The sequence below is a fragment of the Ostrinia furnacalis genome, unplaced genomic scaffold, assembly GCF_004193835.3.
Source record: "Ostrinia furnacalis isolate ACB-3 unplaced genomic scaffold, ASM419383v2 OfSCF6287, whole genome shotgun sequence".
Lineage (NCBI taxonomy): Eukaryota > Metazoa > Arthropoda > Insecta > Lepidoptera > Crambidae > Ostrinia > Ostrinia furnacalis.
The window spans coordinates 485979-558067 of record NW_021136526.1 but is presented as its reverse complement, the minus strand read 5'-3'; the positions used below and the strand labels follow the sequence as shown (position 1 = coordinate 558067).

The following is a 72089-nucleotide window of genomic DNA, read 5'->3' as shown; positions in this document are numbered from 1 at the left end:
TTGTGGCTAAACGCAAACCGCGAAAGACAAAAAAAAGTAATTAAAATTAAATACATTATTTTTCAAATTTTTGGGCATAATTTTTTTGTACAATATTTTTTTCATTTATTTTTTAATTCCTTTTTCGTGCATTATATTTTTTTACATTTTGAAATTTAGAACGACACCACTATTTCTTTCTAGCCAGTATCAAGTTGCTAGATAGTAATAAAAAAATAAGCGTATCAAATTGCAGGATAGAAGTGAAAATTAAAAACTGAAAAAGTGTTCAATTCATAATTTTAAGTAAATGCTGGCAACCTGCAAAATAAAAAGAAAACACCACAGTGCATAGATAAATTAAATATACAGCGCCTTCGAATTATTTAAAGTAGGCACATTATTATAAAAGGACCTTGTAATGTAGTCGCATTGTATATGGTTATGGTAATGGCCACTTGAATATACTTTTACATAGATTTAAATGTAGCTTTTTAATGATTTCAAGTATCCAAGATTCTACAGGATTCTGGGAACTCTTCCATTATTTTAAACTGGTTTTAGTGTAGGAAAGTTTTATCTTACTGCTTTAGGACTATTATTAATCATATTAATTTGTTTATATCGATTGTTTTAAGTGATTTTAGCTGAGCTTGGGCTTCTTAAACTGGCTTTTCGCCGCGGCTTTGCTCGCGTTGATTTATTCTGTCACATAAAGAATCTTACAAAAACACTCATGTGAAATGTCGAGTTTCTCATAAAAATATTTATTTCTCTAGTTCACACCTTTTTAGACTAATATCTTTTTAGACTAATATATTAGTAACTAGCGACCCTAGTCCCTGCTTCGCAAAGGTACAATAAATACTTAAATACCTTCCTCTTGAAAAACTATCTATTAAAAAAAATCGCATCAAAATCCGTTGCGTAGTTTTAAAGATACATAGGGACAAACAGACAGCAAAGCGACTTTTTTTTATGTAATGATAGTGATGATCTATACGAGTAGGTAGACGTACTAAATACAGTGTCCGCGTGATAGGTCAATCACAGAAATATTGACACGTAACGGTAGAGCGCAGGTGGGTAATATGACGTCATCCAAGTTTCCTGGTACTATTGAAAAACATTTTCGAACCTGCGAATTATCGAAACTAATACCATACGATGCTTGCTTATGAACGCTATGCGAAGTCTAACGCACAACGTTGAATAAAGCTCTGTGAATAGTTCGTGTGTGTCGCTCCACCAATCAAATTGTCAATAATTAGGTTTTTGTGTGTTCCACGCGCACCGTGATACCTCATTGTAATGTTTGTGAATACAGAGTTCTTTTTTTCTTAAACTCAAATTGGTATTATTAATGACTAGCTTTCCGCCCGCGGCTTTGCCCGCGTGGAATTTTGTCTGTCACAGAAAAACTTTATCGCGCGCGTCCCTGTTTCAAAAACCGGGATAAAAACTATCCTATGTTCTTTCCCGGGACTCAAACTATCTCTATGCCAAATTTCATCAAAATCGGTTGCGAGGTTTAAGCGGGAAAGCGTAACAGACAGACCGACAGAGTTACTTTCGCATTTATAATATTAGTTGGGATTAAAATTCTGGCAAGTTACAATCTCTTGATGCTTTTAATTTACGTCTCTGTAAACATTTAGGGTGTAGCATTTGATCTCTATGAGACCTAATGTTGTAAGTCTTCTCAATCATGGATTCTTAATATTTTATGTCTTAACACCAATTCAATTAGATTAATTGAATTGGTGTTTTCACTTAAAATCCTACTAATATTATAAATGCGAAAGTTTGGATGTCTGGATGTTTGTTACTCTTTCACGCAAAAACTACTGAAAGGATTTTATTCAAACTTTACAGTATTATTGTTTGTAACCCAGATTAACATAGGCTATAATTTATGACGATATAACGAAATTTCACGCGGGTTAAGTTGCGGGCAAAAGCTAGTATTACATATTATTAAACATATTGTTTCCACTCAAAATAATCAAATAATTTTAAACCCCTTGTTGAGGCTCTTTATCCAGATCTAGATCTTTCCCTGTTTCTAGGCTGTAAGTTCATGCTTCAGTAATAGCTAAAGGATAACATAATCAATTGACATGCAACACTTATCCCTGGTAACATGATGATGGAAGCCCTACGTTTATTGTCATATTCGTGTCATGATATTGACACCTGTGGGCATGGTAGCGTGACAAGCCAAGATTAGTGAGTAATCTATTTTAAACAACTTTCTTTTTTGATTATGACTAAATGAATCTACTTATTATGAAAGCTCCGCGTCGCAATAAGTCGAGTCTCACAAAATTAATACATGAATAGTGAAAACGTAAATTTTTACTCCCAAAACTGCAAGATTAATAAAATTTGGTAAAAAAAGACGTTGACAGCAGTGCCATCATAAAACAAAATTGATGTTTTAATTAACTTAACTCCTTTAAACCTTAGTTACCTACTATACTGTAGAAATACCGGTAACAGAAATTAAATTAAAAAGTGTTCGCACTTAAATAGTTCTCTTATGAAAAAAACTTGCCTCTTATCGTTCAGTTACCTAAAAATATAACTTAAATATTAGAAAGTTACTCACGTTAATTTTTTCAGCGTCTTTCGCAACATTTACCTACCATGTGGCCTAAAATCAGTAGGTACATGTTAATATTCCGTAACACGCAAAATTAGTAACAAACGTTAACGGGAGGTCGGACAAAGTGCTCCGAGCACGTCCCAAGCTCGCTACCTAAAACAAAGCAGGGTTTCACTGTAAACAATTAGTTTGGGCTTAAAATAGCCGCTTTTGTCATATTAACAAAATAATATTGATATACTTTTGACACCGTATACGTTTGACGCGTCTTGCCGTGTTTTTTTGCATTTAGTTTCTTTCAAAGAGGATTTTTAAAATTTTTTAACTTTGTATAAGTTACAATAAGTTACAATTTAAAAACGCTATTTTTATAATAGCGGTACGTCAATAAAATATTTTATTTTAATTAAGGCTCAACTGCGTTTAAGTTCAAAATAATGTTTTATTCTCAAATGACTCGATTCGGTCCAAACATAAATGTCAACTCAAGAGTTTTGAAATTAGATTTAAATTTTTCGCTTAGTAGGTAGAAATCTTTATAAAAATAAATTAATACTTATCTCTTTAAAATTACTAAGTAAATTGAAAGTGGGGAGCCAAGCGTGGGAAACATGTCAGTAATTTTTTAAGCACACATGAATCTAACCCTACCATAAATCTAGGGACAAAGACAAAATTAAGCTCTAAAAGTCTTGTATTTTAGGCTCTAAGGATAAAAGTAAGCCTGCTCGGGCCGGATTTTTAATTCTATGTTTCAGATAAAAAAACCGGCCAAGTGCGAGTCGGACTCGCGCACCGAGGGTTCCGTACAAACCTGCAAGGTTTACAAAGTTCGTTCATTACGACAATCGAGTCATAACAGCTATGGTATTTTTATTGCAAAATGAAATTCATAACATTACAATGGGGAAAGATGGAGGAGCATAAATTTAAGACAAAGATCTCTTTATCGTTTAAGTAATCCTTTATTTTATATTAACACATATCATTTATCTATAATATAACTGAAACACTTATACTAGCCTTGCAGCAGACTTGCGAAAGTTCTTTTATTAAAGTTATTTATTTACTAAGTTTTTTAGTCACTATTTAGAAATCTGGTTCAAAAATATTAATTAAGTATTAAATTTTAACCAGACCTGTAAATGGTGACTTAAAAAGGTATGGCGTGTAGTTGCGAGTTTCAAAATATGCGGTATCAATGGTTGTACTTTTGCGTTTTGCGTTTTTGCGTTGACTTAGATTTTTTTTTCACGGGTTAAAGGCAATTAGATCTAAGTATTTGATATGAATTTCAACTTGATAGCTCTACGCGTTCATGAGGAAAAAAGTAATAAGTTTATATTTATTAAAAAATATATATTTTTAAGGTTTTCGGAATTTTTCCTTTATGTGTGCTATAAAACGTTGCTTCATGCCAAATTTCAAGATTCTAGGTCGACTGGAAGTACCCTTTAGGTTTTGATTCCCTTGCGAGTACTTGCGAGTTTCAAAATATGCAGCTTAAATTGCTGTTTCTTTTGATTGCGTTGACATAGAAGTTTGATTTTGTTACAGCATAAAGGTATTATAGACCTGAGTATTTGGTATGAATTTCAATTTAATACCTCTACGCGTTTATGAGGAAATGAGTAGTAAGTTTAAAATTATTAAAAAAATATACAGGGTGACTGGAACTCAACCCGCCATAGCTAATACGCGTATAGAGGAGGTCATTTGCTAATTATTGAACCTTACTTTCTGTGTCTAAAGTTTTATAGTTTAGGAGATATGTCAATTTTTATACTTTTTTCAGATTTTTCCGAAATTTGACCTAAAAACTGCTTAAATTTTTTTTCTCGCGTAATTTCAACAGTTTTTTTTATTAGATATTAATATCGAATATATCTTTATTAAAATAAAATAGATTTCTGATCCAGATAATGATTGAATAACTAGTTACGAGCCGCCAAAGTCTAAGAAAAGTACAAACCACGAAAAAAAATTGTACTTCGAATTCGATTTAAAAAAAACTAATGGTGATAATGGATTGCCAATAATCTTAAAAATATCTCTAACTTCTCTTCTTTCCAATGATAATATCACACGTTGTAATTAGATGTTGAAATTTGTCAAAAATTCAAAGTTTATGGAAGAAAATGGAGTAATAATACAAAAATTATCCATACAAAGTTGATTTTGAATTTTTTTAAAATCTTTTCTTCATAATGTGATTATTATTTTAAATTCATTTTTCAAAAAACACACAAAAATAGTTATGAAAAGGAGTATAGCAGAAAATATGAGATGTTTGAAGAAACTTTGTATGGATAATTTTCGTATTATTACTCCATTTTCTTCCATAAACTTTTAATTTTTAATAAATTTCAATATCTACTTACTACGTGTGATATATCATTGGAAAGAAGAGAAGGTAAAGATATTTTTAAGATCATTGGCAATCCATTATCACCATTAGTTTTTTTATAAATCGAATTCGAACTTGAATTTTTTATCGTGGTTTGTACTTTTGTTAAACTTTGGCGGCTCGTAACTAGTTATTCAATCATTATCTGGATCTGAAATTTATTTTATTTGACTAAAGGTTTATTCGATATTAGTATCAAATAAAAAAATCGGTTAAAATCATGCGAGAAAAAAAAATTAAGCAGTTTTTAGGTCAAATTTCGGAAAAAGTATGAAAATTGACATATCTCCTAAACTATGAAACTTTAGTCATAGAAAGTAAGGTTCAATAATTAGCAAATGACTTCCTCTATACGCGTATTAGCTATGGCGGGTTCAGTTCCAGTCATCCTGTATATTATGTGATGTAACTAAAAATTTATGGTTTTCGTAATTTTTCCTTTATCTATGCTATAAGACGTTGCTTCGTACCAAATTTCAAGATTCTGAGTTTACGGGAAGCACCCTGTAGGTTTTGATTCCCTTGCAAGTGTCGAAAATTTGCGGCATAAACGGCTGTATATTTTGATTGCGTTGGCTTAGAAGTTTGATTTTTTTACAGCTTCAAGGGACAGTAGACCTGAGTAATTGATATAAATTTCAGCTTCATACCTCTACGCGTTCCTGAGAAAAAGGGTCTTGACAGACGGACGGACAGACGGACAACAAAGTGATCCTATAAGGGTTCCGTTTTTTCCTTTTGAGGTACGGAACCCTAAAAACACTAAAAGTAAATACTTATAAGTTTTTTCATTAGGTAAAGCGAACATTAAATTTTTTTACTCTTAAAAAAATTTAAGTTGAATTTTTAAATAGTATTTTTTTATTTTTGAAAAAAATAATATTAATACCGAATATGACTAATCAAATCAAAATCAAAATCAAAATTATCTTTATTTGTTTAGACTAATTAAATGAATACTTGCAAATCGTCAAATTAATGCTCTTAAGGAGCCTATACATGTCTCATTCTTTTTTTGCCCTACCAGCGCAGCGCTTCGAGACAAACATTTGGCAAGTGCTGAGAAGAAGCGCCGCAACAAACTCAGTCACACCACTGTCTGCCGGTTTAAAAATATATAAAAGTAGGAAGTTACAATACATTCAGAAGCAAGTTACTTACACTCCCATCTAGCACGAGATGTTACATGATGATACATACATCTAGCATGAATAGTCACATTGTCTAAATTCGCTAAACAGTATGGTAGGCTTATGGTAGGTATAGCGCCGCTACGGTTTTATTATAAGGAACGAAGGAGGAACAAAATAAGATAAGTAATGAAGATATTCGATAATTTTCGATATTCTAATCTGTAACGAAAGTCACATTATCACACTACACTAACCGTAAAATCACCCTTACTCCCTAACAAGACAAAACCAATTTGTCCGAGTAGGGCATAAAAGTCGATAACATCGAATTCGAATCTATAGCGAACGTCACATTGTCTGAACTCACAGGTGTAACATCGCCTTTACCCGAATAAGACAAAAACGCAATTGTCCGTGTAGGGCCAGCAAAATTCCTCTAATAATACGACAGTCTGGCGGGCCGTCTGCACTGTTTTGTTTCTGTCTGTTGATTTGATGTATTTTACTTTATGCGCGCGTTTTAGACGCGTGCGCATGTATTAATAACCCAAGGATCGTTTCTCTGAATGGCGACCGTCTACTGACAAAGGGAAATCTCGTGTACACGCTGATGATTTTAGGGTTCAAATTGTGTACTTTGTAATTCATTAACCTTTTAAAGTATATGTTGCGATTTTATGTTTCAAAGTTATGTACTTTTATTAATAACTTTTCAAGGTATCCAAGGCTTTCAAAACTTTTGATTCTGATTGTACACGTGAAAAAAAAGGGTAGTCCTTACGGAATTTTTTCAATAATTAAAAATTTCAGGAAAATAATAAAAAAGTTGATAGATATAGAGAAAAAAGGTCGCTAATTAAATGCTGTTGTGACTGTCACTATTTACAGCAGTTTCTAAAGTTTTTGTCGTATTCAAAATGATCTATTGGTTTTATTTGTTGTAAAAAGCAATTAACTATAATTGTCTCAATACTAAAACTGGGTTGCAATATCTTACTTTAACCTTAACAAACGTCAAAAATCTTTCAAACTCCATCTACAAAAAACATCGTAGAACGTTATAGTTACGGTTAAAGTTAGGTGCTGCAACTCGGCATAAACTTTGAGAAGTTTTAAACTCTAGATCCTGAAAATTGGGATAGCCGGTGTAGACATTGCAATTTTCGTTCCAAATGCACCATGCAACAAGTATTTTTGTCCCTCTTTGTTTTTATACTTTTAGCACAATGATACAGGAGCGTTTATCAACCGTTTGACACGCGGCCACCCATCCAAGATTTATCACCGAGTGACAGTGACATTTGTATTTCACACACATTTTAGCACCAGACGTAAATGAATTTACATTGTAATTGAAATGGTTTAAGGTGGTTTGTTAATAAATTGACAGCGGCTTGGTCATACAAATTTCCTTTAACCATTTACTGCCCGTTATCTTTGGATGGCTCTCTAAGAATTCAATCGGTATAAATCTGTATTTTTTTTTGTTTAGACTCTTTTCCTTTGTTTATTTCGTAGTTAGTAATCAAAATCCCTTATTTAGTTATAATTTATGGTGAAATTTCTCCTATTAGCTATGTCATTACGTTAACTTTTAATGGCAAAACGAATGGTGCAAACAAAGATTTCCAGGAAAAAAGCGATTTTGTTGTAAGGATCACGTCACATTGTGAATATAGATGCGATTTTTTAATTATAATAAAAACTAAAATGTTGATCGGAATATCGACATAATTACGGCAAAATATAAACGCACATTATAATGTATCCTAGACGAAGCAAACGTTAGATGTCCTATTTTGGGAAGGATTACGTGGGTTTGAGGAGTCATTCATTTTTATTTAATTTGATAATCAAGCCAAAGTGAATTGATAGAAACTTTAGAATAGTCTATTAAAAAATTGGAAAAAAAATAAAAAGTTGGTCTTTCTTCTACGAAGCACCAGTGTAGCCACGTCTTAACCCCATTACTGCTCGCTCGTTAAAAAACAAAATTATCGGCAGTATTTTCCGGTGGCTATGGACCTCAGAACCTTTGTTCTTACACTTGATTTACGTCCAGTTGTTTATGTTACCTTTACGTGAGAGCGATTTGATTGACCGCCACTGGAAATCTACTTAGAGGTATTTATTTTTCACTAGCATTTGCCCGTGGTTGCGCTTGTGTTAGCAGAGTTATGTCAAAAAAGTAAGAAAGTGATAGAGTTCCAGAGTGAACAATCTATCTATACTAATATTATAAATGCAAAAGTAACTCTGTCTGTCTCTCTTTCACGCCAAAACCACACAACGGATTTTGATAAAATTTGGCATAGAGATAGCTTGAGTCCCGGAAGACATAGGATAGATTTTACCCCGGTTTTTGAAACAGGAACGCGCGTGATTCTGTGAAAAACAAAATTCCACGCGGGCGAAGCCTCGAGCGGAAAGCTAGTAGAATAATAATCAAGATCAGTAGGATTATGACGAGCGCAATGACAAACTTTTGTCGATGCATTTTTTATCGATTTTGCACGATAACCCCATACATTTGTTGACTAAAATCGTCGATAAGATTTTATCATGGCGCCCATTCTAGCCCGGCTGGTGAATAAAAAACATACCTACGTCCACTTAATACGTCAAACTCTAAATTTGTTGGTTGCCTATCGTATAATCAGCTTATGGGGTACATCAAGATTCTAGAAAAACTGTACAAACTGTATAAACATTTTGTCTGAAAATGGATGAGAAAAACGGTTTTCTGTTCATGAAATGCTAAAAACGTTAATACGTTCAGAACATTTCTAATTCTTCAAAAACACTAAAGCCTCGTTTCCACGGAATGCAGTTTTAGGGGATCCAGTAATGCAGTATCCCGCAAAACTGGACTGTCATGAACACGTATTTATGTGTTTGAAATTAGAATTACGGATCGGTTTTTGCGGGACACTGCAAACGGGTTGTTCATGTGAACGTTATTATTAAAACATGTATCCTCCTTATTTATGAATAGAGTCTTGTTTATTTTATAATAATACATTACATTAACTTAAAATGACTTAAAAACTAAAATTTAAAAATTACTAATGATGAAAACTATTTACAAAATAAAAAATACTTCACCCCCAGCGCCGCAGTCAGGAATGGTGCCCAAAAGGCTGGCAGCATTGCCACGTTGAATGGCCAGGCTAATTCTCTGACCAAAATAGCTGCCAGCCTTTTGATCACCGGTCACCTCGGTGAGCCTCTTTGCCAGTTCCTTATAAAAGGAACGAGCGCTTGGACCCCATGGTCCCATAGTCTCAATCCCTATCCTCCTAAAAACAGTTCCTGCAAAAAACGAGAAGTTTCCATGGAAACAAACCCTAACATCTATGTACAAAAAAATATTTGCGCTGGTCGCCTTAACCTGCTTGCCCTAGGCAAGGGTTAATTTTTTTGTACTTTACAAAGCACAAAGATTTATTGAGTGTCACCAAGAGGTTAAGAACAATGACCAATCGTGGTTACCGAGCTTATTGAACCTCCGAGGTGGTTTTTACATTAAATATACGGTAAAATATGACCTAAGTGGAAGAGAAATATGGCAGGTCGTGGTGCGTGAACTTGATTACTTGGTAAGGGTATGTTCACACTAGTCATAAGCTCATAGGTAATGCCATTGTAATTTGTCGTTATTTTAATACTAGCTTTTGCACACGGCATTGCATCGCCCGCGTGAAATTAAAGTCACAGATCATTATAAATTAGAGCCTATTATGTTATTCTGATGCATAAACAAAAATACTGTACAGTTTCATCAAAGTAGTTAAATGGTCTCAAGTCAAAAGTGTTTGACCAGTGTGTGTTGCCAGTGATGGTGTATGGCTCTGAGACGTGGTCGCTTACTATGGGCCTCATAAGAAGGCTCAAGGTCACCCAAAGAGCGATGGAGCGTGCTATGCTCGGAGTTTCCCTGCGTGATCGAATCAGAAATGAGGAGATCCGTAGGAGAACCAGAGTGACTGACACAGCCCGCAGAATCGCTAAAATCAAGTGGCAGTGGGCGGGGCACATAGCTCGAAGAGCTGATGGCCGCTGGGGCAGGAAAGTTCTTGAGTGGCGACCACGAGCTGGAAGACGTAGCGTGGGCAGGCCTCCCACTAGGTGGACCGACGATCTGGTGAAGGTCGCGGGAAGTACCTGGATGCAAGCGGCGCAGGACCGGTCTTTGTGGAAATCCTTGGGGGAGGCCTTTGTCCAGCAGTGGACGTCTTTCGGCTGAAACGAACGAACGAACGAACGAAGTTAAATGGTCGTAGTTTTTGAGTGAAAGAGTAACAAACATTCATACTTACAAACTTTCGCATTTATAATATTAGTAGGATAAGCATATATTTTTTTAACACTAGATTCATCAGGTCATTTATGTCTTATATTCGCATAGTTCTCCCTAAAGCTTCAACCACACCAACGCGTGCAGATCGCCATCGGCGGCGCTATCAAAGACCAATGACAGGTCGCGTGACTCTTGACAGCTCGCGCGACCTGTCATTGGCCTATGATCGCGCCGTGATCGCGCCGGCGATGGCGATCTGCACGCGTCGGTGTGGTTGAAGCATTAGCAGGCCTGTTCATCTCCGCGAGTTTACATCGAAAACAAAACACGCACGATGGCCCACCTACAGGATACTATTCGACAAGGTCTCACATACGAGCGAACATTGACTCACGCACGCGTATTCTTGTGTATGATGGAAGAAAATAAAGAAAATGGTGTACTAAATACTGTGCAGTATTTAACTGCCTAAATAATAATAAAAACACAGAATGTACTTTTTTAAGTTGCCTCAAGACACTGAGAGGTAAATAAGTAGTTAATATTATTCATGATAATTCATGCTAAATCATGTATTTCCTCCGCCATTTTCCGCAGTTTGGCACCTCACGTCACATCATTTTACCGAAGTCAGCCCTATAGCTTCGGCGCAGTGCCGATCACTGACGTTTGTCAACAAAATGGTGCTTGACTCTTGAGACAGGCTAAATTACACCATAATTGTTAATGACATTGAGCATACATTTTTTTAAATACCTTCGCGAAGTAAAACTTCTGTACGTAGTACTTATTATTATTCTGTGGCATTAGTCACCACTTGCAGCAACTACGGGAATAGTGGGGGTGGTTCAGAACCAGTCACTGGTTCTGTTGTACTCTCGGCTAGACTTATTGACTAATCACTACCAAAACAAATCTCAAGATCTGATAAGATGAAGAAAAACCTCATCTAATAAGATGCCACGTGTAGCTTGAAGTGCTGTAACGGATTGTTCCAAAATAAAGAAATCTTTTTAGAAATCCTGTAATTTATTCTCAGTTATAACTCAAACAAAAGGAAATTAGAAAGATTTGGAATTAAAGTCACATTTTACTTGCGGACGTTACGGTTTGTGCGGAAAATTTTCCCTAAATTTTCCGAGCCGCATTTTAATTTTTTAATTACGCGGAAAACTCCAAAAATAAATGTTATTGTTTTCGTTTGGGATCAATGGCGTTTACGGCTAATTAGGTTTGTTTTGCAAATAATTATCAGGTTTGGTTTTTGAGTGAAAAACAACGCATAATGAGTTATTTAAAAAATATTTACGTCTTGCATTATGTTTTTAGTGGGTACCTACCTATTTCAGTGGTGTTTTTTGTTAAAAAAAGCATTCGGAATATTAATTAAATCAAATTTAAAAGTTTAAATGTGCCAAGTATCTCACGATTTTCTAAAGCAGTTCCATATACTCGTACATAGACCGTGTCATCCACGAAGTCGCGCCCTACCATTCTTCCGCTAATGTTTGAGTGTTGTCAGTACTCGCTAAATTACCCATGAATGCACACTACAATAATGACGCTTGGATTGCTCGGATCAAACTCCCCGCACCCCGCGCTTCCCTCGTCCAAAAATTGGTAGGGCGCGTCTTCGTGGATGACACGATAATCTTATGACGCAGTACCTCATACTCTTATAACGCAGTACCTTATAACCTTATAACGCAGTACCTCATAATCATTTAACGCATTACTTACCTCTTACGCAGTAACCTGAGCATCTTCACGGCAAGACTAGCCTCGTTGCTGGTGCTGCACGCCGCCGGCGCCGGCCTGGCGTCGCCCACGGTGCTGGTCTCCCGCCCGCCGGCCAGGGTGCAGCTGGACTGGCTGCCGACCGACAACCAGACCGTGTACAAGCTGAGGGAGGGAGAGACCAGGAGGTGAGGTTCTTCATCATCATCATTTCAGCCACTGCTGAACATAGGCCTCCCACAGTGATTTCCATATCGCTCGGTTGGTAGCGGCCTGCATCCAGTAGCGCCTTCCTGCTACCTTTAAGAGGTCGTCGGTCCAACTTGTGAGTGGACATCCCAATTCCCACGTCAGGTGGACTGGCTGCCAACCGACAACCAGACCGTGTACAAGCTGAGGGAGGGTAAGACCAGGAGGTGAGATTAGTGTAAACTTTGTAAATCAGATTCAAAGGACGTATAGGGATTTTTATGGTTCTAAATATTGGAACTCAAACATTTGAGAAGAGGATTTAGTGAATAGAACTTTGTGTGTATTATTTAGCAATAGAGTTTGTTTGAATACAAATAATGCCAAAATGTGTTTTGTCTTATTTTAGTTTACATTTACACGGGCTCGAAATTATTGTGACTTTGTGACGCCCAAGGGCCTCATAATAGGACAGCCGAGATAATGGGGTTAATGAAATTATTATTATTACCAATTATTATTACTTATTTCTTGGCCTATTTGCAGACATAAATCCTGACAAGTATAAAACCAAGAAATAATTTTCATTTCGACGACTCTTGATTGAATTGAGAAAAACAAGATGCGTAAAGACCCAATTTTTCACGAAAGAAACTACAAAAAAACTATCAATATTTTCAATACTTAATACTTTATAGCTTAACCACATTAGCATTTAGGCCTTACAATTCAAGCACAACATTGAAAATTTTCTTAAAAAGCAGGTTATTAGGGATAGATAGGGGCCGATATTAGGGACTCAACTACTGATTTAATTTTCCATGAGACAGGAAAACAAATTCTTATCTATTATTAATGTTTGATTCAATCCATTTCATATTCGGGTCCTTGTGCCAATTGCCCAGATCAAGGAAGGAATAGCACTTGCGATACTCAGTCTTCTGTCAGCGGGATTTATTGTCTATCGCCGATGCCAGTGGCCCGGTTCTTTCATTTGATATCATAAATCTAGATCTGCGTGACGTAAAGTTTAACAATAGAAGTGGGTTGTGCGTCTATCTTTTCTAAAAGTCGTTAATTCAGTTATTTTTGTGATGATTTGTTGTGAGCTGGATTTCTTAAATAGATAAGGGAAATAATCACAATAAAGACTTACTTATGAGTAGAGATTACACCTCTATTTCTTTCTATTATGGTAAAAGGAGTGGGTGATAATAACATTTCAATTCAACAGATCGAATATTATTAAACTACGTATATTATACTCATAATTATTAGTGTAGTAACTTACAGAACGAGGAAGAAAATGTCTTTACTGCAAAGTATGAAAGGTTTTACTATCCACAATCACTTATTGCCTGTCTTACCCAAACAGAAAAAAACTATCAATCAAATAATACAATATCGCGATTTAGCTTCTTTTTTTCAACATAAGTGAGACTACATCATGGTAGAGCACTGAGCTCGTTATTTTTCAGAACTATCTAACTACAAAAACCCATACCGTGGAACCTCTTGTACGCTGATGATGAATAATTGGTAATTTTAACAAAATGTTTTTATTTTGTTTTCTTACAGCTTGGAGCTGAATATCACGTCGATCCCTGAAACTCCGGTGTTCATCAACATAAGCCCGTGCTCGAGGGACTTCCACTGGGCCTTGTATCACGGCAAGACTCATAGTCAAGGTAAGTACGAAACTGTGTATTATCATTTATTTTGTAACATCAGATGTAACTACAACCTTACGGGACTATTCCCACTTCTCGTTCCCACCACTGCAACTCCTGTGTAGCCAGGAGCTACCGCTTGACCGCCACAAAAACCCAACCAATGAAGGTCAAGTTTGTCCCGGGGGAAAGTTAAACTGTATGTATATTACTTTTGTTGCGATGTAAATAAAGGATTATGAATTAAAATCAACCACCAACTTAGGCTGAGTTGCACCACCTAACTATAACGGTAACTATGACGATAACCGGTGCATTTTGTATGGAGTTTGACAGATTTTTGACATTTTGTCAAAGTTAAAGTTAGATGGTGCAACCCACCCTTAGAGTAGGCGCACACCGTTGACTTTTAGTTGGCCGATAGTTGTGCCCGATTTTAATTGTATGAAGAATCGGCCAAATCGAATCGGCGTAGTGTGCGCAATCCCATACATGCCCATACTGATCAACTGCCCGACTAAACTATCGGCCGACGAAAAATCAACGGTGTGCGCCTACTCTTAGTGAAGTCTACACACCAAACCCGCCGAGACCGTCGACATTTGAAACGTTGTCAAAAGTCATAGAACGTATTTATAAATCGTCCACATGATTCTCTTGAAATATAGCAGCAGCATGTTGTTGGGCTTTAACTGGTTAGAGAATGGACTTAGAATAAGAGAATTTGGGAAACTCGTTGAGTAAAATCACTTTATTGTTTATGTAGTTCCCAGTTTGGTTAAGAAATTACAGACTTGAATAAACTATTATCTGGAAGGAATTGTATCCGAGCTCTAAAGGAATTAGTACTTCAACTGAAAGTGACATCGAATTAATTAAGTTTTATTGTTCCAGGCTCCCTGACTCTACTAAAAGAACATAATGGCGTTGAGATGAAGACGTTTTCTATATTTATAGCACCCCAAGACAGATATATTTTACAGGTAAAGTTACTTTAATTTGATGTTACTCATTATAATATACAAAAAAAAACAAAGGAAAGTGGAATTTTTAGCGAATATTTTCCGTGCGAAATCAACTGTACTGTGGCTCGCATTACTGCAATACGTTTACACTGCGGCACCATCGAGCTACGCGGATTTCCTACTGAAGGAAGCCACGTAAAGTAGGTAGTGTAAATAGGTATTTTTCTTTGACTAACTGAAGTTAAAGTGCGTTTTAAATCAATTTTTTTACTGAATTGTGATCAGAATAAGCTACTTAATCAACTCCCTATATGGCGAGGATTGAAAAATTGAAATCAACATTCTGTATATTTTTCCTAACTTTTAAACTTGACTACTCCTGCACACGACGCCGCCACCGCTCCGCCGCCGCGCCGTTTATTAACACTTAAGGACTCGCGCCTTAATTTGTAACATACATACTCGCTACCGGGTGCGCTGGACCCAGTATATAAAATCCTATGTATTTTTCAAAAACACTAAATAAACGTGAAACCTACTTTATTAGAAGGATATTATGATATAAACAAAGACAATAGTAAAACAAATAGTAATATTAATTGCCTTTTTCTAAAATAACTTATTGAAAAAAAATAAGGTTTTTCGGCAAAATGAAGGTTATTTTTAAAAATTTCTTTAATTAATTATTTTAAAAAATACCTTGTATATTTTCGTAAACTACCATGATTTGCCTACTTATAATAATTATCAATTAATAAGAAATTAGTATAGAACATTAAAAAAATTACTTTATTTACCGGGTCCATCGGACTCAAAATCACCTTTTTCGCCTGTTGCACTCACATGCAGTGGGCTATTTGACGAGTACGACCGCGATTGGCCGTGAAATGTAATCGTGGAAAGGTACTAAGAACGACAACATCGCAAACGTCAAAACTTAAAAGTTATTACACAAAAATTGAAGTACTGGGTCTGTTAGACCCATTAGCGAGTCCTTAAGTGTTAAACAGTGTATGGGCGCGGCGACGGCGCGACGGCGGCGCGATGGCGGCGTCGTGTGCAGGAGCGCTAATAGATAGACAGACAAAATGAATAGAATTTGCTAAAGCAGCAGAATTTTAAGCCTTTCCTTTACCACAATGTCAATTTACTCCCCAGTTGTCTACAATAAGAGGCGGGGCGTGCGCAGTCAGCGTGCGAGGGGAGTCCACCAGGCTTGTGCGACTGCGCCTACGGACCAGGTCTCGAAGAAGGCTCGTGGCTAACTGGGATCCGAGGTAAGAACTTTGTTTTTCTATTTTATTTAACTGGTCTTTTTGAAACGGTTATTATACCTTTGTTAACATGCCATGCAACACAATTAAAATTTCAAGATTAAGAGACCAATAAGTACTATTGTGAAGCGAGCGGCGCAGGAATGGTCTTTGTGGAAATCCTTGGGGGAGGCCTTTTTCCAGCAGTGGACGTCTTTCGGCTGAAACGAAAGAATTGTCAAAATGATGTCCATCATCAAAAGTCTCAGGAGCACGATTCTTTAATTTATCAAAAGAAAATTAGGAATTTTGCTTATACTCCACACAAAATTGTTCATACAATTCGATTCCATTGGTAACATGGAAAATACCTAGAATCTGGGCGGACTCCCAACAACATTATCCAAAGTTTCGAATGCTTCTGTCACTCTCATGCAAAGCGAGATGCCAGCATAAGCGAGGATGATAGATAGACCTCCAATAATTATGTAAACGGCGGTAGGAAGTAGCAACATTTCTTTTTCATTCTTAGGGAAATTTTATTATAACTGTAGCTAGAATTTTTCTGCAACAGTATAAAATTATAATCACCACACACCAGCTTCTTTCTAACCACATCATCACACTTTTTTGCGTCATAATTTCTAAACAAGATATTAAAGAAACCGAGTTATGTTCAGCAGAGATATCTATATAAAAACCCGTCGAGCCGGCACAGTTATCCATAGCGTCCTGCACATAAATCTAGCCTGTCTGTCACACATCGTCACAAGGTATAAATGAATTTATGATGTGCCTAAAGCTAGGTATTGCCTGTAAGGTTGAGTGCAGACTTGGGACATCATGGTTATAAAATTCCTCTTTTTTTATGCAAGACAAGGCAGGTATTTGATCGCAATCGCACCTGGTGTTAAGTGAGATGCAGTTTAGGATGGTACATACGAGTATCTGCCCTGTTAGTGCCTATTCACGCCCGCTTTGAAAGGTCCTCTACATCAGTTATTGTTTTTTAAGTTTATTGCCATTATGTTAGAAGCATTGTTGCATTCCAGTAGTTAGAGGTGAGATACCCAATTCACCTGTGGTTGAGGATTGGGTGAATCTCTCTTCCATTTTCGGCCTGATCATTTCTTTTCATCAGGTAAAAAACTTCTCCTCTTAGATTTAAAAACATTGTTCTTCATATAGAAATAATATTAGGCATACCGCTTCTATGGATTTTTTTATGCTTCAAGGCAGATATTTGACCACAATCGCACCTGATGTTAAGTGGGATGCATTATATTATTATAAAGGAGGTTGGCATAAAATACTATATAGAAGGAAAAGGAGTCTTTTGTTACCCATTAGTGTTCTGTTCAGTCGATCGGTTCTGGGCAATTTTGACGACTCTACGACGTTTTTTTCGGTATTTCTTTTGTACTCTCAATGAACATCTTTTTCATCATATAATATCTCGAGACCAGACCGGCCATGACCATAAAGAAAACCAGGTTTTCAGTTTAATAAACCCAGCTCTAAAGATTAACCCGGCGTCTCTAATGAAAATCCTGGGATTATAGCGAGGTCGCCGTGGAAAACCACTTAACAGATCGCAGGGCTTAGAGCCATTGCAGACATGCTTCTTTTAGCATTAGCGATTTAAGCGCTTTTTAGAAGCTGAATCCAGACATTTCACACCGCACACTTAAAAACGCCAAACGTGGCGGTTGAGTCGCTTTTGGGAAGCTGGACGCAGCAACAGCAGTCAACAGAGCGTACAAAAGCATGAAGTCGCGAAATTGCGACGCTGGCACCGATAGAATAGCTAAAACGCGCGATTCCGATACCGCGTCCGAACGCATGAAGTTTTTTTTTATCCACAACAAGGAAGCTCTTGGTCTGTATCTCACCTGATAGTAAGTGACGATCAGGCCGAAGGTGGAAGCGAGCTTCACCCGGAATCCTCAACCACGGAGGAACTGGCTTTCTTACCTCTAACTGGCGGAACACAACAATGCTGTTAACATTGTTGTTATGGTAAGATGGTGGTAGCTAGCCAGGCGGACTTAGAACAAGCCCTACCACCAACATTCGTAAAATCGCGATGTTGCATCGATACAGTCGCCGATAGCTGATGCAAAAGTAGCATGTCTGCTCTGGCCCTTACTGCGCCTTCAAGATTTTTCCCGGGATCGCTTTCCGGGATTGAAATGAATCAACTTTCATTTCGTAAAGTGAATAATAATTGCTATTAATTGCTTACTTTGGGGCTAGATGGCGCTGTGTGAGATTGTCCAAAGATATTTATTTATTATTTATTTATTTCTCCGCTATTGTTCCGCTCGCGTGAACAAACGGATTGAACTGGAATTATTATCTTTTAGGATTCTCCAAGAAAACAAAAACAAATACCAATTAGATTCAAAAGGATTTCAATCAGATTAGAAATTACTTAGCTTGTATTTTTAGGTAGGTACATAGTCAATATTAAAATAATTTGCCAAGCCTGCAATTTCTTTAAAACGCCTCTTCATTATAATCTTTTTAGTTAGCTTTCAATTGACTGAAAAACGTAGGTACGAGTATTTTAGTAGATTTAATAGAAATAAATATTTACGTCCGTATTCACAAACGATGCTTGCTTATGTGAAGCAGCAAATCGAACGCACACCGTTGAATAGAGCCCTGTGATTGGTTCGTGTGTCACCCTGCGCGTCCACGCGCACTGTGAGACCCCTTATTAATGTTTTTCAATATGGGTGTTAGTCATTTAAGTTCTTGGCGTGATAGGTTCCCATTGCAATCTAATGGAAATCTATGGGAGAGTCGCGTTTTAACAGCTCATCAGAAGTAACAGCAAAATCAGAAGCATTAATAGATGTGTTGACACCACCAATCGAGCAATCGATTGACGTACTTTTTAAAACTGTCAAAACGAAACTCTCCCATAGATTTTGTATGGCACTACAAGCATGTGACGTCACTATTTTGTCAACTCAATTAAACTACTTTTTTTCAATAATATTGCCACCAAAAAGCGTAGTTTACAGGTAATTTTAAATTAATTAAGTTTTTAAGACCCGAATGAAGTGTCTTTTTAAAAAACTTGAGATTTCGAATTATTGGGGAATGGTGTCAAATTGTGTATTAAAAAGCCCAATGCAGCCAAATCGAGATCTGAGGAACGCGGGATCGAACCCAGTCGCTGCTGGACTATTGAGGTGAACCTACTCGTAACATTTTAGTATACTTAGCTCACCACGAGGGATTAACGGGATTATTAGTAATTTTCGAAATAATTGAGGATATTGTTCAGACTTTGTGTGTCCACCCCCTTAGAGATAGAGCACGCGATACGTCGCACGACAACTTTCAGATATCGGCTACATTTCTCAACGCCTTGTAGCATCCGCGTACGAGTTGATTTAATGCAGAACCCTTTATTTATGTTACAAGTATTATATTGTAAGGTGATAACCGTCACGATATTTCAATAACGCTTGTGATTTTAGACAGCCATTACTCAAAAATTCTCACTGTATGGTGTTTGTAAGCTATTCTAAGCAAATCCTTAAACCGATTAAAAATAGGTTAAAGTTTAACATCTAGGTCATCTAGTAACCACTATAAGATTAATCACGTTCCTGTCCAATTTACCAGGGACAAATTCTGGACAAAGGGAATGGAATTCGCTGGCCGCTGCTGTCTTTTTCGAATACCTACCTACTATAATCCGGGCCTTTTCAAGGCGAGAGTGAATAGGCACTTACAGGGCAGGTATATAACATTCTAGACCGTGTCTCACTTCACATTAGGTGTGAATGTGTGATACCTGCCTTGTTCTGCATTAAAAAATGGAGTATTAAAAGTTTAGGTTCATTCTGTATCAAAATACTAAGTAGTGGTTAGCAACTGCTAAAATATATTAGTTATGAATCTGTTTGATTATAATGTTTGTTGGTAAAGTCTGCCCTTCGAGGAATGAACGATGAATTTCGGCGCGATTTAATATTTATTACTTCATTAGTTCTTAGTTGTTGTATTATGAATTTCTCAAGTGTATTCTTTATTTTGTGGGAAGTTTTACGAGTATTATGATAGCGAGTCATTTCCCACTTCTCGTTCCCACTACTATCGCTCCTGTGTAGCTAGCTCGGCCCAGAAAAGCAACAGATGTCAGCAGTAGGTACAAAAACAGGATTATTCCCACCTCTTGTTCCCTCCGCTACAACTCCTGTGTAGCCACGATCTACAGCTTGACTGCCAATAAAAATCCAACCAGTGAAGGTCAAGTTTGTCCCGGGGGAAAGTTAAACTGTCATTGGACTCGCAACGAAATTAATCAGAAGATCATAGGTGGACTTTGAAGTTAAGGTTCGACTTCCCTCCATTGCAAAGCTCCAAAGCAAAATTCCCTCAATTGAGAGGTGACAAACAAAGGTTAGCAGTACAAGAGCTGGACTAAAGATAATATTGAAACATAAGCCTGCTAACCAGCTGTATAAAGACCGAGTAGCCAGCTAATACAGACCCTGTAATACCAAGAGGCCCCAAATTGATAAGAAAAATGTAGATTTCCGAAATCGCTCCGACTTTTTTTATCGTAACTAGGCTTACTTCGCTTCGTTTATAGCGAAATCATCTGTCACGAACTTCTGTTTTGCGATCACGAATGTAACTCTATCTAGAGGGGCGGGCACAGCTTAAAGACCTAGATTAAATCCTACCAACATATTAATAATTTAATGACCATCACAAGCCATTACAGTTAATTATCTAGCAAACACCATCGCGATTTGCGATAACCATGAAACGTGCAACATAGTAGAGCATTCCGATGCTTTCATTACGGAGATCAATGGTGGACACCGCATTCCTATATAATAATCCCGTTAGTTCAGTAAAAAAGAAGATCATAGAGTAACGGTCGGTTATAAGGCTATCAATTATACTTCAAAGAAGTGGCGCTTGTTTTTTGTGCGAAAGGATTGCAAGAATGTGGAGCGCATTGAAAGAGTCGATATTGAAGTAAGACTACGTAAATGGGATGGAGTAGGACAGCAAAAATGTACCATTAAAATTATCACATACAATAAAGTTACGAGGTATATTACCATATAGAGTCGAACTTCAAAGAGATTATGAAAGGTAGTCAGATTATGAAAGTCAGTTACTCGTAGGTCAGTCCAAATCTATCCAAAGATATATCCCTCTGTTTGTAAAAAAAAGAGTGACCATATAGAGTCACGAGAGATAATGTGAAACTGTCGTAGCAACTGTGTAAAATCTTGACCCCAGGGTTAAGGTTCAGTTTTTACAGCCCGTAGGTAAAAAAAATTAAAGCATTATAAGAAGCGGAAGTGCAAAAGCCCCTTGACGCGATTATCCAATCTTTGAAAAATAGCAAAACAAATTCTACTACTCGTAGGTACGTTAAAATGTCTTAAGCTATATTCAGCCTAAAATAAACTAAAATTACGATAGGCAATTAAAATTTTAAGCAAGTTAAATTCAAACAAACGAAGCTGCAGGCAAAGATTAGCAACTTTCAGTCAAACCTGCTCAATTATTTAGTATCTTTTGCTAGACAAAATGGCACTCAAGATTTTAAATACATTGTCAATTTACTTCAAACACGCGCCTAATAAACTTACATCTCCATCAAGCATAATATTTACTTAGGGATTAAGTTAATGACTTAATGCCAGTATAGAACATTTAAGGATTATAAAATATTATCAAAAGCTTTCGTGTATTTTCAGTCGGTTTAATATTTTCCAAATTATAATTTAATCTACTTTAAAACTAAGTACGTAGTATGACTTTTAGAATATTCTTTGTTATTATTCAAAACTCATAAAGGCGTCAGTCAAAATCACTTTTGCCTGATTTTTGCTATCAAAATTAGTTTTGAACGATTATGAGTTTTGATTGTAACGTAGATTTTTGACTACGGCTTTCGTGGCTCTTTTGAAGCAAACATTTTAAGATATCCACAGCGTTTTTCTAGAAAAACCATCGACTGTTCTTTTCTTCTTGCATCCAACCTAACATAGTAATAACTAATCATCACAACTTCATTTTGCATTTCTTAATATAGATTTCAATTGACATATTTCTCCCTTACCCAGAAGATGCCTACATCTAGTCATCGGAATTTACTTTTTCGCGACTATAAGTCCTTTATTAAAATACAATGAGGCTTAAAAAGTCGGTATTAAATTAATTTTGTAATGATTAAAGGGACTAAAGACGGATCTAGCATACTAATATAGATGCGGCAGCTTTATAGGTTTTTATTGTGGAACAATTATAGGAATTCCAACGCATAGCACGGGTCTAGTAGTGATAACTTTACCATTTTATAACAGGATTTTTATAGGGTTGACAGCAAAAATATACATGCTTCTGCCCTTAGCTTAGCCCGCGTGGATAACTGTGTAGGATCTCAGATTTTGTTCACAATTTCATGGGTAGTACAATTTTTCACAGAACTAAACTCAAAAGTAATAAGTCATTTTCAGAGAAAATCGATCCAGTTAATTTTGAAGATGTGCTAAAAATAGTCAGGTAGAAACGTTTCAGAAAAACGACTGTGCCGGAATGTAGGGTTAGAGCTCAGATCTGAGGGTTAGAGCCTTGGCTCTAAATAAGATCTGACAATAATTTCTGAATGTATTAAGCCAATGATTTTATCTTGGCAATATTTTACATAAACATGTTTTGGTGGGATCGTATATTTTGAAGCTATTGTTTTGTTTGTTATTAAGTGACTGACTGACATGGTGATCGATCAACGCACAGTCCAAACCACGGGACGGATCGGGCTGAAATTTGGCATGCAGGTAGATGTTATGACGTGTAGGCATCCGCTAAGATAGGATTTTACGAAACTCTACGGAAAACGGGATCCATGCGTACGAAGTCCCGGACGGCCGCTAGTTTGATATTATAAATAAACAGACTTTTTGATTAATTTGTATAGATTAAATTAACTGTACCCTTTTGTTCCAGCCCTATAGATCCGCAAGCCACCACTTACTGCGTCGTAGCATCCCATTTGAAAAACTACACGTCTCTATGCGCAGCGCAATGCGACTCGAAAGCGAACCGATTAGAAAACAAATCATTCGAACAGTACGACCGGGACTCGATTGAGAATCGAGAAGATTCCCGTCAAATCGATTGCGCGAGTGCTCAAATCGACAACAAAGTGGAGGTGGATCCTTTCGGGATTTTTGAGGGCAACTTCAAAAGCGTTTACAGGACAGGAAAAAAGTTCGGTGAGTTTCAGAGTTTTGAAAACAATGCTTGAATTGGGAATCGTTTCCTGTATTTCTCCTTGTACCTACATTTTAAGAAGGAATGTAATAATGTAGGATGGCGCTGGATGCAGGCCGTTGCTAACCAGCCATTTTGGAAAACATTGTGGGAAGCCTATGTGCAGTCAGATGCCAAGTGTGTGTGCCAAGTGGCTGAAGTGAATGATGAATGAATTTCTTCCTTGTTGCTATAGCCATAGTACAAAAATAAATCTTCATAAGCATTGCGTCAATTTAGCACGAAAAAAATACATTCTAGGCTTTTGAGCTTTTTAATTAGCTTCCTATTCAGCAAAAACAATAGAGAACCCGAGGGCTACAAGCATTATTCTGCTGAGGAACATTCGCTCGTAAGGAATAAAAAAATAAAAGATTTGACTCGATTTCCGAGCGCTAGGAATTTGTTATTCGACATAGAGTTTAGTGTAAAAAAAATTTTATTTTAATTAACTTTCTTCTGAATGTTTTTGACTTCATAATTATAAATCTTTTGTAACAGGACGAAGCACAAAAGTAAGCGATGAAGACCCAGTGATAGCGTGTGTTGGTGATAGAACTCATCATCTTTTCGAAAACTTGGATCCTAGCAAGGTATATTCATATTAAAAATAATTTTTAAATTATGTAGGCCTGGCCCGGTAGTTTATGCCGAGCTATAACGGTAGAGATTGTGGGTTTGATTCTACTTGTATTAAACATAGATCGAATGACTTACTAAAGAGAACTAAACATTATAAATAACTTGAAAAAATCGAACCCACTACTTTTCGCTTGCCGGGCGACTATTCTTCGCTCTGACACTAAACATTCTTAAGAAATTACATAATATGATATGACATCTTCTTATTAGAAAAGATTTTTGCATTAGATAAATGTAAGACTGTATGTGTTTTTATTTCGTTGCTTATTTGTTTCAGATGTACTATGTCAGCGTTTTTGGTCTAGCCACTGATCGTCAAGCGGGGTCTCTACTAGCGACCAGTAGCGTGCGCCCGCGCACTTCCACAGCGAAAAGGCTGCGCGAAAACCAGCCCTATAGAGCTGACATTAGGAGCAAAGTCGTGTATTACTTCAAGGTTTGTTTGTTAACCTATGATGATGATGAATTTCTTTGAGAGGTAAAACCTCAGATCATAGAAGGGTAAGGGAATTCCCTTCTATGATCTGAGGATAAAAAGAACCGTACTCTCTGAACCTAAAAAAAAATATGACCGTATTTGCGGTTACCCTAAGTGGTCTTATGAGACCGTGATAACAATTGATTGTCGATTCGCTGATACTTGAAGGGTTCGGGGGCAACTTTAGCTCATGTCAAAAAACTGTTTTATTTCCCACCTCTAGCAATGTCGAATATTCGATCGTTCGTTCGTTCGTTCGTTTCAGCCAAATGACGTCCACGTGTGCCCCGCCCACTGCCACTTGGTTTTAGCAATTCTGCGAGCTATGTCGGTCACTTTGGTTCTCCTGCGGATTTGCTCATTTCTGATTCGATCACGCACGCGAATATTCGATGGTCTACTAATAATTGAAAATCTATAGAAATGGGTTAGCAGCTTCTAATAAAAGCGTTTAAATTGACAGGCGACAGTGGGAATGGGAGGAGGTCTCTGGCTAACTGTCACTACCTGCGGAGGAGCTGTGGACATCGAGGTGACAGTGAGAGGCAAACGCCTCTACATGGCGAAGAACATTGGTAAGTATTTTTGAACAAAACATAAAAATGTTCAACTTTTTTTTAACAAAGTATAGCTTACAAATCTGAAACTTTTAGAACGATAGTTTCGCACTATGGAATGTACATTGTACAATATCGATAAGAGGTGGGTATAGTCCCGTACCAGAGAACATCTAGTACGAGCTATTTCCACCTATCGTTCCCACCACTGCAACTTCTGTGTGGCCAGGATTTACAGCTTGACTGCCAATAAAAACCCAACCAGTGAAGGTCAAGTTTGTCCCGGGGGAAAGATAAACTGTCATTGGACCTGCAACGAAATTAATCAGAACATAGGAGGAGTTCGAAGTGAAGGGAACATCTATTAGTTTAACTTTCACTTTTCTTTTTCTACATACTTCTATCATGGGAAAAAGTCCTTAATGAATTGTACCAGATTTTACGATCCGCTAAAGGCCGATGGTCACTATATAATATGGTCTTTTCTTATTGGGCAGTTTATAAACTTAGCTTTGTCAAAATGTGGCAAGGTTTTAGTAGGATTATTTAGGTATTGTCTGTAAGGTTATAGCAGCTACAGCATTAAGGATTTGTTACAGATTCCCATTCAAAATTCTTCGTGCCGACCCCAATACCGAACTCCTCGATTCAGGAGACTAGTGACGAGGGCTCCGTGCAGTTTGACTCCAGCTCGGAAGAAGCCAGGATGCGGTACGTGATCAAGGTCGCGCCCAGTAGGTGGGATCGAGACGGCACTGTCAATGTGGAGGTAATAATCAGTAAAGAGTATCTCTATGTTAGTTTTATCTGGCAAGAAAGTATTGAGGAATTCAGGGGCAGTGTTGTTTATACACCTCCCCACACTAGCGATGCTAGTCTAGCGTCTTTCGAAAGTTGTCGCCTTGCTTGCGAAAATGCATTTGAGTAAAATCAGTGAGAAAATAGATGACGCGACATCGGCTCGAAAGACGCTAACGTGGGAGATCTCTAAAATACACATAAGTCACCATATACTTAGTCAATTATGTTAAAAGCCATAAAATCACGTTAAGACAGCTAAAAAATAGGTCAGTTATCAGTCTGGTAGAGTCAATAATCCAATTTGCTACCCTAAGCCTAACGTCTACTAATAAATTGAATCCGACCGCTTCCCTTTACATTATAGCTTCCTTTCTACCCTGAGCAATACCTACAGTATAGCTTCGTATCGACTCAATGATGAAAAAACCTCTTGATTCTTGCTAATTTGTTCCATTGTACATTGTAGATAGCAGCATCCACATCGAGATGGGGTGTCAACACGCCAGAGCTGTCAGAAGATGGTGCCATAGTCCGCGAGCTGAGACCGAAGAGGTCCTGCAGATCTATCGACATTGCCTTCTTGCCAGCGACGCATAACGCCACCGATGTTATTAGGTAAGAACCTACCTATGAAGTTTATAATAATCCATAACAATCGGTAAATTATGTATGGAAATGGAAAAAGAACTTTGCACCCGCTGTTGTAGAATAAGAGACAGAGAACCTACTTACTGTGTAAAATACTTTTTTGAAGGCCCTATTGCAAAAAAATAAATGACTTACCACCAGTTCTGCACTGCCCGTATCCAGGTACTCTTCGTGCGACTTCCACCAGATCATCGGTTCATTAGTGTGAGGTCTGTCCGCCCTACGTCTTCCGGCGCGTGGTCGCCAACTCGAGAACTTTTCTGCCCTGACGGCCATCAGCTACAAGGCTATCCTTGGGGGAGGCCTTTGTCCAGCAGTAGAAGTCATTTGGCTGAAACGAACGAAATTATTTTATGACTGTCACTATAATTAAGTCACTATTTTATACCCTATTTGTTAGAAAAAAATTATGTACCCTGGATCAGTGGATATTAATATAAGTTTTTCTTTTTTGTAGATATTGCATCATGGTCCGTGAGAGCCCGAATGGAGACTTTAATGCTTGCTCTTTTACGAGAAAGTTTGCAGCTAGAAACCAGTGCTTCAACAACATACAAAGACCACCGTAAGTATGATAAATATCTAATGGGAGTTTCCTCACTGCGAACTAAGTATAAAGTAGGATAGCGAATTCACAAGTCTTTCTGGGAGGTTAAGTATAGTCTTAGTAGGTAAGTACAAGCTTTTTTCTAGTTTGTTGTACGAACCAAGCACTAATCTTCTGTCTTTTTCTGGGTGTACCTACCCAAGGAGAAGAATAAAGAAAAAAATATTCAGAGAGTCCCACCTAACCTTTACTAGCATGGCTCTTTGGCTTTGAAAAGCCTTAACAACTTTTTGACATTATTACTAGCGTGGGACGTCCACCCACAAGACATCACAAAGGTAGCAGGAAGGCGCTGGACGCAGGCCGCTACCAACCGGGCAACATGGGAAAGCATTGGGGGAGGCCTATGTTCAGCAGTGGACGTCCTATGACTGAGATGACGATGATGACGACTAGCAACTTACTATAAATTGATCAAGTAATTAATTCTAAATGGTTATGTTTTCATTAATTTCAGAACCAGGGTGATAGTCCAGAAGATTGGCGGTCTAAAACCAGGGAGGAAGTACGCGTTGCAAGTCACCGCCTCAACTAAAGGCAGCTCTGTGCCTTACAAAATGCTTTACGTCGACACAAATATATCTTGCAAGGACGACGTGTAGACCCAGTATTAGTAGAATTAGAAAATTTTGTTTGTAACTAAATAGGAAGTCTTATTTGGAATTGACTTTTAGCGGGCGTGATCCTAGAGCGGTCTTGAGTTGAAGATAGGCAATGAGGTATATCGGTTTTATACTTACAACCCGACCAAGTTAACTGCGCACCTGGCTGCCGTGTGACGTCATTTCGACGCTCTAGTATAGACGGGGCGAAGTGCGAACGCGGGGAAGTGTGCGAGTGAGTGCGAGAGAGAGAGTCGCATTCCGACCAGTGTGCCTACCATGAGTTTACGTCTGGTGTGCTCGCTAGCGACTGCGTAAAAAAATGACTTCATAGAATTTTTTGACGTATTCGCTAGCGAGCTCACCTAACGTAAACTCATGGTAGGCACACAGGTGCGCAGTTAACTTGACCGGTGGGTCTGCACTTATAATCGAAAACAAGTCGAAAAAAAATTTTTTTTGTATGGATTTGTGACGGATTCCATTAATTTGTTCAAAAAGTGCAACTTGTCTAGGGGGGCGGGTTGTAATCGTTGGCACCACTGGCGAGTGACAGTACCTTACTCTACAGTGGCGCCATCCTAGTGAGTGCAATGCGATAGTGCTATCGCTTTAGCACTCACCAATGAGGGCTAACGTTTTAGCGCTCACCAGTTAGCGCCACTGTAGAGTAAGGTCCTGTCACTTGCTAGTAGCGAAGACAGTGGCGCCAACTTGTGAGCGCTAAAGTGGTAGGAGGACTATCGTATTTGCACTCATCAAGATGACGCCACTGTAGAGTAAGGTCCTGTCAATCGCCAGGGTTGCCAACTGTTAAGTATAAAAACGATAGCCCTCATTGGCGCCACTGTCTTAGCCACTAGCAAGTGACAATAAATTATACTCTACAGTGGCGCCAACTGGTAAGCGCTAAAACCTATACGATAGTCTTCATTGTGTAAGGTCATGCAGTAGGTAAATCTTAAAAGGATTTAGGTAACTACCAGTTATTTTCGGGCACACTGTAAAATAAATATTTCTTCTAAAGTGGGAAAATGTTACGCTACTTCTTAGATGTTCAAAATCAATGATAAAATTGTATTCTTTTATGTCCGGCCTGTACCTCTATCACTATGGGCGCATTATTAACATCTATTGATTAGTTCTGTGATTAGTTAGGTAAACTTTATTAGACTTTTCAAAAATAATTCGGACGACATTTCCCTCCTTTCTTCTGTTGGATAAAACATCAAATCTAGAGTCATAATGCCGTAGGTAGGTAATTGACTCATCCAATTTTTTTCGATTTGATTATTTACAATTGACTACTTCACCTGATGGAAGCTAGGTTAAATATAAGTAATCCTGTTGTAGAATTGGAAGCATTAGTACTTAAACAATAAATTATTTCTACTAATTTAAAAGGCATTTAAAACTAGATTTTATTGTAATACTTTGATTTTAATGATTGTGTAACAAAAAAATAAATAAGTTTGTGTTGTCTGTCGTACCTATGTTCCTATCAGTTTGTTGTAAATAATGACTGTAAATAGATTTTGATAAATAAAATATAACGATTTTTTAAAGAATAATACTTGGCTGGTGTTTTATTTATATTAGCTTTTGCCCGCGGCTTCACCGTGTGAAATTTCGTGTGTCACAGATCGTCATAAATTATAGCCTATAAAATATGTTATTCTGGGCTATAAACAATAATACTGTAAAGTTTCATCAAAATCCGTTCAGTAGTTTTTGCGTGAAAAAGTAACAAACATTAAATAATAAAAATTCTTATTATCAACAAAAACCACTATTTCTATTTTAGTAATTTAGATTGTTTATTATTGGTTTGGAAAGAAAGAAGCAGTATAAATCTTTTGTGACAAATATCGCACGCAACTGAGTGCTCCGTTTTCCTATTAGACCATTTTATTCCCGCCAAAAGTGCTCAACTCAATCACAGACTCAACTAAACTATAAAAAAATATACAACGTCGAATTAATGCAGTAAGTGCTACACGATTTTTGCCTTTCGAAAAATTAAAAAAAAAAACGTACAGTTTGACAACGTCAATTTGATGTCTGAGCTGTCATTACTGTCATTTAAAAGGACGGTGTGTCCCAAAAACATTTTTGTGGAAATATAAAAAACAGTTTATTTGTGTAAAACTAATTGAACAGATCCTGTTTTTAACTCTTATACATGGCAGAGATGTCGACCAGTGAGAAAGAGTTTTTCGGTCCGTTGACCTTGCACGAGAAAACCGAGACTCCGACATTATTTAGGAGTGAAGAGCCAGAGGAATGTTTATGTGTTTTGTGCGATGAAAAATTCAGTTTGCCCACTGCTGAGAAGCAGTTATTAACTCATTTGTTCATGAAGCACCGCCTAGTTGTGTCTGATGTTAACAAAATAGCGGATTTGGGCGCCTACATGAAATACTGGAGGTTGCGATTTAAAGGTTAGAATTTCGATGTACCGACAATCTTACTATCATTATTTCATAATTCCTGAAAAATTAAGCAAGTTTGTTATTTAACTATTGCAATGAATTTATTTTGTTTAAATATCCGTGAAGAAAGAAGACTTAAAAATGTCAATAACACCATATTTTCATATTTTGTTACAGATCAAAATCTTCAATATTTTTGTACAACTATGTTGCTAGACAGCAAGCCTGATGGAACAAAATCAAAGGACGAAGAGTATTTCCTACTGAGCGACGTTTTGCCTGAAGACAAGGAGTTACGAGCCAATTTAAAGCAAACAAAGCTGGAGAAGTTACTAGAAAGACACCAGTTTGAACGAGAAGACAAAAACTACGAAAGAGAATGCCTATTTTGCAGGTATGTCTCAAAAACCACTAGAACTCACTATTTGAACCACTTGTATGAGAAACACAATTTTCATATTGCTAAACCTGAAAATCTAATATTCATAGACGATTTAGTAAACCTAGTTGCGTCTAAACTTGAAAGCTTGCAATGCATTTACTGCGAAGGACACTTCAAAGACCGAACAATACTCAAGGAACACATGCGTAAAAAAGGCCACAAACGAATAAATCCAGACAACAAGGAATACGATAAGTTCTTCTTAGTGAACTATTTGGATGACAAAACGAAACCCAAAAGCATTTATAAACAATATTACAAATCTCAGCCTCATCGTTCAGCTGATTATGAACATGATTCTAATGTTGACAGTGATCCAGATTGGTCCGATTGGACCGAAGAGAACGGACCTCAGATCACTTGTTTGTTATGCAAGCACACTGAAATGGAATACGAAAATATTTTAGACCACATGGAAAGGCAACATGAGTTTTCGTTCACAAACGTCACAGCGGGACAAAATTTTTATCACAAAGTCAAGATAGTAAACTACATCCGTCGTCAAATACACTTGAAACAGTGTTTGTCGTGTGACACAAAGTTTGACGATTTGAAAAATTTAGAGAAGCATATCAAGGAAACTAGTCATCATGTTTTGAGTAAGGAAAAATGGGACCAGCCTGAATATTACTTTCCTACGTATGAGGATGATTTGTTCTTATGTTTCATCCAAGACGATGATGAGAGTTGGTGGTCAAGCGACGAACAGGAAGTTGAACGGAGCAACAGTTTGTCCGATAATATATCTAAGGAAATGGCTTTAGCTGTATTGGATGATTAAATATTAGTAAATAAAATGGCTGCATTATACTCTTTATAAATAAGGTTGTGGCAAAGCAATAGTAAACTTCCCATGATTTTGAAAATGTATAATATTTTTATTTCGAACTGTAATATGAAATTTCAAGTACTTATTGGAAAACATCACTCATTTTTATGCTTATGTTCTTTTATTTTGTCTGCAGTTGCAGTTTGCCATCAATATATTATATATAACATTATGTCTAACTTCATGTTTATGAAATCCAATGGGTGTTACTTAATATTAGTTATAGTTTGTCTAGCTAAAAATACATTTAAATATTTTTTTTTACAATGTTTTTATGATTTGTCAATAAAATTGTAAAAATTGGAACTGATGAAATTTTGAATAAAATGTGCAATAAATAATATAATCATGAGACCTATTTAAATGTAACAGTAGTAAAATTATATCTATACTCACCATAATAAACTATAATCGAACCTAAAAAGCTATAATAAATATCCATAATGTGATCCACTTAATAGTTTGTTTTATTTTGCCTCAGAAAAGATTAAGTACCTCGAAAAATTTCGAGCTGCACACAAGTTGCTTGCACTTGTTTAAATCATATTTTTAGCAAGATATTATTTGAGTTAATACAAAAATCTTTAACAACAAAGGTTCTTAGTTTTTAACCAACTTCAAAAAAAGGAGGAGGTTCTCAATTCGAGTATTTGTATCTTTGATGTCGACTGTACCATCAATAAACTACAATTTGTATCAATAAATTTGTGTAGCTATTTGTATGTAGGTAGGTCTACAATAACTTTAAGTCAACGTTTGTCCTTCACATTCAGCGATCTTTTTAGTAATCTTTTAACATAAATCTTTGTTGACAGTGCTTTGAATTATCCTTTTCTTATTCCACCTTTTTATGCTAAACATAGTTCCTTGACGGTACCTACCTAGACTTCAATGAGTAACGAAATTGATAGTTTCTTTTAATAATAATAATAATAATAATAATAATAATTTATTCATCAAAATAAGAACATTATAAGAACTTATTATGCTAGAGTTTACATATAGTTCAATAGTCTTTTGTAGCCTGAACTAGGTTAAAAACCTGTGTTTCAGGCGAAAAAAGATCACACGTAAAATAGTAATTAAGTAATAATTAAATAAATTAACAATTTGCTATATTATATAAAATTTTTTAAGAATACTTACACTTAGGTTAAAACTTAGATTACATAGGTACTACAAGTAGCTCCTCGGTTAAGTCATATGTCAAACATTGAAGATACTTAAATACGGCTATTTTACAGTTATATAAATTTAGGGCATATATGTTAAGAGTCTTATTTAATAAACTTTTAATGCACAGACGAGCCTACACAAAAACCCAAAAAGGACTAGAATATCAAACATTTCGATGTAGGTTATCTAACAAAGGTAGGAAGTAGGCGGAGATCACGTATCGCCTGAAACGATACTTTGAGCAATAAATTATTTCACAGAAATTCTATCGCTAAAAAAAGATCAGGCGTTCGGTGCGTAGGTTGGACCTATGGCAATAAATTCTTATTACATACAGCCTTGGCCAAAAGTATTGAGCACCCCGTAAATACTGATTATACATGATAACTATAAAATAAACTCAAAGATATTTGATATAAACCTTTCTTTGATAGGTTTCGAAACATAAACTCACGTCTCAACGTGCAATAAAACACGTTTCGAGATGTTTAGCTATGATATTGTAGTATTGCTAGTCTTTGAAAAATCACAAAAAAACTTCTTCTGACCTCGCTGCTGAGTTATCAACTGAAATTAATACGCCAATTTCTGCAAGAACAACTCGCAGAAGACTCCAAGAAGCTGGGCTTAAGGGCTGTAAAGCCAGAAAGAAGCCATGGCTCTCAGAAAAGAACAAAAAAGCTCGTTACGAGTAGGCTTTAAAATACCAAACTTTTACCGAGGAAGATTGGAAAAATATTGTGTGGTCAGATGAATCAAACTTTGAGGTAAGTTAGCCAATATCATGTAATAACAATACGCGACAATAATATTATAAAATTATATTTGTAAAAATAAATATTGGACCGAAAAACACTTAACAAAATTTCTTTACTTTACAGATTGTTAGCACACCTGTGTACCTACCATGAGTTTACGTTAGGTGTGCTCGCTAGCGAGTACCTACGTCAAAAATCTCTATGAAGATTTTGTTTCTTGAAAGTAGCCGCTAGGGGCGCTGCACAATATGTCATACAATTAATGTCATTTTTTTACGCAGTCGCTAGCGAGCACACCTAACGTAAACTCATGGTANCCAAATTTAAAGTATTTTCATCGATAAAATTGTCCATAGATTACGCCCTTAAAGTTTGATCACTACATGCCCGGACACACTGTATAGTTCATCAAAATCTGTTCAGTAGTTCTTCTCGAAAGAGTAAAGACGGACATTCACGGTCAAATGATTTTCGACTTCGCTAAGTTGCGCCACTTTTTTTTTACTTTAACGATAACCGGTGATTTTTGTATGGTTTTAAGAGACATTTTTGACGTTTGTTAATGTTAAAGTAAGGTGGTGCAACTCAGCATTAAAATTTCATACACTCGGTCAAGGGATGTAGGTCAGTTAACTCATAATCGGCTTAGGGATTCTGGGTGTCCGTCCAGATTTACAAAGCATTCATCCATCATCCTCACTTATTAAATAAATAAATAAATCTTTGGACAATTTCACACAGCGCCAGCTAGCTCCAAAGTAAGCAATTTATATGCTTGTGTTATGGGTGCTAGCTTAACGGATATACTACTTATACTTTTTAAATACATACATATTATACATAGTAACATCCAGACCCGTCACAGAAATTAAAATTCATCATTTCATACAATTGATTTCTGCTACTTTAATATTAGAGGGGTAATACACTAACCTCTGGCTCGTGGTTTGGTCAGAAGTTTGTGGACGATGTCGTCGTAGGCCCTCTCGTCTGCCACTCCTGAGTCCTTCACCAGCTTCTCCTTCACTGCTATGCAGATGCCGTTGCGTGCTAACAACGCTTCCAGCTCTTCGAAAGCCTGTAGGATTGAAGCAAAATGGTTAATTAAAAGTGAAGACATTCTACAACTTCTACATGAGTTTATCCTTAACAGACCGCGTATAATTTGCTCTAGGACATATTTATTTATTTATCTGTATATTCATCATCATCATGTGACATAATCAAATACTTTAGTCTCCACTGCAGGAGTACATACGACCCTCTCGTTTTAAGAGATGCAGACGAAGGAGCACGTTAAACTGACTTAGCTTCTCTAATATGTATTTTGGTGTGAAAACCCCAATTCAGTTTTAATCAACTGTTTCATTTGACTTAGTTGCTTTGAACAGTAAACACTCAATTTAGTCACCAACAATCGAGGGTCATCGTAGATTTTAGTTGTTATTCAAAATACACATCGTGAAAACCAGTTTCGCAGCATTGAAAAAGTATATAAATTGAATGGTTAGGATATCAACTGGCTGCTTTTTAGCCGGTTTATGCCAAAAAATCCAACTAACTCAAAATATAGAAGTCTAGCTGTGAAAAGCAAATACAATTTGAATACATTGCTATCCTAGATTACATACAAATTCCATACAAATTCACACGCGACTGCTCATTCCCCGGAGTCCCAAAACAAGATTACCGCGCATTAAACCGTGCTAATATTTGATCGTGCAACTAAAGCCATCTGTATACCCATCCAACTCGAACTCCATGTATCCCGCGGGATTTGGACAATTGAGTTAAGTGCAGTAATGCCTGCTAACGGAGATGTTTAATCTCTGGGTTTCGGGAACATGCAACACGCGTGTTGTGTGATAAATTTATAATGAACTTATTAGAGATACCTTCTGAGCTGTCGGCAATTTCTTGTTTGATGGCTGCTGACTAAATTATTACCTGCTTGCCGCTTATTAAGCAGATCACACGTACAGTAAGCCTTAATTTCCTTTAATGTTTGAAGCAAATAATATTGTACCAGAATAGCCTTGGCACTGCAGGATTTTTGAAAAGAAACTCCTTGATTTTCAGAATTGGTGTGTAATTCCGTGGATAGAAATGAAGAGTGACAATAGTAATAGTAAATTTTCGTTTGCTTTAAATTATACAATGCTAGCACCCGCGGATTGGTGCGCAAAATTGATCGCGGACGAGGAACGTTCCTGATTGGTTGTTGGCNTGCAGTAATTAAGGCAAAGGGTGGTCCAACAAAGTATTAATTTTTTGTTGTAAATAAACAATATAAAACTGTTAAAAACTGTTTTGATTCAGACACATGTATAATTCCTTAAAAATTAATAAATATCATGGGTGCTCAATACTTTTGGCCAAGGCTGTACTTAGGTATGCATTTTATGTTCAACCAACCCTGTAATGTAATCAATTTTAATAGAATATTGAGTAAGTTATACTTTTGCATCAAAAATGATCCAATTAAGCTACTGAAATTGCCTTCATGAATTAGGTACCTTTAGCAATAGGGCCTACCTACCTACTTAAATACTTGCTAAGTATTAGAAGTAATATCAGAGTTAGCACTTTTTGAAGTTTTATTACTGAAACTATAAAACGCAAATGTAAAGCCAAGGGTGGGTACTAAAAAGACACAATAAAGTTTTAAGATCTAGAAAATCACTGACAAAATTCAGACCGACATTATTTTTACGGGTCTTCCAGTCTTTAGGACTGAGTGAAATCAATACGTAGGTTCAATACCTAAAAAAAGAATGGGCACAAAATATAAAAAATAAGAGGCTCAAAATTAAACTTTAGTAGGCCCTAAGCCCTAAAAAATAGGCAATTGTTTAAAAAGTTAAAAATGTTTGTTTGTAATAATATTACAGAATTGCACCCTTGATACAGTTTCAGTTGATTAACCCAAAGTGAAATAAAACTGCAATATTCCCGTAATAAGGGATATTGCTCTCATTATTTTATCAGTAGATACGGGCATAACTTACAAACGCTTGTTTAAGGCATTCCTACGTACAGACGACGGCACGTCCACGTAACCACTGTGGTTCTTGTGCAGTTGCAATAGGGTCGAGTTTGCAACAAAAATGGGTAGCTTGATGTGCTGTCGTGTGTACCCGCAGCATTTGTAGTAATATGTTAGCAACAGAGCTATTTCCTCACTTATCGCTCTTGGGTTATATCCGGCACAATCAGCTCCGGCGGCTTTGTGTAAATAGCTACCTTACCACAAAATAGATCTAGCACCCGTATTATCAAACAATACCTACTCCAGTATGGATCTAAACTCAAGAAGAGGTTCTTAAATCTCCTAAGAGCTTTTTAAACCTGTGATCGAAAAGTTCTGTAGGTATTAAGAAACGAAGGTACCTACTAATGAATCGAAAACCAAAAGCTCAAGCAGATTATTTATAATTTGACTAGCGGCCGCCCGCGACTTCGTACGCGTGGATACCGTTTTACCCCCGTAGGGGTGGAGTTTCGTAAAATCCTTTCTAAGCGGATGCCTACGTCATAAATAACATCTACCTGCATGTCAAATTTCAGTCCGATCAGTCCAGTGGTTTGGGCTGTGCGTTGATAGATCACTATGTCAGTCAGTCACCTTTGAGTTAAGGAAGTCATTGTCGTGTTTCTGGAGGTATTTTAAGGTAATAATAGCAAGTTCATCTGTGATTGCGGATTCCGGGTGAAGCTCGGTTTCTTTCTCGGACTGCTGGTCATTATTCCATCAGGTCGTTCCCAATTGCAAATAAATAAACAACAACCTTAGTATTTTTCACCAATTGCTTACACATAGAGCAGAAAACCTTGTCGTACATGTCAGTGCATTCGCCGCATGGATCATTGTCTTTCGTCAAAAATCCGCAATGTGGAACTATATGTCAGCGACTTATCCGACAGAGAAACGACTTTCACAGTAGAAACGTGGTAGAAACTAGGGTAGAGTTTTGGACGTCGTTTCCTAATACGGGCCTATATTTACCTAAACAACCACAAGTTACAAAGCTTAGTAAATAACCACATCACAGATAGATACCTAACTTCGTTTTGTCATGGAGGAGGTTTTGATTGAGTAGGTAATTAACTGATAAAATGAGTCTATAGTACCCTTTCAGATTTAAGTGCGTACCTAGAACAACATTAAATCTATATATACTATCTATACCTACTTATAATAAATGCGAAAGTAACTGTCTGTCTTGCTTTCACGCCTAAACCACTGAACAGATTTTGATGAAATTTGGCAAAGAAATTTGAGAGAGTTTGAGTCCCGAGAAAGAACATAGGATAGTTTTCATCCCGGTTTTTGAAACAGGGACGCGCGCGATAAAGTTTTTCTTTAGCAGACAAAATTCCACGCGGGCTAAGCCGCGGGCGGAAAGCTAGTTAATTATAAGATTAAAAATAACGTACAGGTAATGTAATACGGATATTAATCACATCTTTACTCATGTCTCTTAATGTGAGCAGAAGGTAAATCGAAGTTCGAACTAGCCTTACCTCAAATAAGTACCTATCTCAAGTCGAGAGTGTAAACATAAACTTCGGTCACGTTGACTCAGCAGGCTAAAGGCTATAACTACCCACATAATGTTATTAGTTGTGTTGAAAATCTTTTGAAAAGCCCGAAAATTAAATTTTTCCCAGGCTTTCTACGAAATTCGCTGACCGTGAAATTGTTTGAAATCCCAGAGTAAGTGGTGTGGTTTATTTAGCTTGCACGTTTAAAAGCTTTTTAAACAATTAGTAAAACAGCAAACATAATAACAATGTTAACGAGACTGTAATTAAAGTTTGAGTGAATTAAAGTATTTTGCGATGGCTCTTTAAGTAGGTAGATAGGTAAATTAATTTTAACAAAAAAATAAAACCGACTCCAATAAATATGCACTAGAAAGTAGAAAAAGAATTACTCATTACCTATGTAAGTTAAGTACTTACTTATTTGTTAGAAGGAATTAATTAAACCATGATTGATTTTTGGAGTCGGTGCCAAGATTATGGAACGTATGAAATTTGCCGGCTTCATAATATTTATGTCCTCCTTTTTTTTTAAGTATTTTACATCTTTAGGTACAGTCGGAAGCAGTTCGAACACTTCAGTCTTTCACTATATTTACGCTTTCATAACTTAATAAATTGAGGATTCTAAATATAATTTTGAAACCAGCTCGGATTAATTTCAACATTTCAAAAGGTTATTATTCTGATTTGAAGTTATTAATTGAGTTTATTTCCGGTCTCACGATTCTCTTCTTCAAAACGATAGGACTGTCGTCACAATAATTAATTTGACAACGTTAATAATAATAATTCTAAAACACAACTTTTTAAAATGGCATTTCATTCTGGTCTTAATAACTTAAGTAATTAACTTTAGTTGGATTGTAATTGAAAAAAAGTAGTTTAATTGAGTTGACAAAATAGTGAGGTAACAGGCTGGTATTGCCATAAAAAATCTATGGGAGGAGAGTCTCGTTTTGATGGATTTAAAGTACGTCAATTGATTATTGGTGGAAAATATCCTATTGGTATAAAATGATTTCTATAGTAAACAATGCTAATTCATTTGTAAGTAGGTACTACCTCTTAAAATATTTATGAAATCGAGATTTTTGTCCATAAAAAACAAAATAATAAGCCTTGATAAAATAAAACTAACGAGCACAGACAAGATATTATGCTGTCTGTCCCTATGTAGGTATGCTTATATCTTTAAAACTACGCAACGGATTTTCATGCGTTTTTTTTATTAGATAGAGTGATTTAAGAGGATGGTTTATAAGTAAGTACATTGTATCTGTGCGAAGCAGGGGCGGGTCGTTAGTTATGAATAAACGATTATACTGTGAAACAGTTTAACAGCTTGTGTACTTAGAAGTACTTCATAATAATAGAGCAGATTAAGTTTAAGACCTAATCTGGGATAACCATAAAGTCAATGTTTACGATCGTTAAGCTAAGCGCTATTTTCGGTACCTACCTAAGTATTCAATGTGCTAGTATAATGCGAGATTGTGTTTTACTACAAGTTTCCAAGTACTTTATTAATCACTATCCTCGTAAAATAAACACTTAAAAATGAGGGAAGGCGGGAATCGAACCTACGACCCTTCGCTTGCTTCGTTTCATAATGTAATGTAGTAAGTAAGTATAATCTACCTAAAGGTCACATACCTACTTAATAAGACAACACAAGGAAAGGAAGATGAAAAAGAGCCTTACAAAGGTGACTGATGCCGGTTTTCACCATCAGTCCCTAATTTTTAAGTGACCCTTATGAAAACAAAATTCCATAGGGGTGTGTGTTACCATAGGGGTCACTTAAAAATTAGGGATTGATGGTGAAAACGGGCATTAGTTTGTTGCGTGAAATTGTCCAAAAAAAAATTCAAAAGTTTTGATAGACATGACATTTACACTATGGTTAAGTGCATGTACAGACGACGGCACGTCAAGGTAACCACTGTGGGTTCTTGTGCAGTTGTTATAGGGGCGAGTTTGCAACAAAAATGGGTAGCCTGATGTGCTATCGTGTGTACACGTACACATAGTACAAGTAAAGCTCACTCGCCTTCGTGAGTTACACGAACTATAATTTAGACTTATTCACAACCTCACTGCAACATTCCAGTGCTCACAGACCCATTGTTTAGATTACTGGGGGCAATTTCACTTATTTATCAAACACACTGAGCTTAATCTCATGGGAACTTTTGATTAGTTTAAAAGATGGAGAGCTTTCGGAGCTTATGATTAAGCCCAAGTTGGAAGCTTTGAGTTTGATTTCTTGGAAACTTCAGTAAAGTGTTACCTGATTTTATGTGGAAATAACTTGAGAGTTCAACGGATGACTTATGTAGATTTGATTTTATGAATGGCAGTGATTATTTATGTATGTGTGTTTATAAAATTTTTCAACTTGTAGATTAACGTGTGATGTAACATTCGTAGTACATATTTATTTATTTATTAAAGCAAAACACTTGTAAGCTTACAGAGTTACATATAATATAGTGATCTATTCATTATGACTCTTACGGGACTATTCCCACCTCTCGTTCCCACCACTGCAACTCCTGTGTAGCCAGGATCTACAGCTTGACCGCCAATAAAAACTCAACCAGTGCAGGTCAAGTTTGTCCCGAGAGAAAGTTAAACTGTCATTGAACCCGCAATGAAATTAATCAGAAGAACATATGAGGAGTTCGAAGTTAGCTCTAAGTTAGCTACTAAAACTTGGATTGTATGGTATTATGAAGTGTGTTCACAACATCTGTATAAAGTCACGGGATGTACCTGGATACGGACAGCGTAGGACTAATAATAATTGTTATGGAAATCCTTGGGAGAGGGTTTTTCTCAGCAGTGGATGTCATTTGGTTTAAACCAAATGAAAGATCGAACCGTACGAACGAAAGACAGTTGGATACTGAAACCGTTCAGTTGGCATCTCTTATAAAGAACTAATGCCTGCTTAAGACGCATAAACGTGGCCTTCGCGGTCGCGTTTTGTAACATAAGCTTAAAAGATAAATAATACAACCCACAAACGAAATAAGAAAGATAATATTAGGCAGTCACAATAGTCATTGCGAAATTCCTCAGTCGTTTTGCCGAAGAATTCGAATTACTTAGCGAGGAGCATACAAATGAGGAATTCTAATGGGACGACCAAAATTAAACGATATACTCAACTATTTATAGTCTGTCATAAGCTTAAATGAATGGTATATTTACGCCTATATTCACAAACGGTGCTTGCTTAAGTGAAGCAACAAAAGAACGCACAGCGTAGCTTGTCGTAAGGTCTAAAAACGATAAAAACTTATCTTTCTAGTTTCTTAGGGGTTATAAACAGATACTTAAGCAGGAGAAAACTGCATTAATGTCGAAATCTTATTAAGATAGTTCTCAGGGTTTGTATGTAGGTAGGAGGACTCCTACCTACATACAAACCCTCCTTCGTCATAGAAGGACTTCTATGACGAACTTCAGATCACTCGTGAGGTTCAAGTGCCTCTAGAAAACTCTACGTCTTCATTTCGACTTGCTAAAAGTTTCAGAGTAAAGGTGTACCCACCTATTCCTCAGAAATACACGTTGTACCGGTGCCTACAAAAATCAATCAACTATTACAAACCTACCAAAAGTAAACAACTAGGTAAAAGCAGGGGCTCACAAAACCAAACAAATTTTAATTTACTGTCCATTAAATTTCCTACCTTAATGAAACTTAAGAAGAGTCTAAACTTCTTTGATTCATGAACAAACTATACGAGAATGTTAACCACATAGACAATTTAAGCCTTAGATACCTCACTGATTTTAATCAGGTGTGTGGTATCTCTTGCATATCACCAACCAACATGCACGGTTGGGTTGTTGAAATTATGTAGGTACAAAATATTGCTTTGTATAAGTTATTTTACATGCATACTTAACTTAGTTAAAATTATGTAAAAGACGAACTCCACCTTAACACTAGTTGATAAGTAAACTGAGACCAGCGCTGTTGGATTCATAATAATAATGTACATTATTTTATACTATCTTCTTTATATAAATTCTGATTGTGAATCTGTTTGTGGTCCTATGAGAATAAATGAAAAAAAATAAAAAAAAAAATAACGTGATTTGGTTTATCAGTTACAGATACATTGATACCCAACGTTTCATAAAGTGCACACTTCAGGATTAAAATAAAAAAATAAATGAAACTGTCACCTCCATGGTTGATTAAATACCATGGAGTTGGAGGTTCCACCTCCAGAGTTAAAAGACTGGACTGAAGAACATTCTACAAAATATCTAGGCTAGGTTTATTCAACATGGTAGGATTGCAAACTTAAATCCAGGACTTCCCAACCAGGGGGCCTAGTCTTATTTTTGTTAAACCTTAATCAAGGGGGCATTGGCGATTTTTTTTTGGGAGGCTTGTCGAAATAATGGTTGGGAAACTTTGCTTTAATCAAAGTCTGAAAGTTACAACAACGATGAAGAACGAAGCAACAAAGATTCTGCCTCTGTCATCTAACTGGTCTACTTTGTACCCTGCGGTAGTTTAAATTAAAAAATAGCGTGGAAGCTCGATAAGACTATTAGTTTAGTTTACGAGTTACGGGAACCCAACACATGGATGTAGCTAGCAAGTTTATAAAAGTGCCAACATGTACAGAGTTAACAAATTCAAAAGGAAGTTTTTACTCTAACTTCGAACTCCTCCTATGTTCTTCTGGTTAATTTCGTTGCGGGTCCAATGACAGTTTAACTTTCTCCCGGGGCAAACTTGACCTTCACTGGTTGGGATTTATTACGCTGTAGATCTTGGGTCACAGGAATTGCAACGATGGGACTCATTCCCGGTGGAAATAGTCCCGTAAATTCTAATGGAAGCTATCTAGCATCATAATTTAATAAAGTAAGTAAGCATAGGGACTTCTTTACACCATATTAAATATTTTCAGTTTTTAACCCCTAATTGCTGTTGCTTTAGTCTCTAACGCATGATGTTTTCACCTATAATTAAGTTTGCATTTAACAAGTGTCATTTTTTATAGTTACTTTTGTGAAGCCTCAATGTAACCTTGTTGGTGTTCAAATAAATAAATAAAATAAAATAAGTCTTTAATTTTTGGGCAGGTCTTGGTGCGAGGAAAAACAGACTCAGATTCAGGGTTGAAACTGCTGGAGGTGAATTGAAAATAATAAAAATAAGTGAAAACTCTATTAACTTTGACACTTTACGTTATTTGTTACGTTACGTCATACGTTCATCGTCGCCATCCTACCAAATATTATAAATGCGAAAGTTTGGATGTCTGGATGTTTGTTACTCTTTCACGCAAAAACTACTGAACGGATTTTGATGAAACTTTACAGTAACTATTATTGTTTATTACCCAGAATAACTTATAGGCTATAATTATTTATGACGATCTGTGACAAACTTAATTTCACGCGGGTGAAGCCGCGGGCAAATACTAGTTCGGTATAATTATGTTGGCGGAGTTATCACATGCCCTCAATGTGCGAGAGGGCTTTCCACGAAGATCGGCTACGAAAGCTATTTTCGTGGGCACCAGAATGCCATGGCTGAAATCGGTCGAATGAATTATCATCATCATCATCGTCGTCATTATCATCATTAACTTTGACGCGTTGTTTGCCTTACCCTCTTCCAGAATACCCGTTTTCGGTAGTCCTAGGTACCTACACCTTTACCACTGATACTGGTAATTCAAATACAAAACAGCACTTTAATGACCCGGAAAAGGACTGTGTTTAAGTGTGAGGGTACTCAAAACCCGGAAGCTTGGAATTTGTGGGACTCTATTTGAGGTACAGACGAGGCACATCTACCAAAACTGGAATCTTATTTCCTTGCGAAAAGAGCGATTTTTGCAATAAAATGTATGGTCTAATGTGCTGTCGACTGTACATAATTAAGGTACGAATGCCTACCTGGCTATTGTTTGCTGTCATTGTCCTGAAAAAAGTACAAGGATCTCAAGACCACTTCACTAAAACATGCTTTTCGAATCCAAATGATTTATTAGTACTATGTAGGTTCTTTTCAGGGCACTTTTATACAGGTCCCAAATATACCTTGCCATCACTTCGTGACAACATTTGGAAGGCATAGTCTGGAAGAGGGCTGTCCTATATTACATAGACAAAGCTGGGCTGGATAGTATCAGGGTCTTTAGCAAGTCCCATACAGGTACGAGGCAATTTATTATTAAAAACTCAATTAAAACATTTCAATAAAAGTAACACATCGGAAAGTAATTGTGAGTATAAAGTGTGCGATATTCGCTATATTTATTATGGTATTTTTTATTTTCTTTTTAAATAATTCAAAAAGCACTTTTGTATTTTTTAACTCTTAGGTATTTGGTATCTGCTGATCTAATAAAATCTTATTTTGCTTTAAAGCCTATTCCAGTAGAACTAAGTCTAGATTCTAGTTGTAGTTAGTAATTAAGGTCGATACTAAACACATGAGAATAAAAATGGTGCCCGCTAAGTGAACGTTATAGCCTTTTCTTAACTGGTATTTATTAACGGTTGCATTAAAAACTTAGTGGAAGTTTTATGGCGTGTGTTAAGGTGAGCACAGACTAGAGATTTTGCTAGAGCATTACTATGTGAATACGTTCTTACGAAAGATATGACGGTATAAGAAGGTACATGAAAATGCTTCAAGAACTTTGTAAACAAAAATAAAAGAGTTCACGCATGGAAATAGATCTGTGGACGACAAAGTTGCTTACGACGGTCACATGAAACAAGAAAGAAGCGAGCATTTGTGAACGAACAAGAGCAATGTTCGTACGCGAGCAAACGTAGATAGATGATCTTCAGATATTAGCAACTATTTGGCTACTATTACCACTATTACTGTAATATCATAGTCTGAAATATTACTGATATGACTTACTACATTTTATATAGCATTGATTCCCTTTCCAATTACTGTAGAAACTACACTGTCGTGCCAACGAGCGCTGAGATTTAATATATCATGTAGTAACTAGCTGTGCTATTGAACTAAGTACCTACCCAAATAAAAGATATCCAGTGAATCAAATAAAATCAACCTTCACTACCTAAGGTTAACGTTCTCGTATAATCAAATTAGAGTCAAACCCCTGCCCGAGTGGTTAAGTTTAACGCGTCGCGTCGGTTACACGAGTTAACCTTTGAGAGCGATAGTCTAATTTAAATAGTGATGTGACAGTAGTGTTGTGAAATACTGTTTTTTTTTTATGTGACAGGAGGCAAACGAGCAGACGGATCACCTGATGGTAAGTGATTACCGTCGTCCATAGACACCCGCAGACCCAAAGACTGTACTAAAATGTAGAGATAGCGAAACAAAAGTTTTGAATTTAGACTCCGCTAAACTATCTCAACCGCGAATAGAATTCTATAGATTTATACCCAAATAATAAACTTTGCTTTGTACCTAGTTGGTAAATAAAGAATGAAGTAAAAAATATATCTATACTAATATTATATGCGAAAGTAACTCTGTCGCTGTTGATGAAATTTGGCATTGAGATAGTTTGAGTCCCGGGAAATGACATAGGATAGTTTGTATCCCGGTTTTTGAAACATGGACGCGTGCGATAAAGTTTTTCTGTGACAGACAAAATTCCACGCGGGCGAAGCCGCGGGCGGAAAGCTAGTACATTATATTACACGAATACTGGCATCTCATTAATAGGTGCTACATTGCAACATAGAATATTTCTTTTTCTTATAAGAATATTTTTAAGACCACAGTTTAAAAGACTTTAAATGAACACAGCTGTCCGTAAATCCGTAGTCATAAAATTTGAGGGTTAAAAGAATAAACTAGTTACGAGGTGTTAAAAACCCGTAGTCTTTTATAGGTCCTAAAGACCGAGTATCTGACATCACTAAATTCATGCGCGCATTATTTAACTTAGTTAACCCTCGGAGCACTTTGGGTCAAAGAAATCCTAGTATGTATTTTGTGTTACTAAATAGAGGCATTTTACACGACTCGGTGGAAACGTACTCGTGTAAAATAATTAAGTAAATGATTAATTACTAACGTAATTATTACGTTTTGCCAGTGTAATGTGGGACCCTCGTCCTATCTTGATGACCGACAACCTCAATAGCCGTCTGGGTGTGGATCATAGATTAATAAAGCCTAGATATTGTCCGAAGCAGTGGTAGGATTAATATTGGGACGTGTAAAAGTGCTTTTTAAAAGCCTATTTGCAAAAATAAATGAGTTTTAAGGGTTTTTTTTTTGAGTTGAGAGCGCAAAGTGAGGCAACTTTTAGTAGACTAGAATAGTAGAATAAATAATGATGGACCGATGACCTTGAGAAGATAACTAGTAGCAGCAGCTGAATGCAGAAAGCGGGAGAATACTCCCTAAGATTCCGCAGAATAATAGCGTCATGTCCTGGGTTTAACTACCTCAGAGCATGACACATGTTGAGCGGTGGCCATTTTTGGTTCTAACTACCTTTTACTTGTTAAAACTGTGCGTGTTATTTTTTTTATGTTGTAGGTAATCAAAATAAAATAAGGGAGAGTCCGCTAATTTGGACCAGTTTTTTTCAATCTCATTTTACACATATTTTTCTTTTGTTTTTGCTAATGTCCATGGTATATACTATAAGATACATTATTCAACTAACTATTTCATAAGTATTAATTAAAATTATTGTTGTATATTTAGCACAAATCAACAAAGTACAAGTTCAGAGCTTCGGTCCAATTTAGCCAACCGGTTCGATAATTTGTACCAAAGGGTTACTAAATTGGATTTGAATTAATTTCAAGCCTATAAAAAAACTATGGCAAAATATTATGCGATACATTCTTAACAAATTAGGAAACGAAAAGGAACAGTAGTTAATAACATAGACAATGGTGGTACCCGGCGGTACAATATACCGAACTCTCCCCTATTTTCTTTATTTCTTTCTTCAGAGTTTTCATATTTAGGCGATTTAGCAGCGCGACAAAACGCGCGACAGACGCGCTGCAGAAATTTTCATACTATGTGACAGCGGATGCATGCCTTCACATTATAAAAACGCCGCTGCCGCGCTGCTGTCGCGCTTCTAAAGCCCTAATGTGGAAGCGCTCTAAGGCTTCTTGGGAGACTGACGTCCTGCAGTGGAGTGTCATTTCTTAGCTCAAATGAGAACGTTTGTCCCTGTAATATTTTTTTAGAAAGTGGATGATAATAATTATCATAAATAAATAACTTTAGCGGTGTTAGACGGGTTAAGTTGTCACGGTCGACCTATTAACGCGTTTGACTAAATCCGATGCGGAGTTACGTATTTAATATTCTGACACGTTTATCTTCTAGTAGATATCTGCATTAGTTCAAATTGATAAACACGTGTTAACTAGACTGTTATTATGATTTGTTTAAATTATCTATGAAAATGCCAAAGGTAGTAATTATAGTCCAGCAAATTAGCAAGCAGATTAGTGGCATTGCGCAGAACATATAGTATTTTTCAGAACTTTGTTTGGTCCAATGGTTAAATGGTAGAGAAAGCCATACGACACTAAGTTCCCCTTTTGTCGTGCCATTTTAAAGCTTTAAATAAAAAAATATGGCACAAACGCAAAACAACCTGAAAGTTTAAGAACGAAAAAAGAAGAGGCTAAAATGCAAAAAGGGAAAAGAAGCGAAATTATTTGATTGCCATCAAAACATCACAAATAAAAATGTGCTCAATAATGAGGTATGAATACAAGGGACTTCCCCTACGATCATAAGAAAATGAACTCAGTAATTTTTCTGGGGACCGGAAACTGATAAACATCACGTAAGAAATGGGACAACGACGTGAAAGGGCTCTACCGTCTTCCGCATGATAAAAAGGCAAAGCACACACTAGCGCCATCTTGAACAAATAATAGTCTTAGATTCACCCGTGGACTTTCAGCGAAGGCACAGAACATGGTAGTTCAGCCAGCCCATGAAAATAAAATACTAAGTAGTCGAAGATCATATTATGTATATTTAATACTGTCAGACAGCCACCACATGCGCCGTACCACTACCTGTTAACTTTAAAAAATAAAATAAACATGAGCTACTAGCTGTAGAGGTAACATAGAGGCTGCAGCTTTACGAATTGACGAATGTTGACCAACAATGTTGACGAATGTTGAATGCCGCTAGTGGTAGCTGCGGTCATATCGTGGTTCCACGTTACGTAAATAATGAGATTATGAGTACAACGAAAAGCTGGTATAAGTACTTCTCATTAAGTGACTAGTAAGTATCGCTAACCTAAGCCCAGAGAAATCACAAAAAATCAGAGACAGTTTAACAAAAAAAGGTAATAAAAAGACGTAAATTCAATGTAAAATTTTAAACTTTCGCGTTCCATTTCAAGTAAAATGTAAGACACTGGTCTTAACGCGACGTTTATTAATGAGTTACATTATGTACTCACGGCTTGACTCAGTCTGCTTGTGACCACGGCTTCAGCATCGCAGCCGAAACGTCAAGCCGTGAGTACATATTGTAAACGTCGTGTTAAGAGACGTGTCTACTATTTTAGTAAATTCAATGGTTTAGCTGTTCTCCCGTAGCTACGTTTGGCGTAAGGCCGCGTCCATTTCACGGGTCGTTACGTGATTCCGTCCAGTTTAACGGCCTACACACCTCAGAGGGCTTGCCGAGCTGTTTCTCTACAATACTTTGTACAGTCCTGTAATTTGTAACTCTAGCTTGTCTTGGCCTTTCCTTTACAGTTAAATAAAACTAGATTTCAACCTATACATTTTTGGATCAAGGAACAAGGTAGAAAGCGTCGTCGTCGTCGAACAAAGACGGATCGACGATAGGGTTTATAAAACGTGTTCTCTATACTGCGTTAGAATACTCATATCTGACGATGTGTGATTCTGTTTATGAATTTTGAAAAATAAAATATATCATTTAAAGGAGCTACTTGAGACGACGATTAAGACCCAGTTTTTTTTATTCGTAGTTAAAATAACCAATAGTCAAGATGTCAAATGACAAGTGGTTAAATATCAGAAAAAAAATGTTTTTCGAACAATGGTTAGTATGACTTTTAGTACATTTTTTTAAACTATTAGTTAACATTTTGTTAATATTTAAGTTTAACCATTAGTAGCAAAATTTAACAATTTGTTATTTTAACTATGAATCAAAAAACTGGGCCTAAGAGTCTGAATTTTCACACTTGTAACACATTTAACTCAGTTTGTGTTCGAATAAACATCCTTTGACTGTCGTGTAAAGGTTAAATGTAAATATTTAAGTAGTGTGGGTGGTGTAAAGTTATTATCATGTTTGGATACGCCTGTGCGAGTGTCCAGGTATTTACACGCCAAATTGATTTCGGTATAGAGCCCATTGTAATATAAATACAATCAGCAGGCCTGTTTGTTTAACCACAACGGGGAAACTCCTGGTCACCTGATGGAAAGTGATGATCAGGCCGAAGGCGAAAGCGAGCTGCACCCGGAATCCTAAGCCGCATTGACAAACATTCTTTCTGATTGGCCTTATTTCAATAATAATGCTTATTTCATCTAAAACATAATTAGGTACTTAGTATATCGGTAACAACAAATAATATTTTCAGTCCCCCAATTGGCCTAAAAATAACTAGCAGGATTGAAGCAATCTGGAGTTACAATCGGGATTTTCAGTGTTGTTTTATAATCTGTCGTAAAGCTGTAGTAAAAGCTTTGTACTTATTCAAAAGCTTAAAGAACGTCGCAGATTTATCAATCCGGAAAGGGATCGTAAGAGTATCAACTCGAGGCGGTCAGTATTCTTTGTATGAAATTCTAAACTGCAACGCACACTTATCCGCACCGTAACGTAAACGCCTCGCCTCGCGATTAACAGCTCGCGGAAGGCGATACGGTGTTGATCCCTTTCCGAGTTGATAAGTCTGCTATGAGCTTTCTGCACCTATTTCTATTGTAGTAAAATGTAGGGTCCACACACAATGAATTTCCGATTTGAATTCTGGGCGAGGTATTCAAAGAGAATGGACGCACGTGGGGGTGGAATTCGACAATATACTATTGTTGAGCACCCAACGACGAGTTCTAAGTCATATCCTTAATAAGGGGATGATTTTCATTGGATCCGGAAATTAATTGAACTGCGAATCCATTGATTTATGCTAGGAAATAAAAATAAAACATCTTTTAGTCTCGTGCTTTTTAGTGCAGGTATCCTACATCCACAAAAAAAAACTTCCTTTCTAGTAATATTATAAATGTGAAAGTTTATAGGTCTTTCGCATAAAAGGCAAGTTTTTATGCAGCAAAAATTAACATACATAATATTAAAGGCTTATAAAACCCACGAAGAATAAGCTAATCTATCTATATATCTATATAAATAAAAATGAATTGATGTTCGTTAGTCTGATTAAAACTCGAGAACGGCTGGGCCGATTGAGCTGATTTTGGTTTCAAAATGTTTGTCGTAGTTCAGGGTAGGTCTAAACGGTGAGCAAATACGCGCGTGATATTGTTGTTCTGTGACAGACAAAATTCCACGCGGGCGAAGCCGCGGGCGGAAAGCTAGTAATTACTATGAATGAAAGTCGAACTCAAATATAGTTTGAACAGTCCCAGAATGATTGCAATATTTTACTTTGCAATCGAATAGGCATTTTCAATCCCTAGGGACTTAAGAATATGATTCGCTGTTGATATTTGCAGACTGTATTTGTTTTTGAAATTGCCTGGTTCACACAAACACAAGTTATCGACAAGAAGTTGATTTTCGCTTAAACTTAGAGTAGGCGCGCACCGTTGATTTTTAGTTGGCCGATAGTTGTGCCGATTTTAATTTGTATGAAGAATCGGCCAAATCGAATCGGCGTAGTGTGCGCACTCCCATACATGCCCATACTGATCAACTGCCCGGCTAAACTATCGGCCGACGAAAAATCAACGGTGTGCGCCTACTCTTATGGCACAAATCAAAAGTGTGACTAACTACAAGAGTTCAAATTACCCAACACAATAAAAATAATGGATGTTTCGCCTAGACATCTGCGGGTAAGCTCTCGGATTCGGGATTCAGCACTTGGGGGTAAATGACTTTGAGTCTTTTACACGTTACGATTTCCGAAGAAGAACGACTTATTTGCATTAAGGTTGTTCTATGTCGTTTTTAATGCAATTTTTTTTAAAGAAAATGTAAATATATTTTATGTGGAAATTGTAGAGTATGGAAGACATTGATTCGAATTTTTTTTCTTTTTAATTTGTGTATGTAGATAATATGTAGTAGACAAAAACCAGGAAAATGATTATAAAAATCACTACCTACGAGTACATACTATAAAACAAAGTCGCTTCGCTATGTCTGCCCCTACGTATGCTTAAAAAAATCTTTAAAACTACACAACGGATTTTGATGCGTTTTTTTAGATAGAGTGATTGAAGATTTTTAACTATTTTAGGTACCTGAGCGAAGCGTGAAGAAAACGTCCCATGTAAAAGGCCAGTAAAAGTAACAGTTTGGCAAAACCTCGCGAGTCTCAACTTCATCGCGCAGTTAACAGCCGTAATGAGCGCTCGTCTTTTGGAGCTTGTTAAGCATTTTTATTGCTTTAAGCATAATTTGGGGAGTCTCTATTGATTTTTTCGCTTGTGCTGTTTTAAGTAGGTTCTGAAATATCTAACATGACAGTCAATGGAATAGAAGATTTTACCATTTTCAGTTTTTGTGAGACATGGTCTGAAGCCATAAGATTTGAGCATTGTGTGAAGTGGTGCTTGTTTCTGTAGCAAATCTGAATGGAGCTATTTACGAGGTAAACATGAGCTGATATTGGCACTAGCTACTGAAGAAAGAAACGTCCCTGCGAAAGAAGTTTTAAAAATATGAATGTTTTTACATTCTTTACCTACTTCGATTCATTTTCCTAAAGTGGCCTAATTTTACAAGCTCTTAAAAGTACTCGCAAGTTTAAATAAGGTCTTGTTAGCCCCTCAGGGATCTCCATAGGACTCCATTTTGTATAGTAGAAGTGTAGTAGATGGTATTTGTCTATCGTGTGGGTTTGTACATGGGTCATTATCAGAATAACCTTTTTCGAGATAAAAAGAACATTAATTATTGCCCCGGGCAATGTTTAAGACAAGTTTTGTGAAACAAAGTTAGTTGTACTTTGTAACAGCCATTGGATATTGTTATAATAACAACAATTTGTTTAAAGTTTCTTACTGTCCTGTATATTTTTACTCATTTTAACTAATCCTCAAGTTTTATTTAACGAGCTTGACAAGAAACGAAAGCGTTATTCCAAAATAAAACTTTGCTCATTATGATTATGTATTTTTATTCTTCTATGTATAATATAACACTAGCTTTTCCCACGGGTCCACTGAGACGGCTGTTACTGAAAAACATTATCGTGCGTATGAAATAAATATTTCTTTAAAAAAAACGGTATTTAAGCGATCATAAACTCTATCTTAACCAAATTTTATTAGAATCTGTTAAGTGGTTTATGAGTGAAAATGTCTTAGTTTTACTGTGGATATACAGGGTGTCCCAAAAACTTAAATCTGTGATATTTTTACAAAGGTCTAATTTTGATATTACAGAGATCTTGAGGAGGCCAATTGATAGTTGTAAGGTTATCCATTGTTTATGGGACACCCTGTATACATAATCTATATCACAGACACGTTCCCACTAAAGCTTTCTTAGTAATAATCCTACCTACTGTAATTCTGGAACAGAGCGTAACGTTACAGACTTTACCCTGTCTTTTTAGCCCACTTCTATTACGTAGAACAAATTACTACACACGTTTCAAATAACTCACTTAATGAGAGATGTGAAGACTAACATTCTTTTGTTTTAGTTAAACTTCACGTAATAACGAAAAGCTTTTGTTGGAATATCAACGGTCAGTCCCTTGTCACAATAAAACACGTGCACGGCAACACGGTAACACGGCTCGTCACGTTTTTGTCGCGTTCCGAAAATATTCGAGTGTTTCATTGTCTTTTTATTTATTTTAAGCTTGCACAAGAGTTATAAAACTTGGGTTCAGTGTGAAACAAAGTCGAACAATTAAAACTATAGGACAACAGACTGTCGGCCGTTTGGTGTAGTGGTTCAGAACGGACTACTATGCCGAGAGGTCCCAGGTTCGATTCCCGGCCGGGCAGAAATTGAAATGATGAATTTCAATTACTGTAACGGGTCTGGGTGTTACTATGTATAGTATGTAGGTATTTACCCATAGTACAAGCTTTGCTTAGTTTGGGACTAGAGGCGCAGTGTAAAATGTCCAAGGATATAAAAAAAAAACAATGCCAAGCGACACATTGAAATTGAGGGGGCAATATTGCTCCAATAGTGGAGGTCTCGATTGATGGACATTTGGCAGGGTCACTTGTGAAAGGTACATTGTATTAGCTGGTGTATATCTGTGGTACTTATTATCACCTAAAAGAAAGCATTTTTATATCATTGTTATCATCTTTCCTCTGTTTTGCGATAAAAAAACCTTAGCTTCGATCGAACTAGCAACATTTCTGATCGAATCTCTTTTGAGCTAAGTATTTATTAGTAAAAACTTTTAGGCTGAGTTGCACCACCTAATTTTAAATGCAACTATAACGATAACCGGTGCTTTTTATATGGTGTTTGACAGATTTTTAACGTTTGTTAAAGTTAAAGTAAGATGGTGCAACCCAGCCTTAGTCTGTCAGACTTTTTTTAGGAAACTAGTCTATTCGTATTACATTCCATTGCCATTTCCTATTCATCCCTTGACTCAAATATTTGCAAGAAGAAGTTAGGTATGTCCTGCGAAATAGGATAGACAAGGACTTTCCCTTTTTACAAACGGGACCCAAATAAGTCTGGAATCTAGATGAACTAGGGCGTGAACAGGGTGAAATTGTCCGGTCATGGTTTGGCGCTCATGTGAAACCTAGAACGCCAAAAGTAGAGGCGCCACAGCCTTTAGAAGGCACTTGAATAAATGGAACATTTTTCAGCAGATGTTATTGTTATTACCTACATTAACTCTCTTTACCACCTTTTTTAATAAAAATTTCATGAATTGAGGAAAAGCAATTTTCTTTTCTAATTTTTCGAATAAAAGTTTTCTAGCGATAAGACAAAGAAATAAAATAAATTCATTTAAATTATGATCTAGCTTAACAATAGATTCCTTGGTTTCTAGATAATTCAATTTAGCTGTTAATTTTATTGAACGTGACTGTAAAAAAATACCCGGTTGATGAATTTTTTGCACTATACTGCAATAATTGTGTAAAAAGTAGGTATCGCAAGACATAATTATTTTGCTTTTACTTTTGTTTTAAAAAAATTTAACCCACGAATCTGAAAAAAAAAATGCATGAAATACTATAATTATACGCGGGCAATTTCTCAAGCATACCAATTCCACGTCAATTAAGTGGGTTTGTAAGCAAACGCGTGAGCATTACGAGTACGTATCCGAAAGCTATTGTATGAATGAAAATGAGAAATGAATATTGGTTTGGATAACGTCAAATCGTATGTGATATAATCACGGGCCAAAGGAAATCGAGGACATACCCCGTTACGCAATTTGGGACTTCTTCTTCGGAAAAATCCGTAAGAAGGTCGGAATATTTATTATACGTGTAGACTGTAGGTAGGTATACTACGGTATACTACGTAATGAACTATTCGAACATGAACAAATTGGGCGACAACTTTATTATATTGAACCAGCTTGAAGCTTGGGCTTGAAGGTTAAAAAATAGGCTCCAAAGTCCAAACCTAATAATAGGTATACCGAATTCAAATTGTTTACTAGTATGTAAGGCCCTTTTCATCGCTCTTAGACACGTCCCAAATATAACTGGCTTTACTACCAATTTGGGATAAAATATAGGGTGGCGCTGATAAGAAGTGGTGGAAGAAACTTTAGTCATACCATTTTTTAAATAATTACTTTCTGAATGACTAGTTGAACGAATCTCCAGTTTAATATAACTTTAATTTCAATTTAGTTATGTCCTCTGATTAAAACATAACCTAAACTTTTACCCTATGTCACGAGTACGTACGGTTTGTATTAAAAGTATCCTAATTTCCTAAATCCATATTTATTGCATGTACCTTTACATAACACTTTGCTAAAACAAGTCTTATTAAGAACAAAACGTGAGATTATCCCCCATTATGTATGTTAAGTATTATTATAATCCTCGGTTACTTAACCCTTCCAATCTTCGGGCCCAGGTGTGTGTAATATGACAATTTTAAAAGCCCTTTNTTGTGTTACTTGGGAAGAAACTCCTTGATTTTCAGTATTGGTGTGTAATCCAGTGGATAGAAATGAAGAGTGACAATAATAATAGTAAATTTTCGTTTGTTTTAAATTATACAATATTAGCACCCGCGGATTGGTGCGCAAAATTGATCGCGGACGAGGAACGTTCCTGATTGGTTGTTGGTCTCGAGCGTTAAGACGTTGAGCGAAGAAATTGTAGCAGGGAGAAGGTATATGGCCGCCAGTTCTCATGATGAGTTGCGTAGATGGCGCTGTGGGTGTCCAAACATGCCCCCGGCCTTGGAAGCACCAGCTTACGAAAGACTAGCAGGATCCATCTCTGGCTGATCCCATAGTAAAGGACAGATCTTGGTTACAGCGCGCCTGATGACTCCGGATGTTGTTTGGATGTCAGCAACTCTCACGATGCCATCCTTTCCATGGATCGTGTTCTTAACGCGTCCCAGTTGCCATTTCAGTGGAGGTAAGTTGTCATCCTTGACAATCACCAGCGTGTCTGGTCGCAAGTCGACCGTGTTCTCCTTCCACTTGATCCTCGTCTGCATCTCCGAGATGTACTCTTTGGTCCAACGTGACCAAAAATGCTGGCGCAGTTGTTCAACACGTTGATATCGAGTAAGTCGATGCATCGGCGTATCTTGCATGTCGGCGCTTACAGGTGCAACGAGCGGACGACCAACCAGGAAGTGAGCCGGAGAGAGAGGCTGAAGATCGTGCGGATCTGTGGATAGGGGACTCAGTGGACGGGAGTTAAGGACAGCTTCCACCTGCGTTAATAATGTGCATAGCTCTTCGAAATTTAGGTGCGCGTTGCCTAATACACGGTTAAGGTGATATTTGCAAGATTTTACTCCTGCTTCCCACAGACCACCAAAATGAGGAGAGTATGGAGGTATGAATTTGAATTTAATCTGTTGGCTGCTAGCATACTCGATAATATCGGATGAGCAATTCGTTAAAAATTTCTTAAATTCATTCATCAAACCTACAAAATTCCTACCGTTGTCTGAAAAGATTACTTCCGGTCTGCCACGACGCGAGATAAATCGTTTCAGGGCTAGAAAATATGCGTCGGATGTCAGATCGCTGACAAGTTCCAAGTGTATCGCGCGTGTAACGAAACAAATAAACAAACAAATGTACGACTTTACAGTTTTAGCACCTCTGCCTTTGCGATTCAGTACGAGCACCGGGCCTGCATAGTCTACCCCGCATCGCATGAACGGGTAAGTTGGCGTGATTCGCTCCATAGGTAAGTGTCCCATAATCGGGTTTACGGTTTTACCTCTTAAGCGTGTACAAATAATACATTGACGTATTACCTTTTTTGCGAGATCACGCCCCCTTACCGGCCACCAGCGCTCGCGCAGCGCGAACAGCAGCGCCTGCGGAGCCGCGTGCAGCAGTTGCGCGTGCTCGCGGCGGAACAGCAGCACTGAAAAGCCATGTTTACTTGATATTAGCATGGGGTGTTTTTTATCAAAGTCGAAACTGGTAGAATTGTCTAGACGACCTCCTACTCGAATTAATTGGTCGTCATCAATAAATAAATTTAATTTGGCTAAATTATGATTTCTTTTTAGTTTTCCTGTTTCTAACAATTGCTTATGTTCTGCTGGAAATGATTCTAATTGTGAAAGTCTAGCTAATGTTTTCACAGCATCTCTCAACTCTTCCACACTGAGCGGTCCTATTATTCTGTCATTTTTATTTCGCGTATTATGAATAAAGCGGAGTACGTATGCGGCTGCGCGACTCATGCGGTTGAATTGAGAGAATCTGTGAAATGGAAATAGTGATGTACCGGATTGTTGTTCCGCTATAAAAGAATGTACTGCTTCACGTTTGACTTCTGTGAGTGCTTGTTCAGGGATGTCAGACTGGTCACACCCTGAAGCCGAGCTCAGCATAATTTCGGGTTCGTGTAGAAATGTTGGTCCATTCCACCATAGTGACGAATTCGAAAGGTCAGCTAAACTAACACCACGCGATACGAGGTCAGCAGGGTTATTCTTTCCACTGACATGGTACCACGGGAGCTCTTTACTGAGTTCGTGAATTTCAGAAGTTCTGTTCTGAACAAAAGTTTTTAGTAGGTTGGGGGCCATACGTAACCATCCCAACACTATGGTTGAGTCAGTCCAAAAAACAACGCGGTCAAAGTGACACCGAAGTGCATCGCGAACCTTGTCATAAAGTCGAGCACCCAATAACGCTCCGCATAGTTCTAATCTAGGGATGCTGACCGGTTTTAAGGGCGCGACCTTGCCTTTAGAGCACAACAACCTCACTGTCACTATCTGAGTGTCACTTACTGTGCGTATGTAGATGCATGTACCGTAAGCAGTTTGTGACGCATCGGTGAAAATGTGAAGCTCAATCCTAGTTGGGTATGGTCCCATGACATGTCGCGGTACAACTATGTTGTTTAAAATAGACAGATCGTTGACAAACCGGTCCCAGATTTTTGTAATGTCACTAGGAACGGGATCGTCCCATCCCAATTTCAACAACCATAATTTTTGCAATAACACCTTCCCTATGATTACAGCAGGGCTCAGAATGCCTAGTGGGTCGAATATTTGCGACACGGTGGACAAAATTATGCGTTTGGTTAACGGCATCGGTTTGTTTTCAAACTTACTAGTGAAATTAAAGTTATCTGACGAGGGATGCCAACCAAGACCTAGTGTTTTGCATTGACTATTTTCCCCTAATGCTAACTCTTTAGAATAGTGAGGAACTGATTTATCAAATTCGTGATCAAAATTAAATATCCATTTGCGTAATGGAAAACATCCAGACTCGAGTGTGTTAGCTGTATTTTTACATATTTCTAACAACTGAGTTTTATCATCATGGCCCGTGATCATATCGTCGACATAGAAATCCTCGGTTAACACTCGTTTGACGTCACAGTCAGTACAGTCAGCAGCTAACTGCTTTAAACAACGACAACTGAGAAAGGGCGCGGAGGCTGTCCCATACGTAACTGTATTTAAGCGATAAACGTCTATAGGCTGCGATGAGTCATCACGCCACAGTATCAGCTGTAGGTCCCTTTGTTCCGGCGCAACACTTACTTGTCTATACATTTTTTCTATGTCGGCGCAGGCTGTGTATTTGTATTGCCGAAATCGTAATAAAATGGAAAANAATAGTGAAGTACCGGATTGTTGTTCCGCTATAAAAGAATGTACTGCTTCACGTTTGACTTCTGTGAGTGCTTGTTCAGGGATGTCAGACTGGTCACATCCTGAAGCCGAGCTCAGTATAATTTCGGGTTCGTGTAGAAATGTCGCGTATGATTGTTTGTATTTAGGATCACGATCGAATCTTTTTTCTAACGATAAAAATTGACGCTTCGCTTGAGAATACGTCTCGCCCAAGGCATCAGCTGACTCTTTAAGTGGGATGTGAACACAAAACCTTCCGTCAATATCGCGTGTAGTATTGCTTACAAAAGATTTTTCACACTCTAACTCGTCATCATTAAGTNATGGAAAATAAGTCGCCTTGTATTGGAGGACCTACTAGTTGGATGTCATTTAATGACTTTCCAGTCGAAGACTTGGCACTAGCATTAAAAACCACACGTAATTTTGTGGTGGTACTGTGAGCACGAAAAACGCCATGATGTGGCATGATAAAATGAGGAATCCCATACGACTGTGCGAGTGTCATGTGGCCTAAATTGATGTATTCGTGTATAAAGTCTGCGTATAATTGTTTGTATTTAGGATCACGATCTAATCTTTTTTCTAGAGATAAAAATTGACGCTTCGCTTGAGAATACGTCTCGCCCAAGGCATCAGCTGACTCTTTAAGTGGGATGTGAACACAAAACCTTCCGTCAATATCGCGTGTAGTATTGCTTACAAAAGATTTTTCACACTCTAACTCGTCATCATTAAGCGTATTCTGAAGCCTGGGTAGTTCTTCAAGCTCCCAAAATTGGCGAAGTTGTGTATCTAAAGATTGACTGAAGTTGCAATGAATAGATTTATTTTTGTGTGCGTATAAATTCAAAGAACCCGACACTATCCAACCTAACTGTGTGTTTTGGAGGAACGGGCCGTTAGGTAAACGCATTTTACCTTCAATAAGTAGGTCCCAGAATCGATCTGCGCCTATTAATAAATCGATATCTTGCGATTCTAAAAATTGAGGATTTGCAAGCTGAACATGTTTAGGAATCCTAAAATGCGCGCTTTGTATGTTAACAGCTGGCAAAGTTGATGTTATTTGCGGTAGAACGAAACACTTAATGCGCATGGAGTAGGTATTGATGCGTGATTTTACTTCGATGTCACAAATTTGCGTGGATTGTGACACAGAATTACCCACACCTCGTATTTCTGTAGTGGACTGTATAACTGGAATGTCTAATCGTTCGCATAATGATTTTGTGATAAAACATCGTTGACTTCCGTTGTCAAGAAGTGCGCGTACTAAATGATAGTTACGATGTTTATCCGCTATCTCGACCAGTGCAGTCGATAACAAAACCGGTAGCACGTCTAAATCATGTGTGTTGGAATGCGCGTTGTAAACACATTCGTTTGTATTGTGCGTAGCGGCCGTATCGGGCGAGCCTGCGACCGGCGGCGGCGGCCGCGGCGCAATGAATGCAGATGTTTGTGCGCTGGGCAATGCGCAGGATGCGCTCGGGCAATCCGATTCAGTCGTCAGTGCACTAGCTGAGAGTAAGGTCATGCCGGGACTTGTGCCTTGTTCGTCACTATGTATGAGGGAGTTATGTTTTTTGTTGCATTTTCTACACGACCCAAACTTACAATCGCTCACCGTATGACCAGAACGCAAGCAGTTTTTGCAAAGTTTGTGATTATCAATAAGTTTAAGCTTTGTGTGTAAATCAGAATCTAAAAACCTTTGACAAGAATAAAGTGGGTGCTTACCGTTGCACATCACACAACTTGATGGCTTTTGTGACTTGTTGTTGGAAACATTGCAATGCACTTTAGTACGTTCATGCGTAGCTGTTTGTTTTTTATTTAAATTATTTTGGCTACCTTTGCAGTGTGAACTAGATAAAGTTTCCAACATATCTGCTCTGTGCTTTAGAAATTGAAGTAAATCATTTATTTTCAAAGCTACCTTGGAGTCGCCACGATTTTCAATTAAATTACTATATTTATATTGTTCCCATTCGCGTTCTGTGGTTTGATCCAATTTAGAGACAACAATATAAATAATTAAAGTGTCCCATGAATCAGTGGGCTCGCCTAATATTTTTAAAGCACGTAGGTTCTTTAAAATAGTGTCTATGAGGTGTCTAATGGATGTAGGTGACTCCTTGGTGAGCGTTTGAATTGAAAATAAAGCCTTGATGTGATTGTTAACCAATAAATTTGAATTATTGTAACGGTTAAGCAATAACTCCCATGCAACTAAATAATTGTCAGCGGAAAACTCTAATGATTCAATCACTTGTGCTGCGCTGCTTTTTAGTGATGATTTTAGATAGTGAAACTTTTGAATATTACTAATCTCATTAGAATTATGCACAAGAGATAAAAATGTGTCTCTGAATTCTAGCCAATGCTCGTATGAACCGTCAAAGGTTGGCATGGAAATGGTAGGTAATTTGACCGATTCCTGTACTTTATTCCTACACTTAGAACTTGTAGCAACCAGATCACTGCCCAACATACATTCAGCCCGAGCTAGGACGTCATAGTAGCAATCTTCAAATGAATCGCGTTGAGATAATTGGCTATCTATTTCGCTTTCTGACACAATTTCCTCTATTTTAGTTTGGAGATCACTAAACTCAGCGTACAGGCCCTTGGCACCTTGTACGCGAAGTGCCAAGTCGGCACGTAATTTCTCAGACAACACATTACTTTTAATGCTATCTAGGTAATTAGAGAATCTAGTCAGCCTACTTTTAACTATTCCACGTTTTTTATTTAAGCTGCTTAGCAAACTAGATTGTTCGAATGGGATACCATCGACCGTTAGACTACAAGGGGACTTTGAACGTGCCCTCACCTCACTTTCTTTGCTCATTTTGGTAAGTTAGTGAAAAGCAGGAGTACTTACAGTTTTAGTGTTCGTAGTGATCTGCGAAAGCAGCAGGTATTAGCAACGACACTCTGCTGTTGAACACTCGACACACTTGATGCGCGTACGTAGGTAGGTAAGTACTGAAATTAGCAAATGCACAGTATTACACAAGTGAAAACCAAGGGTTTTTGGATATTGCGAATGGCTGGCCGTACCGATTTTGCATCTCCTGAAGTCCTGGTGTCCAATACGTAGACGTGACTTGAAGATAGCTTCGCCGGTTGATATTGTGATATCTTGCGTTTTCCGGTGAATATGCAGCTCGGATAGGTCGCTCGCTTGTTGTATCCGGCTCGAAGGACCAAATGTACCAGAATAGCCTTGGCACTGCAGGATTTTTGAAAAGAAACTCCTTGATTTTCAGAATTGGTGTGTAATTCCGTGGATAGAAATGAAGAGTGACAATAGTAATAGTAAATTTTCGTTTGCTTTAAATTATACAATGCTAGCACCCGCGGATTGGTGCGCAAAATTGATCGCGGACGAGGAACGTTCCTGATTGGTTGTTGGCCTCGAGCGTTAAGACGTTGAGCGAAGAAATTGTAGCAGGGAGAAGGTATATGGCCGCCAGTTCTCATGATGAGTTGCGTAGATGGCGCTGTGGGTGTCCAAACAATATAATATAGGTACATTATATTTTCCTAAAACATCGGAAAGTTAGTAATAAATATGTAAATAGATAACAATGTTTTTTATGCATAACAAGGCAGGTATTTGACCAAAATCGCAAAATGTTAAAATAAATCAATGAATCTTCTATGAGCTTACTCTATTCGCGTTAACTGTGATTTAAATTCATATATTCATGGTAAATTAGATAATAAAACAGATTATGCAACTGATTCCATGAATATTTACCAGGGATCATCTGCTGGGCGATGTTGAGTCTTGTATCGATCGGGCAGAGTTTGTATTAGGGTGCGGCGAGAATTTCATTAGAAAACTGGATAGGTATTATGGTGGCCGCTATTACATTCTGACCGCTAATTTCAATTGGGATGTCTGGCTGGAACGGGACAGGGCCGTAATTTACAGGTGGGGTGAACCCCGGGCCCTTGGATAGAATCGCAATACTAATCTGTTAAAATACCAGTGGTTTGTTATTGTTTTGAGAAAGATGTTCATTTATTGGATCTTTGGTTGGGATTATTTTGGACAATGCTTCTTCCTACACGGGTATTACTAGAACTTTATGTAGTAAGTCAGTTGAGGGTTTTTGACAATTTAGTAGTTGTAGTGACTGTATGTAGTTTATTTATTGTCTTGCGATGGTTTTATTTGCTGTCAGGTCAAGCCTATCAATAAAAGTGTCTTTGTAAGACCATGAACTATTTTTGAAAGCGAGAAAATGATTCTGCGTATTCATTCCTTCATAAGATATATCTTGAAGCAATGGCAGACAAAAAAAGCTTTTTGCAAAGTTTTCCTTTAAAGTATTTTTTCTACAGAAGATTTATTCATTGACGCTTCCTAGGGCCCGGTCCTTAAATACGGCCCTGGATTGTTCGTTAATTCGGCGGATCAAATGGTTTCATTACAACTGATTGCCAAATCCCGCGATCGATGGGAATGCAATCGAACGTTCGCGGGCTCTGATCGAGAACATTCCTCATCAGTTTGGAATTTGATATTTCACTGTCATAATGAAGCTGATTTGCTTGCTTGCAAGTTACACACACTATGATAGGTTTATGGAATCTAGCGGCCGCCCGCGACTTCGTACGCGTGGACCCTGTTTTACCCTCTAGTGGTTGAATTTTGCAAAATCCCGTCCTAGTGTCCCGTCTTAGCACCTACACGTTCTAAAAGGAACCCCCAAGCAAAATTAAAGACTCCTAGCACTTGTAGATTCTAGGATTTTGTGATGAATGAGTCAGTCAGTGACCTTTCGCTTTTAACAATATAGATACGAATAAAATTATTTACACAAATGTGATGGTTTGGGTCATTTAATTTTTTTACTTTTGTTGTACTTGAAAGCCTTCTTTAGAGGACTGAAAAATAAATAAGTTACGAGTACATCGATTTAAAAGCAAAAGATTTTTTATGTTCAAAATTTACGTTTATGAGCACGTTTTAATTTAGGTAGCTACATGCTTCTTCTTTTATTATCATTACTGTTATCCATAAGAGTCTTATTCACCACTTTATTCTCTGATCATTTGCATTCAATTTCTTCATTTTAGTTAGATAATACGAGAAATCTGTCCCTAATATTATGAAGTTATAGTTTTAAATACCTTTATCCCATAGCTGGACTCTTCATAGATGATGGAGACGTAGCTCCACCCTAATTTCTTCACGATCTCCACCATCGCCCGCACTTGGTGCAGGTCCGAAGGTATCGTCCTCGTGAAGTACTCGAACCGGGCCTTGTTGGACAGCTCGGGAGATGTTGAGAAGAATGACACCTGAGTAATAAAAAAGTCATTGATTGTGGGAAATGATACCAAAGACAGATAATGTTGCACGGTGGTTCGTCCAAGGTTGCACGGGAACATAAGTTTTCTGTAGTCAATGGGTAGGTACCTACTACCTACACCTGAGGTATACATGCCCATAGTAAGGAACTGGCAGGAATTTACATTTTTTTGCGTCGTTCTACTTGATCGCACTGCCATTTCACCATCAACATCACCAGGTCATTTCGTGTCTACTGCAGGAAGATGAACCCTCTCTTGTGCATTAGAGGCAAAAGGAAGGATTTGGCCAACAATACCTATGTATTAACAGATCTCTAAAGCGCTTAGCCATTTAGCGTGAAAGTGGCTTGAAGATCACCAACTCCGCGTCATGTAGAGGCGTTCCAACAAAAGGTTGCGCGCACCTGCGGGATCTTGAAGAGGCGCAGCAGGTTGGCGACCTGCACGGAGGTGACGCTGGACGCGGCGCCCACCACGCCCGAGATCACCTTGCGCACCGCCGTCGCGTTGCACGCGTACTCCGCGTCGTCGATGTTGCTTATGGAACCTGCCGACATACAACATGGAAGTCAAAGTCAAAGTCAAAATTTCTTTATTTGTTTAGACTAATAAATAGTTCTTACAAATCGTCATTTTGCTCTTAAGGAGCCTCTACATGTCTCATAATCTTTTTACCCTACCAGCGCTTCGAGACCAACATTTGGCAAGTGCTGAGAAGAAGCGCCGCAACAAACTCAGTCACCACTGTCTGCCGGTTAATATAATACAATATATTGTTTTAAACTTGCATGGTCACTATCATAATTATTATTACTGACGGGATTGCTTTCTTCAGTTACTCCGTGACCATGGCGCTTGCAACAGTGCCGAAATATCGGAAACTCAAAATTAAGGTACATGGTAGGAATCCCGTCAGTAACATTAAACATGTAATTACGAATGGAAGAAAGAATAATGGGTCATATACCTTCATACCCCGGATATCGCGCACAATAGCCCAATCATGAGGCTAAGTAATACGTAGGGCTGTGGTCAATCTGGTTTTTTACATGATCTAGGTAGGATTAATAATACTAATACACGCATGCATATACATACATTACACACGCAACACACACTTGAAGAGCACTGTGTTATTTTTTGTGTAAAACTTAAATATTAGTGTCTATCCACTTAATATGGTTGCCACAGAATACCAGCGTTATGCTCTAGGTCCTGACCTAGGGCATAGCACATGGTGAGTGGCTGCCATTTTAGTTCAATTAACTACATAAGTAAGTAATTATGTTGTTGTAGGTAGTCTTAAGGATGTTCGGACTAAATAAACATATTTTTCTTTCTTTCTTCATTCGATTGCCCTGCAAAAATAACTAACTAACTAATGGGTCATACGACAATACAAATGTAGAGCCTTAATATACCTAAACAAGGAGCACGAGTACAAGAATATTTACCAAGAAACGCCAATAATAAGGCCCCAATTGCGAGATCTATCATTAAAGGACTCAGGATTAGGCCGTGACACAAAGAATGTACGCCTACGTTGGTAATTATAGAAATAACTAATTCCAAGATGTTGGGTACCGTGGTACTGATCCTCGCGACCCCAATAAGTCTTGGAAGAAATGTAGGTACTGAGATTACCGTTGTATTGAGGTCCAAACTGATTATGTTTCACAACTGAGACCTAGTAAACTAAATGAGGTTGGTAAAGAGAAAGAATAAATAAGAAAAATTAAAGTTACGAAAAGCCAATAAATATGTTCTGAGATAAGATGTCAAGATATCTTCCGGGTTATCTGTTACGTCAGTTCAGATCAGGATGCTATTAAAAATGTAATCCAATCTGGGAAAGCTGTAATACAGAAATGTATGAAGGAAAATATCTTTTTTCAATTTACCGATCCAAACTTTTCTGTATCAATTTGAATTATATTAAAACAACAAGTTTTAAAAATTATTAGAAACCGAAGACTTTTAATAACACTCTTCAGAAGTCTGTTATTTATCCGAAACAAATTATTCTAGCAAACAATTAATTAAAATACAGGTTTCCAATTAGATTATCTTTTCCCAAAAATAATAAGCAACCCTCAAACGTCTAGCAATAAGTTGTGTTCTTAGAATCACATTCACAAATAAAATAAAAATAGCAACAAGTAATGAAATCAACTTACAAATAAGAAGGACAAAAAATACTCGTAATGCGGATTAAGTTCTAAATAAAACGTCAAATTAAATATAACGGAACAAGTCAGCGGAAAATCGAGCATCTTAAAAAGATCTACAAAATTAAATACAATGTGGGACGAAAAATAACATTTAATTTCTTTTGTACGAACTTATTTTTTCTGTTTTGTGAGATAAATAGAGTAGGATATATATTTATCAAATATACCGCGATTGTGACAAAAATACCTGATTTTTGTCACAATCGCGGTAATTTACTTAGGTAGATTTTATTCATCACGAATGCTTTCAATATGACAATCTGTGTACTCTACGTAACATGGTTCACTGGTGTGTGCTTATTGCCGCAGCAATAGTTAAGAAGAAAATAAGTCAATAAATAATTGAGAAACAGTGTGAATTTTGTAAATATTTTTCAAATGCAAAAGCTGTAAAACTATACATATACATCCTGTTCCACCAATTCTTCATTTGATCTAACCAGGCAGAGAGGCATTAATTGTTCAGGAAGGTTACTTTTCTTTGAAGTTCGAAACATTTAATATCATAAATGAGTCATGGTCTCTTAAATAAATATTGCCTGAGAGCCTATACCTTACATACTTAGCATATTCCTCGTTTGCCAAATTACTCTGTCCTTAAAATACTACAAAGCAACTTCACACACCAAAGTGACTCCACCAAGATGGCGCTAAGTGGACGTCTATTTAGTCAAATGAAAGAGGGTTTACTCACAAGTGAAATTCCGAAGAGGCTCGTGTTAATTGAAGTGTGACCATCCTAATTTTGTTCACAGCGTTAAGTAATTGTTTTATAGCAATTCCAACTTTGCCTTTCAATTTGCTCACTTTACTTCGAGTGAGTCTGTAATTACTGTTAATTCTTTTGCTAATTGAAAAACGATAGAATGGTCACAACGTAAATTACAATGGTCTTGTTCGAAGTGGTGGAACTCGAAGTTTCTAAAGTTTAAAATCCTCGTTAGTTCTTAACTTTAAAGTGTTACTAACTGAGGTAGTAGTGGTCAAAGTTTTCGCATAGATTTCCGCAAATTCTTGGAATTAATCTTTTGTATTGTTTGTTGATTAGTCTGTTTGTCCCACGGAGTTTGGTTGTTGATGTGTGAAAGAGAACTTTGGTAGTCTTCCATTGAAATTACTAGAAATTATTATGTTTGCCGTAATCAGGAATTAGCTATTGTTTTTGATTTATGGTTTGTTTTTGATCAGACTAATGCTGGTTTTCTATATTCAATCCTAATCCAAATCCGTCCGTCAACTTTCAAATTTCAATATGTTTTTGGTCAAAATATCTACCGTTTCCTATGTTTTTGCATTTTCATATTGTTTATAAGACTATTTAAACAATAATTAAGTGTAACCGCATAAAAAAATATGCATATTTGTTTGAAAACAGATTCAAATTTAGCAGTTGCAATCCGGATTTTTACTCGGATTGAATACAGGAAACGGGCGTTAGACAACAGTCTTCTCGTTGAACACACCTATTTTATTATCTTTGTAGCTACACCTACACACAACACGTACCCCGTATTTATTATGTCTACTTACTCGTGCTTCCCCTTCCCCAACATTATAATTTATTCATTCGTATGGAGGAAGCATTTCAAAGTCGACATCTTGTTTCCGTCATATGTCAGTACCTGTATATTAAGGGAGAGTCCGCTAATTTGAACCAGTTTTTTTCAATCCCATTTTACACATAGTTTTCTTTTGTTTTTGCTCATGTCCATGGTATATAATAAAAGATACATTATTCAACTTAGTATTTCATAAGTATTAATGAACATGATTGTTGTATATTTAGCACAAATCAACAAAATACGAGCTCAGAGCTTCGGTCCAATTTAGCCAACCGGTTCGATAATTTGTACCACAGGGTTACTAAATTGAATTTCAATAAATTTCAAGCCTATAAAAAAACTATGGCAAAATATTATACGATACATTCTTAACAAATTAGGAAACGAAAAGGAACAGTAGTTAATAACATAGACAATCGATATTGTTTTAAACGTTATCACGATTTTGAGTACAAGTTTTGTAATTCCAATTATCGTAACGCACACTTGTACCTAATCTACTTTGCCAGTATTTTGCTTTTATTTATTGTTAGTCAAACATAGCTACGCTATTATAACTTCAAAATATGATTTATTAAAAAAAAAATCAAAATCCTTTGGTAAAGTTCCATACAACTTGATGTGGTACAATTTAGCCGACTAGGTGATAGTGCTTTTAAAAAATCGGTAAAAAATATAGCTTAAAAATACCGAAAAATGTTTCAAATAATTGTAATCCACACTAATTTACGCTTATAAATAATATATTAGAAACACCCTGTGATTAAATTTAACAAAATTACAAACTAAACATGCCTTGTCAAAAGTTACTTGAAAACAATGAAAAAATAATTTTCAAAATAAAACACACGTGTTTGTTGTCACGGCAAAAACCACATGGCCGATATTAATTGAATTTAGTTGTGTATCGCTGAGTGTTGCAATTACAGACATTCAATAAATACTTTACGAAATATAAGGGTGGTACAATTTACCCGGCGGTACAATATACCGAACTCTCCCCTAATTTATTTTACTTATTGTGTCAATAATACCATTTAGTCATCCATCTTTTTGACTAGGGTCTGACTGATCACTACTACTTTGCCTGGCCCATTCCCATTTTATTTGGGGTCGGCCCTCCGCGTCATGCGTCTCCAGGCGGCTCGGTCCTGGGTTGTCTTACTGTTAGTAAATCGATAAAATGCCTCATCATCATAATTTCAGCCACAGGACGTCAACTGCTGAACACAGGCCTCGAGACAATCACCATACAATCAAAACTCACTGATTCTGCGCTTGTTCGGTTGTAAAAATGTTCACTGGGTTTGTAACAAAATGATAATTAAGACGAAATTAATATAATTTATTTGATTAGTCAACTGTATTCAAATGTAAAATTAAAATCAGAGTTTTGACGGGTAAATTGGTAACAATCAAACATTTATGTGATCAATAAATCATTGTGAGGATGATTGATGTTTTTGATCGAATAAACAACATTTATTTTCGTTTAATGTACCTAAATGTAGTTAGAAGAAAATACTGTGATAAGGTCATTTAACCATTATTTCAACTATGGAACAAGAAATAGAAAGAACTTTATTGGCACAGCACATTAAACAATAACAACTATAATAAAAAGTAAATAAAAACAATCATTAATGTTTTAGTAGATGAACAATCGAAAAATAAAAGATTTAACATATTTTACCAAAACTAGAGCAAATTATGTCTGTTGCGTGCCAATCGTATTTATCGACGGTATTTCGTGAACATTATAGTTCACAAAGTACCGTCAATTATGGAATAGAATATCTCTTTCATAACATCTGAGACTGAAATAAGCAGTATTTACGTGGCAAAATAAAAGAAAAGACGAAATCATTCAATCTTTTAGATTTGATAGCTATCTAAATTGGTAAATATTTTTACTTTTCTCAAATATAATTACTAGGTACTATTCGTAAATTCTGCTTCTTATTTACTCGCTTTTTATTTTCATTTCATTGTAGATAGTTAATGTCGGTTTGTCGTTAAAGAAAATGTTTATCACCCTTAACATAAAAAAATGTTCCATCCAACAAATGTTTGTTGGATGGAACTAAGGAATAAAATTAGGATTTATTTTACGTCAAAAGGTAGCCTAGTAATGTCGTGTCCTAGGTCTCATCTATTTCAATTTATTTGTCGTTGCTACTCAACATTATCAATCCGTATGCCAAGATCAAAGATAATTTGACATAGCAAACTTTCCAATCTTTAGAATACTTTTATGGTAGAATAGTTTTTGGAAAAGATGTCAATTAGGAACGTCAATTTCATTCTTCAGATAAAAGTTATTGGATGATTGAAAAATTGACTCTATAAATGTATATAAAACTTACCTTTGATAAAATCAACAGCCATCTCCAATCCATAAGTATCTTTATCACAGTCATCTAAAACATGAGCGCCAAGCGTCACTCCCGGCACCAACTTCAGGTCATTGTTTATGATATCCAAGGTGTAAAGCATGGTCTCCAACGCTTGAACTCCTCCCTGGGGCATGACCGGCCCACACGTCATGCTGTCAGATCTCTCATGCACCATCATCAGACCACCTAGCACCAGGTCACCTTCTATGACCGCCTCTCTCTTGATGGGCCAATGGGGGTGGTGTTTCTTGTCCTTCAGCTCTCCCACTTGGTCGTTCGACATGTTCACCCAATCCGTCTTTTCGTTGAACAAATCGTTGTGTATCAAATCTTTCTCTACGAAGCTAATGTCTTTGAAACTGGAGATAGGGTCGAAGAAGGGTGTCTCGTCTAGGGGGTCGAATTCGGGTATAACTTGAGCGTGTTTGTGCTTGTGCCTGTGGACAATGTAAAAATCATTTATCTGATCTAAGAATGCTGTTCAGACTAGAAAGCTATAGGGAATAGCTATATCTTTTGGTATTAATGCCTGTTTTCACCATCAATCCCTAATTTTTAAGTGACCCTTAAGAAAACATACATTTGTTATGTGTTACCCTATGGTAACACTTATAAGTTAGTGATTGATGGTGAAAACGGGCATAAGCCGCATAAAGTTAAATTCAAGGTAAATTAAAGTCAAGGTTTTTATCTAAGGATGTCCGGCTTCTAAGTAGGTACGAGTAAAGGGAAACTATCGTCAAATTCTCATGGGTTATTTAGTAAAGAGGTTGGTGGTTGGACCTTAGCTCTTATAGAGTCAAACAAAGCTGGACGATGACTTCCTCCTTTTTGGATTTCAAGGGTTTTCTCAACGTTGACTCACGCCACCTTGGATGGTGTCTCACCTGTGGTGGTGTCTCAGGATAGGAGTGTGCTCGAAGGCTCGGTGGTCGGGCCTCAGCTCTGACGGGGCGGTGAGCAGCAGCATGGCGGCAGCGAGCCAGACAGAGCCGGGCTTGCTGGACGATGTCTCACGCCACCTGGGATCGTGTCTCACCTGTGGTGGTGTCTCAGGATAGGAGTGTGCTCGAAGGCTCGGTGGTCGGGCCTCAGCTCTGACGGGGCGGTGAGCAGCAGCATGGCGGCAGCGAGCCAGACAGAGCCGGGCTTGCTGGACGATGTCTCACGCCACCTTGGATCGTGTCTCACCTGTGGTGGTGTCTCAGGATAGGAGTGTGCTCGAAGGCTCGGTGGTCGGGCCTCAGCTCTGACGGGGCGGTGAGCAGCAGCATGGCGGCAGCGAGCCAGACAGAGCCGGGCTTGCTGGACGATGTCTCACGCCACCTGGGATCGTGTCTCACCTGTGGTGGTGTCTCAGGATAGGAGTGTGCTCGAAGGCTCGGTGGTCGGGCCTCAGCTCTGACGGGGCGGTGAGCAGCAGCATGGCGGCAGCGAGCCAGACAGAGCCGGGCTTGCTGGACGATGTCTCACGCCACCTGGGATCGTGTCTCACCTGTGGTGGTGTCTCAGGATAGGAGTGTGCTCGAAGGCTCGGTGGTCGGGCCTCAGCTCTGACGGGGCGGTGAGCAGCAGCATGGCGGCAGCGAGCCAGACAGAGCCGGGCATGCTGGACGATGTCTCATGCCATCTTCGACGAATGCTTGCTCCATGTCGTTGAGCGCACGGTCATTTTAATCTGGAACAAGGAGATATTTCGTTACAGATTTTTTCTTTCAAGCGATAAGAGTTTACGTCTCAATTATAATAAAACTACATTATTAATTTTTCTTCTTCATAAGGTTCTAAAATGTTAAATGTTTTGTTAAATAAAAAGATCAAGAACGAACACGTCAATCTCAATAATATAATTTATAAACATTTTGTGTAACTCAATCTTATCCAGATCACAATTTCCGTTCTAATTACTTTGCTCTCTGATATTGAGAAATTTAAAATATTGTAGACTTGTTATTTTTATCTCATTGAAACATGTTTTTGTTACAGGTAAGTTCCAGAAAAATCTTATA

General features: G+C 37.2%; 4 protein-coding genes across 4 annotated transcripts in view; 2 read left to right on the top strand and 2 right to left on the bottom strand.

The window, feature by feature from the left end:
• LOC114362206 (protein NDNF) overlaps positions 1 to 28184 on the top strand; it is a 28955-nt gene extending 771 nt beyond the window's left edge. Inside the window, exons 2-13 of the mRNA XM_028317503.1 lie at positions 12179 to 12352; positions 13932 to 14041; positions 14918 to 15006; positions 16147 to 16265; positions 23238 to 23506; positions 24045 to 24136; positions 24463 to 24621; positions 25127 to 25238; positions 25820 to 25989; positions 26488 to 26636; positions 27127 to 27234; positions 27734 to 28184. Of these exons, the coding sequence (XP_028173304.1) occupies positions 12179 to 12352; positions 13932 to 14041; positions 14918 to 15006; positions 16147 to 16265; positions 23238 to 23506; positions 24045 to 24136; positions 24463 to 24621; positions 25127 to 25238; positions 25820 to 25989; positions 26488 to 26636; positions 27127 to 27234; positions 27734 to 27878 (1696 nt within the window). The 3' untranslated portion in view covers positions 27879 to 28184. The remainder of the gene's footprint in view (positions 1 to 12178; positions 12353 to 13931; positions 14042 to 14917; positions 15007 to 16146; positions 16266 to 23237; positions 23507 to 24044; positions 24137 to 24462; positions 24622 to 25126; positions 25239 to 25819; positions 25990 to 26487; positions 26637 to 27126; positions 27235 to 27733) is intronic.
• A 1780-nt stretch (positions 28185 to 29964) lies between these two features.
• LOC114362219 (zinc finger protein 277) lies at positions 29965 to 31977 on the top strand. Its single transcript, XM_028317519.1, has 2 exons — positions 29965 to 30319; positions 30488 to 31977. The coding sequence occupies exons 1-2, from the start codon at positions 30061 to 30063 to the stop codon at positions 31531 to 31533; spliced, it is 1305 nt and encodes a 434-aa protein (XP_028173320.1). The 5' UTR covers positions 29965 to 30060; the 3' UTR covers positions 31534 to 31977.
• A 2466-nt stretch (positions 31978 to 34443) lies between these two features.
• LOC114362208 (metabotropic glutamate receptor 3-like) lies at positions 34444 to 71688 on the bottom strand. Its single transcript, XM_028317505.1, has 7 exons — positions 71576 to 71688; positions 71272 to 71406; positions 70968 to 71102; positions 70051 to 70517; positions 64296 to 64438; positions 63709 to 63879; positions 34444 to 34593 (listed from the first exon to the last, which is right to left on the bottom strand). The coding sequence occupies exons 1-7, from the start codon at positions 71686 to 71688 to the stop codon at positions 34444 to 34446; spliced, it is 1314 nt and encodes a 437-aa protein (XP_028173306.1).
• Positions 55489 to 61877, bottom strand: LOC114362207 (uncharacterized). The gene is made up of 3 exons (XM_028317504.1): positions 61624 to 61877; positions 61445 to 61548; positions 55489 to 56813 (listed from the first exon to the last, which is right to left on the bottom strand). The coding sequence occupies exon 3, from the start codon at positions 56641 to 56643 to the stop codon at positions 55672 to 55674; it is 972 nt and encodes a 323-aa protein (XP_028173305.1). The 5' UTR covers positions 56644 to 56813; positions 61445 to 61548; positions 61624 to 61877; the 3' UTR covers positions 55489 to 55671.
• Positions 71689 to 72089: the final 401 nt, after the last annotated feature.

Coding starts and splice junctions, on each gene's coding strand:
- LOC114362219 (XM_028317519.1), top strand. CDS start 30,061: ATGGCAGAGATGTCGACCAGTGAGAAAGAGTTTTTCGGTCCGTTGACC. Junction 30,320..30,487: donor CTGGAGGTTGCGATTTAAAG/GTTAGAATTTCG, acceptor ATTTTGTTACAG/ATCAAAATCTTCAATATTTT.
- LOC114362207 (XM_028317504.1), bottom strand. CDS start 56,643: ATGGGACACTTACCTATGGAGCGAATCACGCCAACTTACCCGTTCATG.
- LOC114362208 (XM_028317505.1), bottom strand. CDS start 71,688: ATGCCCGGCTCTGTCTGGCTCGCTGCCGCCATGCTGCTGCTCACCGCC. Junction 71,407..71,575: donor ATCCTGAGACACCACCACAG/GTGAGACACGAT, acceptor ACACGATCCCAG/GTGGCGTGAGACATCGTCCA. Junction 34,594..63,708: donor AGTCCAGCTATGGGATAAAG/GTATTTAAAACT, acceptor TCAATCCTACAG/GCTTTCGAAGAGCTGGAAGC.